The following is a 70,175-nucleotide window of genomic DNA, read 5'->3' as shown; positions in this document are numbered from 1 at the left end:
AGTAAATGTTGGGCTCTTCGAGATCGTGTTTGGCATTTTCATTCAGGTTTGACATTTAATTCGCCAAAATATCAAAGTATTAATCATAAAAATACTTCAAATGCTTCATCAATAAGGACATGCTCGCCCACTATTTTTATATAAATGTAAATAATCAATTTAGCAGTATTCATATTGTCCATCTGTAGTTAACGTAATGATGTATCACTATAACAGATACAGTCTCAATTGTTTCAGAGCCAACAATGTAGGACACAAAATGCAACAAAGTATGGAAAGTTTTAAAGACTGCTTTAATGTAAACATGTCATGTGATGCCTTGTGTCACAGTTTATTGCATAATTAAATTTTGTTTGCAATTGCTTGGTCCAATGACAACGTAATAGAAAAGAAGAATTCTAGTACAACAAGGGTTAAAAATCCTCATTCAGCTCATTAGGAATCACTTTCGCTGAGTGAATGGATCCACTTTGCTGTTTGAGCAGATTTGAAATGTGTTTCTCGCCTTAGGTGTCAGCCTGATTGTAAAACCTGAGCCTCTCTCATGTAACGCTCCATATTGTTGATGTGAGCTCACAAAGACTCCACTGCCCCCCACAACCCCCGCACACAATAAGCAGCAACACACAATGGACAAATCCTAAAATGAGAGGCCAGTCGACAGCACAGAAAATCTAAAATTAGGAAACATGATCAATAATGTGAAACTCTGAGTGTGTAACCAGAAGCATTACATTGATGTGACCACTCAGAAAATTGCCGCTCCGCATTTAAATTTATGCAGCACTTTATCTCCCTTTTGTTGGATAACCACATCGAATTCAAGTTTCTTTGTGAGTCACAGAGGATTTTCACTTTAGAGGCAAGCATATATCGCTGTTATGAACAGCAAAACATTGCATGCTTCACTGGGGACTTCATTACATAAGGGTGATTGGATCAAATCAAGCTATTGTGGCTCCGCAGCCTGTTGTAAACAAGAGCCGAACATCTTATTCAAAAGGAACAAGTCTTGAAAAAACCTGCTCCAGAACTCAGAAACTGAAGTAGTGCTTTTCATAAAACCGTTTTAAACATGTCAAGTTAAAAGGCTCAAAAGTTTTTGAAAAAGAAACATATACATACATTTCAATCCAATGGGAGATTGACTTCTCGCGAACTGTCCACTTTCCATTTGAAGCATAAAATAAATGTCTTTGTTTTTTGTGTAACAAACGACAGTGCACATGTCCGAGGGCTGTGAGGCTGCATAGCTGTGCCCTAACCAAATGATGGTTTAGCATAGGGTGTTATGCTGCTAGCACAGCTAAAGACCACATTGTTGAATTTTATTAGAATTCTTTTTTGCCTTCATTGATAGGAAAGCTGCAGAGAAACATGTTATTGGTGATAGCTCACAAATAATCACCAGAAAAATCCCACTCCTGGATTTGGTCAAATCTGTCTGAGTCACGCTGACTCATGAACACATTCTTTGAAAAACCCCAATCTCTCTGAACAATATAAACTGAAGATCTAAAGCATTTCATTACAGTTGCAGTGGTCATCTGTGATCTCAATCATCTGTAAATGTGCCATCTCCATGATATATCCATGACATCTTTGAATTGCCCCCCCGGGGACAAAGTTTTTTTAATTGAATTGAATTGACATGTCCAAAAATGTCCCAATGCAAAATACCCGAGCAGAACATGCCAAACAGAGTTTGTTAGATAGTTTAAGTCACATGTAAACTGACATGGAGGGGAATTGGGGTCATGTTTTTTCCCTGCACACTTTCTCTGCCTCTTTGCCAGTCAAGAGTTACAGAGGCTGCATTTGCAATTATATAAATGAAAGATTTGACAGAATTTTGGTGCAAATTCAGGAGGCTCATCTTGCTACACAGCATGGAGACCGATTCACACAGAAGGAGCAAACTTAAATCCATCAGAAGAGTTAAATCCTTGAAATAAAATGAGATGGAAGATGACAGCTTGTGGTTTTCTATCTCTCAGAGGGCTCGACAGTTATTATGTTGTAGCTTGTTAATATTAAAGATAGGAAGCCAATGTTGCGCAGAGGCTTGAGATCACACATGGTGGGGGATAATGTCAGTAAATTCAAGTAAAATATTTTGCTCGTCTCGGGCCAATGCCCTGCACAAAACACATACTTGAGTTCCCCTGGTAGTACTGGTCCCATGCAAATAGGGCTTTAAACCCTCTCATCAACTCACAGCCTGATCCGAGCCATCCCAGAAATACTCAGCTTTCCTCGTGTCAGTTACCCTTGTGAAAGTCTTTAACTGAGAGGATAAAGTGGGTACATATATTTTAAAAAACTCTACAGACTCAGGTTATTTGTGGACAGTATTGGACCTGCGTTTCAGTAACTAAGCGACGTTTGGAAACCAACCTGAGGGCAAAGTAAGTGTGTGGAGGAGTGGGAGTGACGGGAATTTCTAGGTCAAGCAAAGTGAATCCCTGCAAAGCTTTCACTTAAAGCAACACGATTTGCTTATCACGAGTTGCCAAAGCCATAATCACATTGTCACTCTGCAAGGCTGCACTATTTATAGGCTTTTCTGTTCACATAAACAGCAAATTACCACGAAAAGTAATCATCCTCCAAAGTCATAAAATAAGCCAGACCATTAACCTTGTTGCTGTCCTTCTTTGCAAAACAGCTTACCGTTTTTTTAATTCTTTAGATATGAATTTGACTACTGAATTTGTTATTAAAAAGTCACACAGGCCGTAAAAATTTGGATCGGCTGCTTAAGGTAATTGGTGACAATGGGGGCTCAGATGTAGGTGAATTTACATAGATGTTTTTACCGCCACATTTCTGTGGATATCTTTTGGATTTTGTCCAAACACATGCAGGTTTGTTTCGATTTATTTTGTCCGGAAAAAAGAGAGTGTGAATAACTGTCAGTTTGTGTTAACCCCGTTATCGCCAGAGTCCTGCTCAGTGCATGGTGCTAAATACTTCAGCCCCCAGCAAACAGAAAAGACAATGAATAATTTACTGTATGGAAAGGTTTAACACAGTCACGCCACCGGTATTAGCTAAATACCTTCACAGTTATTCCTCATTTCTCCTGTCTGATTCACTTGTCATTGTGTATTGTTGTGAAATGCCAAAATGTCTGCAGGAGTTTTGGCATTTATTTACTCACACACTCTCTTGGTCTTAAAAATTGTGATGACTCTCATAACACCTCATACGCCCTCTATTATCTGCAGACAGCATTCACATGTTTCATTTCAGTGTGTTTTGTTTGGAGATCATCCACCTCCTGGGGTACCAAGCAGGATGTGCAGTCAGTGAGGTAACTTCAAGGTTAAATCTGGATAAAATCGTCATGGTAACTTGTGCTGCACAACAAACCTGCAGCATGTTCAAGATAATAGATAGGCGTGGATAAAAGTGCAGCTGAAGGACTAATCTGTCCTCTTAAACATGAGAGGGCAGGAGGGCACAAGTAATCCAAGACCAGCAACCTCTGGCTTTCCCAGTGTGATGCTTCTTTAAGAGATATTCATTGTACATCAACTGATATCATCCTGCAATCCAGATCAAGGCAAAAAATACCTTTGACTGATGTTGTTATTATGAAAAACACTAGACCTAATAGCAGCTCTAAATGGTGCGTTTAAAGTATTTCTAATATTTCTTCAAAGTTTGAATATGTTTACAGCTGAAAGATATGAAGTCATTTGATGGCATACACAGATTTAGTTGTTGTCAGATTTACTAGTGCCCTTAAGAAGGAACAAGGCTATTATAAGTCTTACTTTAGGCTTGTAGAAAATCTTTTCTTTTTTTTTGCTTGCTTTCCAGCTGCAGCTGAGTTGCTTTATGCCTGGAGTTAATGTTATACTTCTGGGACTTTTCTAATAGAGTTTGGTTGGTGAAAATAGTTCTGCTCCTCTGCAGGTTGACTTTCTCAATTCAGCAATTGATCATGTGCTCGTCATACCAGTCAGCTTTCTAAAGTTAACTATGTATGGCTGTTCCCTTAATTTCATCAAACTGTGACTGTTTTACTATTTTATCCATGTACTAGGTTTGTCAAGGCATGAGTACAAAAGAGTTTAGGTTGCAGTTTTCAATGTATTGCTCTATAGAAGTTCTGGTTAGGACTGGCTTATAGGCGCAATCCATCATAAGAATAGACCTGGTATGATTTAGGATATGATAAAGATCAAGTCAACATTAACAGTTTGATTCTTATGGGAAACAAACTGTGTTTTCCTGAGTGAAAGTCTTGGGTTTGAACCTGTTTGCTTTCCAAGGAAAGACGCAGTGATACAAGCCAATCACAGCACAGGTGGATATAAGTGGAACTTGATTGGGCAAAAATATAATAGTGGCGGTTACTTTTGGCCTCTACTTTTTTTTTTAAGTCAGGTCAAGCAGTTTGAAAGATTAATGGGAATTTTAAGTGAGCATGTTAAACTTATTTTACAATCAGATTTAGGTTTGAAAGAATACTGTCGTTTCTGCTGACGGACATTAGGGTCATGCTTATCTTCATACTTCAAGTGTTGCTGGAGATTTTAGACCGATAAGTCTGTCACTCTTCATGCACCTTTGTAGTTGGTGAAGTTGTGCCAGAAAATCTCACTCTGCTTCTTCAGTGCTGTGACAGACATGCATGGCCCTGTTGTTTGGTGTGTATCTGGATTCAGAGTTTCTTTAAATCATAGCATAGATTAATCATAACTCTCTGTATCACAACTTCTTTTAAGTCTGTGTGCATGTATGCTGCTCTATAAATAAACTTGCCTAGGGTTAGCTACATTAGGTTTTTCATTATTCGTCTTTACTGCATGCTTTGCTGAGCACTTAGTTTCACTTTAAAATCTGATAACCAAACAACTATGTAGCTTATTTCTGAGCCTATAAGAGCTTTAAAGCTCTCTTGCAGTAAATCAAACAGCTTTTCTCCCATTTTGGGCTGTCAGATCACTTTGAGTTTTAAGGAGACCAAGAAGATAACAGCACTTAGCAAATGTTCTTTGAGTGTTCTGTTGCAGACTTGAATGGACAGCCTGTAACCCTCCACTTTATTGGATTCTGTGAGTGCCTGTGCCAGACATTAGGCTAAATGACTTCTATTTCCCCCGAAACGCTGTAATGGTGCTTAAGGACCTCTGTCCAGATAAGGTCAGTGTCTGTCAAAGACATTGGCAGTTAAATTAGAGATACGCCAGTCTTACTCTCGCTTGACCGCTTGTGGTAGTGGTCCCATCAGGTGTATTACCCAAAGTGCAAGGACAGAACTTGTTCCTAAAGAGTGGTTGAGTTTGTAATAGCATTTTCTTTTCATACATCAGAGGATTATTCGTGGACTACAATTTTGACCTTGTCTCAAGTCTCTGCAAACTTGACATTTAAAGACAATTTATTGCCAAAAAGTTTTAATGCGGTTTAGTGCGGTCTCCATCAGGTGGAGCAGGCAGGATGTGTAATTTGTCATCCTCTGATATTGAAGCTAGAGTGTCATGGTCCTGTGCACTCCAAAAGTCCTGCAAAGGGGAGCAGGCAGGAGGGGGGGGGGGGGACAAAATGAGAAATGGAGGCCAAAATTTTCTATCTACGCAAGTAATCATGATGTGTTAGCGGCTCCAGGAGAAGGCTGATGTAGAGGGCAGAGGAGAGAGCGAGACTCAAGGGTGGATTGTAGGCATGGAGTTGTAGAGTGCTGTGGCTAAATGCAATTCTCCAACAGGTGGTTTTAACATTGAGAGAATAAAAAGGATTTCTAGTACTGTTTCAGAACTCCGAAAGTCGGTGAGTGTCTGCAAAGTGGATAAAAGGTAGCATGGAGCACCCTACTGTTTGTTTTATCATGCTACAAGAATTTGATGTCCAAATCCAATCTCAAGTTTTTAGATCAAATTGAAAGTATTGTAGGCCTACAAATTAAGACAGAGAAAACTGCTGATTTAGCACTGCAGGCATGCTGGACTCATCCTTACTGAAAGAGGTGTGGAGAGTTGGTCTCTGTGTGTTTAGGCTTTTAAGATGTATATGTATGCTAATACAGAACAATATGCTGTTTAAATACTGAACAATTAAAATTAAAAACAGCCAAACATATTGATGATACAACCCAAAAAATAACAGTCAATAATTTCAATAAATGTTCAGTACAAAACATCAAGTGTACATCTAACCTGCAAAACAGTCTTAGATGAGTACAGGCTGCACAACTATTGCAGTTCAAATTACCCTAAAAAGCTTAGCAAGGGAGTTTACCAAATAAATGCAAAGTACATAGCTTCCATTTTGCAACACACACACACACACACACTCTACTGAAAATTTAATGTCAAGAAGTGCCGCACTGCACACCTTGTACTCATGCCAACACTGACTGAACCTTTGCAGCTACATTGCATAAAGGTGTTCTTTGATCTGGAGCGGCTGCCTCACTCCGTATCAGACAATGGGGGTGACACGAGCGGAAAGCTCTGAGGTAATCTTTGTTATTCTGCTAGAAGTAGTGATGCCCACAGGGAGATGATTCCCAGACTGTTTAATCAGCCATATTAATCATACATTATTTATTACAATTACAAGAGCTGCTCTGTGTGCAGCGGTAGCTTCGGCCCCTCCGAGGCGAGAGCATGAAAAAGAGTGTGTGAATAGATTAAACTGAGCCTTTGGCACTTTTCAAAGAACAAAATGTATCGTTCAGGACGGAGCGAGCAGACATCTTTCTATCAGGCCAACATGATGTCAGTCCAGAGGCTAAAAGGAATGACTTACACGTTACTGCTGCTAGATCACACAAAATGTCAGTAAAGCCCTGAGAGGCTGCACTTCTCAGCTGTGTCTGTGTCTCGAGGCACCAGGTTTGGACAATAAAGCTGATTATCTCCCTAAGATACAATTAAACACAGCAGGGGAAGCATTAATTAACATGGTGAAAATGTAAAAAAAAAGAAAAGTACTTTCCTCAGTTGTGTGTATGAGTTGCCTTTTTACTCCAGCATGTTTTCTGTTTTATGAGTGAGCACCTGCTTTGCCAAACACAAAGCATCTCAGGGAGCCTCCCATTACAGGTATTTCTCCAGGTCATCCATCATTGTGCCACAGCAGCGCTAAGGTATATGCTTAGGTGAGCCTGATTAAAGCCAAGGATGCTTCCCCGACCTGCTCCCAAGGAAATGAGAGAGGAGGGAGGTATAGGACTGGAGCCACCTGCTCCATCCGTCACCCTGCTTCTTTATTCATGTGCTATCTGGTTCACTGGGTCTTGCTTTGTGTTCTCTCTCCATTACATGAGATCTACAGCAGGTGTGAGAGCATTGTGCCTGTCTCGTATTGCTCTTTTGAGCCTGTGATTGTGCCTGAAAGATAATCACCAACCATCTTTTCTTAGAATATATCAATTCAGATTGTAAGAATGGCATAATTCATATAGATGGGTTTTTTTTTTTTTCAAGGAAATCCTTTTAACGTGATTGTTCCTGGCTCCCTGTAATACATGAAATACTGTTTACAGCATAGTGTGTGTTACGAAGAAAAACTAATGTGGAAGGGAAAAGCTTTTGGTTAAGACTAGTACACTGCCCTACAAAGGCAAAAGACCTTAAGTCGCCAGAGTGTAGAACTGAGAAAAATTACTTTAAAGTCTTTTTGTTGTCCAGCCAAATGAGTTGCAGGCAGAATATTGGAAATGTGGCAATTCTTTGTCTTTTTAATGAGGTTATTAATGTACATAAAAATCTTGAGGTCAAACATGACCTTTGACCCTTATTTGGAAGTTAAAGTACTCTGCAGGTGCATTGCCTGTACAATAATAAGGGGTCATGCCAAGGCAAAAGGCAGTAACTTCTATTTGTTAGCTCCCTTGGTTGCTGATCACTATATTTAATCAGTATATGATAATAATGATAACATATACATGAAATCTAGTGATCATGGCACAATTAAGTGCTTGATGACAGATAGTAAAGCAAAGGCAGAAGACCTTAACTCAGTTTGAGCATTCCTGAATGCTGCAGTTCAAAGACAAAGACCCTTAAAAGTGAAGTTACTGGACTCTGCCTTGGTTTCTCCAGGGCTTTTGGAAGTTAAGGCAAATACAACCTACTATTTTCTCAAAAGAACAACACAATTGACTCAAAATATCTGTCCACATAATAAAGCACATCTGTAATGTTCCAAAAATGACAAAAACTCATTTTCGAAAAAATTGAAGTTACTGCCTTTTGCCTTTGTAGGGCAGTACATACAGTATCTGCAGTTTTTTTTTTTTGTCATTTTTGGTTTTCTTCTTTATTTTAGTCATATTTGTATAAAATGATAAAAGACAATAAATATTTAACTAAAAGCAATATTCATTATCAAAACTTTCTGAGGACCTGAACCTTGGTGAGTCTTTTAAAAGGTTTGCATTTTAGGGCATTATATTTAAGTTAATGTACCTCAAATCTATTAAAGAACAGTGCATGAAGTTTAATCGCCTGATTTGTATTAACATGAATGTTGAAATGTCGAAATGTTCCCATGTCACACTTTGTATCCTTGTTCTGGAGAAAGTGATGTAAAGAAGTTCATGATGCATGTTAAATATTAACTTTAAAGACATACGGAAACATATTGGGGGGAAAGAGTCATCTTAAATCAAAAGCTTTGACTCAAGCATGTGGAGGAGTTGCAAAGGACAAATACAGGGTTCAGATCAAGGCTTGCAGAGTATAAAATGTGTACTTTGTGCCTCAGGATAAGATTAAACCTTACTCTAAAAGTCATCAGTGAAATTTAAAATCAATTCTCAGCGGTTAATCCGTGAGGAGAAGCCTGAATTAGAATGGTGCGATTTTGTCTGCTTTTACCACTCAGGATCTGAGATGCAGCATTCAGAGCGAAATGCAAATGTGACAGATGTGTGACTTGATGCCCAAGCAGAGAGTTACAGAAGGGTAGCCCATGTTTTTTTATGAAATTAGGAAAACAAATATAACTTTTGCTACTTTACTACTTTTTCCAAATGATAAATTAATAACAGTTACTTTTACATTTTCTTAAAGGAATGGATGCAGCGCTGCTCTTTGCTTCATGTGTTCTTAACAATGGTGTTTGTTTGCTATTACACTGCTAGAGATATTTTTAGTAAGTAAAACCATGTTAGACTTGTTATCATTTCACATTACATAAGATAAGACTGATACAATAGAACCTTATTGTTCCTGAAGGAAAATTTACTGTGTAAAAGATATCCAATAGTGTATTTCCAAGAAAACATATGGTATTTTACTTTACTTCATTTATATGGATGAAAAAAAAAACAGTCTTAGAGAAAAATAACACATGTTGTTATATGTACTTTCTTTACAATAATCTTTCTTAATTAAAATAAAACATTTTGGAAGCAAAATAATTGTACTTATTGTCTTTAAGGCCTTCCATGTCTTAAGAAAATCAAAACAAAGTTTGTGGTTTGCATTTCACTTGTGTTAGTTTGTGATTATTAATACGAGTATTTTTTTTTTTATAGTTTAAGGAATATTTATAACTGTGTGTTGCAAACAGCATGAACATAATCATCAAGTCGTATTTGTATCTCTGCTTTGAAGTCTGAACAAGAAAACAAGATTAAAAAATCTTAACAAAACTTACAGGATCAAGTTGAAGACAAACAAAGCAGGGCCCGAGAGTGAACTTTGGGGAATTCCACAAGCTAAAGTTTGCAGATAATGGAGTTTCCTGTAGTGAGTGGGACTGTTAAGAGCTAAGAAAGTGTTTTGCTTTTGAAGTCAAACCACCAATTTAAGTCAGCCAATTAAACTTCTAAGTTGTCAAATAGTGCATTAGGCTCTAAAAGGATTAAAATTGAACTTTCGACCCCAGTCTGTTGCAATATTGCATAAATGTTATCTCCATTGGGAGCATGCTGCTTTGAAAAGCCTCTGTGCTATTATCTTTAGCACTTTGACATCACTATATCAAAAGCAGATTTTTAATAAAAGGTGAACAAGATGAACATTACATGACATTAAATAAATAGTTACCAACGTAACCAGCAGTTGTTTGATTTGGTAAAGTCCAATACTTACCCTCTTGGCATTTATTTGTTATGTTTCTTTCTTCTACTTGTCAATCAAAAAGAAACACTCATTAGAGTTTTAGACTGGTAGCTATAGAGCGCCACAGGAATGAGTCCTAAAACCCGGAAGTAACTTTGCATTTGAGCGCCATGGGGTCTAACGTCTAAAAATCAATGGGGATTTTGAATGGGTTTGTGGTTAGACGCCTGAAATAAGGTCTGTGGTTAACACAGAGATGTTGCCGTTTTGTTAGACCACATGAACTACGTTAGGTAATACCCCCACTTGTGAATTTTGAAGTTTTTACACGTCTTTAAAAAGGCGGTTGCTAACAAGTGGCTAAATGTGACTACAGTGGTTGTCGGGGACATTAAACGTCATCACGCCGGACACAGAGGCCGGGAACTCTCTTAATAGTCAGAGATGTCTCATGTAGGTTTAATCTTTAGTTTAAGGTGAATATTGTGTTAGTAAACAATTTATTATCGGATTAGTTTATCGGAAATCGTCTGAAGCATAACGCTAGTCACGTCACAATCATCCGACCGTGGTGTAGTTCGCTTGTAGCATATTGTTAGCTTTTTACTTCTGTCGGCCGCATTAACGCTTCAAACATCATAAAAATGGTGTTCATCTGTGAAGATTATCCTGCTGAACAAAACGCCTACGCTTCAGAAACGTGCGTTTGCCACAGAGCTTATTTTCTGCAATGATCCAAAATCCAATGCAAAAATCCCACAGATGAATTCTCATTAGACCCCATGGCAATGCTACTCCCGAGTTGGCCTACAAAAATATGTCATATGGTTTGTTCTCTATAAGCCAAGCTGAAAATTATAATGTTAACACTAATGGATAATCGTCCCTTTAATCAGTTCACTCAACAGGATACGGAAGACATGAAATGTGTATTACATTTAACAGAGATTCATACAGATGAGACTTTTCAAAGTTATCTCTATCAATGGGTGTTTTGCTGTGTTTTTTTTTGCTTTTAAGATAGAAAATAGTAATATTCATTTTCTCTTTGACTTTTGAGCTCTATGATTTTTGTTGGATGCTTTCAATTTGTGAAATGAAGGAGAACTTGTGAGATTAATACAGCATACTGTGTGGATCACTGAGGCTTTCTTATTCAGTGCTCAACAAAGACAGGGATGACTCAAAGGAAGTCGTGCTGAAGCTTGGGTCGATTATGTTTTTTTTCTTTGCTTTTGCACCCCTAATGAGCTGTTGCATCTCAAGGGACTTATTCTGTTATTGAAGCGAATAAAGTGCGTGTGATGTATGTTTGGAATTCAAAATGAGTTGATCTTCCTTTTTCCAGTGAATAATGCGATACCGTCTGTTGGGGGATTTCTTTTGGTCAGAAGCAAGGTAACAGAATATTCATGGAGAATAATTGTCCCTGATTCTGGAAGGTCTTAAAAGTCTCTCCATACAGAACGGCCAGTTATATGTGATGTGGTTGTATTGTACGGCACAGCAGCTGCAGAAATGCCATTGGTGTGTGTGCACGGGTCAAACTTTGTCTGGGCGCATTGCTCGTGCCGCCATTAGGAAACGTCATCTAACTGCGGGCATCATGCGTGGTGGGCGCTTGCTGCTGGGTGAATGAGTCAATACTGTATCCCACACCTAACTGAGGCTAAATGAAGAGACTGGTGCCAAGCAAGTTGAATGAAGTTAGGGTGAAAAGTTTCTCTGTGTTGCGACATAGGCTGGAGAGTCAGTGCAAAGGAGTAGAGAGAAAACTTATTTTAGTCTTGTGCATGAGTATTGGTGAGTTTGAACTGACTCGCCAATTAACTGATTTATGAAAAATAAATAAAGTTCTTCACTGACAAATTTATCTTGGGTGCGTGTAACAATAAGGACAGAGCAATGCAGAGCACATGACAGCTGTATCTTACTTTCTACTAATAGTGCTAACTTACAGTATTAACACAGCTCCACTTGAAACAAACCAACTTGCCACATATCAAAACAAACAGCAAAAGTCGACGTTTATCATCACTTGCCGAACTGTAAGGACACATGAATGAAAATTTTAGCATTCTGTTTTTTACATGGAAAATAGAAAACCGTTAAACAGTTTTAATCCATAAATATAGTTAATCTCAAAATTCCCAGGGAGAGGCATTTCCTGAGTGGGCTCTCGTATTCCAAACTGTACTATTATTTTGAATAATTGCTCAACAAAAACATATCCCTTGTAGAAGATCTTTAAAAAAAATATCCCAATTGAAATTCTTGGCTTGTTTCTGTGAAGACATCCTCATATTAACAAATGCTTAATAGGATTTTTGTTTCTGGTTGGGGGTGGTGGGTTGGTTTCCCCTAAGTACATCAGGATTCTTTTGGCAGCAGCAGAGGACATAAAGTGTAATCCTCTAATGACGGTCGGGCCTGGATCGGCTCACATATTACTGTGAGGAGGTAGTATAGCTACAGCATATCCTGTTAGTTTCAATTTGCCTACTGCTGCTGAGCCAGCAGACTGAACTGAATGATAAGGGACCAGAACGGAGCTTAATCCTTCAATCTCCCTCTTTCTCTGTCTCCCTCCATCAAACTAACCACGACCAGTTGATCTTCCATCACCCCCGGCGATGGGGAGAGGCCAATAAATGTTCCTCTGGGTGCGATGTGATGTACATTTTATTGTCTTCCACATCATCTGACTCTCATTTCTTATTACGATGCAAGAGAGGGGAATAGTACCTTAATTTCTTTTCCATTCTGCTCCTGCTTTTTACCGCCTCCCCTGACAGCAAAGAGGGTTTGGAAATGGCAGCCTTCTTACAGTAAAGCCTTCCCTCGGTGTGTTTGACATTATGTGGTGATGCGCAGATGGAAGTCTCTGCAGTGTCACCTGGACCCCTACCACCCGCCCGGGATATGACCCATGTTCATACTTTTTAGAAATATGACTGCATATGATTTACTTATGCATTTTTGGTACATGAAATCTTACACCTAATTCTCAATTTATTGCATCTCAAATTGTTATGTGTGCACTGGAATGGAAAAGCTTCACTTTAATATAGTCACAGTACACTATCTGATTCACTTCAACATTGAGTAGGCAAACGTTTTATGCAAGTGATTCACCTTGAATAAAAACAAGTGGAGCTCGGTGCTAAAATACTTTTGAGAACATTTTTTTTTTTGTGTCTCTTCTTTGAGAAACTTTTTCACCACTGTTTATTGTTCTTCATCTGAGTGCTGTCGGAGCTGTTTTATGTGCATCAGCATTTGAATTTTGACTCAAAAGGAGCAACTCTGTCTAAACCAGAAACTCTGTGCTGGAAGCTCTGCAGAAGAAGACAAGCGACCCAGAAACAGACCTGCGTGAGTGTTTTTGTGTGTGAGTGTTGTGGAGGGGAGTGGGTAACAAAGGGTTGATATAGATGTGATAGATGTGAAGAGCCACTTTCCACCATTGTTATTTGTATTCATACAGAATGAAGAGTTGGCGATCATTTGTAATAACAGGGGGTAGTCACAGAAATCACAGAATAGGTCTTCTTATTTGTCTAAAACTAATCTTTATCAACTAATAAGTCAAAATATGCACGAGTACAAATAATTGACTTAGTATGCAGGCAAAAAAGTCAAGTATTAAATCTTTGGTATAGACAAAATAACTACTAACTTATTAATGCATAAATCATATGCAAAATATTTTGGGGACGATGAAGAGGATATATAAATGAATAGTATAGTAACAGGTTTCACACTTATATCTATAAGATGCATGCATATGTGTGTGTGTGTGTGTGTGTGTGTGTGGGGGAAGGGGGTGGGGGGGGGGCGGGGGGGTTATAGTGTGACAGGTCTCAGAAGGAGCCTTGGGACAATCAGACCATCTCTCTGAGGATTTTGCAGCAGATGGTTGTCTGCCTGGTTGGCCTGTGCACTGATTCTTCTTGCCCTTGTGTCTGACCTGGTGTCATCCTTTACAGTATGGAGGGCAGCTGAAGGCCAGTGATTTTTCATCTTGGAGCGTGTCCTTGGAGCAACACCACAGCAGCCTTATACTGAGACTGGTCTGTAAAAATGCTTTCTCATAATACAGCACTGTATTTTTTAAAATCAGGATCAGTTTTAAGGCGTTGATAAACTACTTTAGACTCCAAGCTTTAATTCAGAAAACCCTATTCTTTCTTCAAGACTTAGTGTTATAATCTGTCTCCATTCATACTTTACAGCTCCAGATTTTACACCTTTGGTGCATCACAGATTGCCGGCTTTGTTTTGAGGATGTTGGATTTTGGGATTCTGTAGGGGGGTTGTTTTAATTGGGCAACCTGAACATATAACATTAAAAGATTCTTGAATAAAGGTATTCCCTAATGTTGTTAAACAGAAACCTTTCATGGGAGGCAGACAATAACACTGACTGATGAGCTCACACAGACACACTGACAAAAATATTTTTTTTACCACGGAGGGGTGAAATATTAACGCATTTGGAACAAATCCCATCATGTTTTCGCCTCTGCAATTTCTTTTGAATGTGACGCAGAGTGAAAGAGGCAGGAGCTCCGATGCTGCTCTCTCAGGGGACGCCTGTAGACAAATGCTAGCGATATCAAAAACTTGAGTGAGTGAGGGAGGTGACAGTGTCAGCTGCTGAACTGTGTGGGGGAGTGCAAACTGCAGGCAGAAAACAGAGTGTTTGAGACCGACTGGCCTCTATTGGATTTTGGCTATGGTTTGTCTTCTGTAAGGTTTCTCTACTGACACCTAATGGCTGTACTGATATGAAATATTCATACAAGAATCTCGTAATAATCAGAGAATGGACATGACACATAAATCTTCTCCTCACAACACCACAGGCTCCTGGAATAAATCCACTTTTACAGGGTCTTGGCCTCTTCCAGATTCTTTTTTTCACATTCTCACTATAAATAATAAGAATCCTCTTTTCACTTTTTGTCTCACACCTTCTTCTCCTTTTAAGAACTTATATATTTATGGGAAAAAAAGAATTGAGTTTCACCATTTACTAAGCATTTGAACGAATTGTACAATCAGTACCATATCAAGATGTATTGGTTTGTCTCCTGCCAGTTTTCAGTGGATAATTTCGGTGAATTTAGATACTTAAAGGAGAAATAATCTTGGACTTGGTTATCATTCATGTTGAAAACCTGTCTTTGGTACTTTGGTATTCACATGGTGATACTCTGTTTGTCAACTCTGTTTAATAAACTGAAGAAGAGTATTGATTTATCTCATTGAAGACATTTATTGATAATTATGATGAAACATTCAAAACACTCTCTCAAACAGCATTTCTGATTTGTATTTCTATCTATGTTGCATACACTGTATATATTATGAATCCTATGGGTCTGAGTTAGAAGAGGAAATGTGTTTAAGCCCTCTACAGTGCCAAAAAATCAGTCCATGATTTCTGTCTTTTCAAGTGAAGGTTAATTATGCAGGAATTCCCGGTCCTCACAAAAAGCCAAGAACAGCAGGAGAGCTCATCGTGCTGCAGCTCCTGCTTTATTCCCTCAGAGAGTATCAGAAGTTTAAAAACACTGTATGACTATAATTGAAATGCACACGTTGTCTGAAGTTTGGCTCCTTTAAGCAAGGCAGACAGAAAAAAATAGGACAAACATAACCTCTGATAGCTTCTCATGTGTTAAGCAGAGCAATCAGGGTTGTGATTCTAATCAGCTACCAGACTAATCTGCTCCTTGTTATTTTGATTATGCATGTGTGTGTGTGTGTGTGTGCGTGTGTCTGTGTGTGTGTGAATTATGTTTTTAGATTAGTTGGTTCATCTGATTAAATATTAAAGAAACATGCATTAACACAATGATCAATGTTTGGCATTTAAGCAACAACGCAGCACGGATAAGGCTTTTCATGCATGTTTGTAAATCAATTAAAAGCATTAAGATCAATAAGGGGATCACTTTTTTTGGTAGACTAGCAAAACAAAAGTTAATGATCAACAAGGTAAAATAGACAAACATCAAAGGTAAGTTGAGGTAGGTCAAATGTGACTTGATGGAAATCACAATCTATCTGTATCACAAAATATCTGTATTTTGGCAGGCCAGTAAAGGCTGCCTTCTGCATTCATTACGATTTCCACCAACCCATCTTTTCTTCTCCTTGATAAAAAATACAGATACAAGGATATCGTTAAATACGAAAAGAAAATTAAATGTATTCCTAGACAAATTGCTCCTTAACTACTTATAACATAATTCATTTAAAATCGCAACAAGTCCTGCATGGTAGGGCTGGGGGCGATATGGACCAAAACTCATATCTCGATATTGTTTAGCTGAATGGCGATACTCGATATGTATCGATATGTATTTTATTAACAGTGAAAACACATGGAGAAATAAACTACCTGTTTGTGAATTTAAAAAGTAATTTTATAAAATAAAAATGTTCCTTAAATACAATAAAAGAGAGAGAGAGAGGAGGAGCAGGGTTAAGAGGGACAGACAGTCAGTCATCATCAGTGAGGTGAGAAAAAGGTGACTTGGCACCTCTTTAACGTTATTTTAATGCAACATAAACTATATCGATATTAACGATATTGTTTTACCCTATATCTTGTTTGAAAATATATCGATATATATTAAAAACTCGATATATTTCCCAGCCCTACTGCATGCCACTTTTTTAATTCAAAGATGAACCCACAGCTACATCTCTGGTTATTCAACAGCATTATACTCTGCACATCATCATGCCTTTGACAAGAAAATGAATTATAGCAATGAACTAGCCTCAAACAGCTCATTTTAAACAACAAACAAATAAAAAACGGCGGGGCTACGGCTACCATTAAAAAAATCAAGAAAGACACCCTAGTTGGGCGGCAGTAGCTCTCCCGGTACGGACCAAATATGGAAGTTGGTCTGGTAGCTGGAGAGGTGCCAGATCACCCCCTGAGCACTGCTGAGGTGCCCTTGAGCAAGCCACCAAACCCCCTCCCCACCATCAGCTCAGGAGCACCTGCTGTAGGCCGCTCTGTCACGCTTCACTCCATTAGTGCACGTCCATAGGATCCTGTTTCTGCATGTGTGTGTTCATGACTTACAGAGTGTAAAAACTGAAATTCAATAAAAGTTAATCTCAGTTCCTGAAATGCAACTGCTATGGAACTGTGCAAGTATGGTTGCTACTAGCAACAGAATGTACAATTGAAACCAGAGTCAAATGGCTCTCAAGTTTAGATTAAAGTGATCATCCAACTTTCTTGTCTTTTCATTTCACAGGTGATCTTTCCCTGTGCGGAGAACCCACAAGAGGTGCAAGAAATCTGATTCACCCCAGAATCCTTCAAAAATAGTGTGCTATTTGCCTGCTCAGACAGGACTTGTGTAAAACAACAACAAAACAACTTGTTTGTCTGTTTTCTTTGCATTCAGTGTGGCACCTTTCCTTTTGTTATATGATCAAATAATGTTATAAACTACCAATTCAAGGTAGTGTGGAATTATACGATTTTGAAAATGAATAAAATTTGCAGGATGAACTACATGAATTTAACATTAAAAACATTTCATATTATGGTTTTATTTGTATTATACAGGACACTGAATAAATAGGCTGTTTTTTTTTTTGTTCAATTGGCATCTTTTGGAAGAATTCAGTCTTGCCTTCAGTAAACTCTTTTGGTTTAGCCTACTCATAAAATAATTAAAAAAAAAAATAATAATAATAATAATAATATTGAGAGACCCTGATAACTGTGTAGATTCATTATTAATTTATTACATTGGTATCTTAATATTAAACTCCGCCCACTCAGCACTATCCCAATGTTGCATCAGAAATGCAACATCCGGGAAACGTCATCAGCCCTCACCCGGCATCCTGACTGCCTGCTGTCTATACATGTTAGCCGGACTGTGTTATCTTTTTCTTTTAAAAGAGAGGTAGCCTTTCACTTGTTATGGCTGACCAGACTGTCGTGGAGAAGATGAGCGAAATGCAAGTGAACGAGGGGAAGAAGGTGATACTTGGACCTCATGACTTCCTATTGAAGACACGTTAGCATTTGTTAGCAGGTAGCCTAGCCTGTAGTCAGATTCATGCTGCCATTCAATGCGGTGCTAAAGTTGACGAGTAGCCTTATGTCAGCGTTTAGTTTTATACTTCTGTCAATGATACAATATGATTTGTTTCATTCTTCTTTCTTTCAAGGTAGTCATTTATGCCTTAGTTCAATTAAACAAGCTTATTTGCCTTATTTTGCTAATGTTGGACTAAGACAGGACTACGGAAAGAGCTTGATGCCAAACTTCATCCACAACTTTGACAATTAAAGTTTCGACCGATTAAAAGTTGTCCAGCAGAATTGTAGACGATTTTGAGGGATCTTAAATGAATACCTTATTTTTCTTGACATATCAGTGTTGTTCAGATTGACAAATGGTTTTTGTTTCATATAAGATCCTCTCTGAAGTTCACTTATAACTCACTGGATCTCATGAAAACTGGCACTTTTGTTTTTGTGAAAGGTCTTCAGTCATCTTACTTCTATTGTGTGCCAAAGACATGATCACTACCAAAACATAAAGATGTTTTAAATATCAGTGTGTTTGAACTTTGTATGTATCATTGAGCGTAATGTCCTGTGTATATTATTGTTGTTAAATAAAATACTTTGTAGTGTCAGCTGTGAACTCCAATTTGTGTAGAAAGTAATAGGTTAGTTTCTTGTCGACTTCTCTCAGAACTTGTTAGCTCCACACTAATCTTGGTTTTGTTAAAATCAACTTCCTGTTAGGCAAAGGTCATTAACCTATTGCATGGATTTTCAAAACAGGTGAAATCCGAAAGCAATAAAGACGGAGGAAAGAAGAAGGCTAAAAATGCAGCTGTGGACTCTGGAGGCAGGGCTGAGGTGAGTTGAACTGTCTGAAAGTGTGTAGGTGTCTATATAGACGTCACAACAATGTCGTGTTTGACAAGGACTTGAATCATGGTGTACCTTCAAAATAATTTGTTGGTCTAATTGCATGTCACATATTTGAAAGCAGCCCTCTCATCAGCATAGTGGTTGTTGTGGTTCATAAAAAGATTATATTTGATTCAAACATTTGACCTCCTGAAATAGCATCAGTGTCCAAGTGCAATGAATGAATTCTATAAAATAGAATGGACGCATCTAATCACAAAGCAGAAAGTGTCTCTGCAATATTAAATCATATTTGTTGAGAGAATTGTTGACGCACAAAAAAGTCATTTGGAACAATCCTCTTAAAATATTGACTTATTGCCCTTTTTTTTTTTTCAAGGTATCACACTTCTATAAACAAACCCTTCATTTACTCATTTCATTTGTTGCTTTTCAGCTATCGCCCCAACCTCAGTACATTGATGAGCGTCTTACGTTGTACACAAAGCTCAAAGCTGAGCATGAAGCCCTGATGGCAGAGAGGGCTGCGAAGAACAGCCGAGCCATCAAGGTGACCCTGCCTGATGGAAAGGTAGTGGATGCAGAGTCTTGGAAGACCACACCATACCAAGTGGCCTGTGGTATCAGGTAAGAGTGGTGGTTGAGTGGCTGCAATTGAGACTGATTATATAAAGGGACAAGTAGCTTTTCATTTTTGTGTAGAAAAATGAAAAAGCCTTAAGGTGGCTTCGGGAATTTAATTTCCAAAGACTAGCTGTCAAATTTATTCTGACAGCCAGTAATTACTGTTCGAGTTTCAAAAGGCTGCACAACTCCATCATTATGAGAACAATAACTGAAAATGACTCCTGCTTACCTTAGAAAATATGACCCCCAAAAACTCATTAGTTGAAAAAAATAGAGAAGTTTGAGAATGATCTCCATACTCGCACACTTTGCGGTTACAGTATGTCAGCAGAGATCATAAATTCACAACAAAGTGTCACATAAACAGACTGAAAACGAAACACAGTAAGACATTTTAAGACATGTTTTAAACCACAATGCACCAACCACAGCCGCACCTTAGTACATTCTTTTGATGCAATTAGCACATATATGTCTATTACTGGTGGTTTAACCTTTTGTGGCACACAAGCAATTTTATTTTTGGTGACCAAGACAGTCAAAGAATTACAGCATTCCTCTGTACCCTCCTAAGGTGCAGGATGTTACACTGTAGATAAACATACACCTTGTAAGACCAGCTGATCTACATCTGTTATATGACTGACAAGCTAACCCAGATTGCATACAGGGCTTGGGAGTATATCATTTAAAATACTTTTTAACCCCACTTACAAACAAGTTTATATTCTAAATACAAAAAAACTTACAACAAAGCAAGACCAAGTGGTTCCAATGATTTACTTGAAGGTGTACCACAGGATTTTATATTTTACCTCTTGGTGCCAAGGCTATATTTCTGCACATAAATTTGATATGGACTGTTTTTCCATGTCATTTCTAGTCAAGGCCTTGCTGACAACACAGTGATTGCTAAAGTGAACAACGCTGTGTGGGACCTAGACAGACCTTTGGAGGATGACTGCAGCCTGCAGTTGCTCAAGTTTGATGATGAGGAGGCTCAAGCAGTAAGTTCACCTCATCCCTCGTCTGCTTATGTTACATCACATATGGATAATGAGAAAAGACTGCAGTGTAGTTTAGTAAAGCTTGAACACGTCCTTCCTTATGCTGAGCTTTCTGATTTTTGAGCATCATATACTAAACTCATCTGCTAATGTATTTAAGTAAATATGAAAAAGCCCATTCAAGGAATTCTGTTGTGCTAGCAATGTCACTGATTTTCTCTGGTGGTATTTACCTAAACTCTGATATATTTAATATATTCATACACAGAGCAACAATGTGAACAGCTCTTCAGGATTTTCAACACTGAACTACAGTGGAGTATTCAAATGTATGGATACATGTTGCTTACTGGTAACAGCTTACAGTAGTGGGCACAGATTGTTTAATCCTATAGACATGACGCAAGGGCCGGTTAAAGCCAGTGTTCAAGGTTAAAGTGATGAATGAAAGGTTAACAATCAATACTAAACCTCAGAACTCTATTCATCAAATGTCCAATCCACAAAGACATAAAGAGGCGACGTGACGGTGTAAAATAAAATACTGCTGCTATCACGTCCTCTCATAAAAGTGGCAGCAACCGGTGTCGTGAGTGAATAACGAGACTTGCTCTGAAAATAAAAGCCCCAATTTCATCTTCATTGTCTTGCACAAGGTGCTGAATATTTCACCGGAAGAAGAGCCATTTTTCATGACACGTTTTTAAGTACTTCAGAGAGGTTTCTCTGTCTCAGCCGATTTGCTCTTTAGGCTAGCAGTTGTCAGCAGGTTTTGTAGAACATTTCACATCTTGAAGAAAGGAATGTTTCATCAGCACAAACATGAAGTTCAACACTCTTTCCAGTGCAGTCATACGTCTTCTCATATTTTTTTTAGGTTTACTGGCACTCCAGCGCCCATATCCTGGGTGAAGCCATGGAGAAAGTGTATGGAGGCTGCCTCTGCTACGGCCCCCCCATCGAGAATGGCTTCTACTATGACATGTTCCTGGAGAACAACGAGTGAGTCGCACAGGCTTCGGGTTCACATTTGATTTTTTTATAATTAGTCGTGTTAGTCATCTCTCAGTGTTATTTTGATGTTTGCTTCAAAGCTTAGTGGCTGCCGGTCTGGTTCATTGTCTTAGACAGATCGCAAACACAAAGCAGGTGGAGTGTGATTACACTAATGCTGTCAAACTGGATTTTGCTCGGGTGTGGATTTAAAGTGACATGTTCATATATCAGCCCACAGAATTTGAAGCCTTATAGCAAATCATAAAATAAAATAAAAAACACTGATGTGGAGATAAGTTTAGTGGGGCAGAGAGGAAGTGCTTTGAGACACCCTCAGAAATTTGAATACCTCTTCATTGTCAACAACTTTTTCATTTGACCTTTCCCTGAAACAGATGCATTTCGCCCGGCTTCTGGCAGCGGGAGAGCATGAGGAGTGTTGTCTAATTAATTCTACAACCCCCTTAATGAAGTCATTTTATGCTAATGGCATTCTTGGAGACAGTTTATTTTTTTTCTTTGCGAGGATATTTTTTGACATTGCTCACACCCAAAAGCCAAGGACTTTCAACTATTTGCTCATGTTTGGCAGAGGTTGCAGTTTGTGGTATTCGGAGAACTACACTCGCAAACAAAAAGTCTGTTTGCATGGCTTCATGCCTGGTCACATCCACGATGCCCTCTAAAACACACACAGACTGAAGCATGTAAAGCAGTTTGAGTATCAATGTAGGACTTCATAAGACCTTTATTTCACTTTCATCTTTTAATGTTTTTTTTTTTTTTTTTACAGGGGCGTATCGAGCAACGACTTCCCATGTCTGGAGACCTTGTGCAAGAAAATCATCAAGGAGAAGCAGCCATTCGAGAGGCTGGAGATAAAGAAGGAAACTCTGTTGGAAATGTTCAAGGTACGTGAAAACTACAAATGTTTTCAAATAAAGAGGACTGATTCAGAGGAAAGAAAACTCTTAAAAAAAAAACCTCTTCCTCTCCTTGACAGTACAACACGTTCAAGTGTCGTATCCTCAATGAGAAAGTCACCACTCCCACTACCACTGTTTACAGGTGAGTACATTACGCACTGTAATGTTTGGAGAATTAACATGTCCTATTCAAAGTCCAACACAAAGAATGGATCATTTTTCTGACTGAGGGGATTTCTGTGTTGCCTAAACCTGATATCTTAACTTGTTCCTCTGAAGAAATAAATGTTCTTCGTCGTTATGAACCACACCTTCTCAATTGTCCTCCCATAAACTCTCAGATACCAAAATTGCAAAAGAAAAACAAACACCACCTACGCATCCTCTACTCACTTGTTTTGGACAACATTCTGCAAAAACTACAGTTCTGTGCTTTTTCAAAAGAAAATTATAAATTTTCTTTAATAATTAAATAATATATTTCTTTAGTTTTAAACTTTAGTGTCAGCTGTAGAAAACATTAGGCTCGGGTCTAATCTTGGTTGTTCTTCTTGAATAGATCTGATAGTCATGACAAACATAAAGCCTGTTTGTAAACACAACCCGACTGGTTATCCTTCTCAGCTTTTAAAAGAAATTGAACATTCAAATACATTCTGCATTTCAGATGTGGACCCTTAATCGACCTGTGTCGGGGACCCCATGTGAGACATACTGGGAAAATCAAGGCACTTAAAATCCACAAGGTGAGCCTGTTTGTATTCAGTGGTTTATTATGTACCAGACACCAGTTGATGATGTATACATGGATTTATTGTTGATTAAACCAGATTTATTTAAAGGATTGTAGACTTTTCCCTGAATGTGTGTCACTAACATTTGTACCATTTTTAGAGGACAGTTACTTTGTGGTTTATACTCAAGGAGTTTGAAGCAGTGGGAAGCTAACATACTTCTTTTCTGGTGTTCCAGAATTCGTCCACATACTGGGAGGGAAAAGCAGACATGGAAACCCTTCAGAGGATCTATGGAATCTCCTTCCCTGACCCTAAGATGCTCAAAGAGTGGGAGAAGTTTCAGGAGGAGGCCAAGAACAGAGACCACCGCAAACTGGGCCGGGTAAGAAGTGAAGCTGCTGATTGGCTCAGGGTTCCCAGTCTCAGTCTTTTTTTTAAATGGTTTTCTACTGTTTTTATTCTTACAAAAAAAAAAGGATGCCAATGGTTCTTTGGTATTTGTCTATATATTTCACACATCTATGATATTACTGTATAGTATTCCAAACAAATATGTTATGAAGTACAGGTAGAATACTTGTTAAAGGTAGGAACCAGGTTTGCAATTGATGTGGATCTGATTTCCCTAAATCAAACCTACTTAATAGACAAACGCTTACTAAAAAGTGTAAAAAATACTTTACTTAAGGGGAACAGTCGTTTAAAAAAATGTCACTGAGTGTTTCAAGAAAATGAATCTGTGTTTAAATCCTGAAAGACAACTGAGAATGGCATGGTAAAAGAAACATAAACAGCATCTTTGTTTTAAATTTATTTATTTTTACCTCTTGGGGACAAAATTCCCCTGTGAGATTAAGCAGCATTCATTAAGATCTATAAGAATATATTTTGAGCTTTAAGACAATGACTGCAGTCTAATAATGTGTTACTGTACTGTTGAAAATGAGTTGTTGTGTCAGACAGGGTGTGTGTGTGTGTTCAGTCTTTGATTAATTTAGTACAGTAACATGTGTGGGAAAACAGCTCAACAGGACACAGTACATATGCTTATTATAGGAACATGTGATTGATTGAAACCAGTTTGGCCTGAGTGTAAATTTCTATCACAATAACAAACCTTTCTTTTTCTTTGTGTTGCTTCAGGAGCAGGACCTTTTCTTCTTCCATGACTTGAGTCCTGGCAGCTGCTTCTTCCTGCCTAAGGGCGCTTTCCTCTACAACACCCTGGTGGAGTTCATCAGAGTAAGTGAAAGGTGTCAGAAGTGGAGTGAGTGATGCTGTGACCTCACTGTAAATCTGACACAGAAGAAAGACAGAGGGTATGAGTCAGAGAGTCTAAATAAGAGTGGAGACAGGTGGAGAAGTAATTGGCCTTTGCTAAGGTTGATGCTAATTTAACTAAATGTATAGATGTAAATAATATAACTTTAATTTTTCTTCAACACGAAGAAGTAAGAAAGGTGCTGATTTATGTTGCTGATTGGATTCTTGAATGTGATAATTAAAGGCTAACGAATCAGGTCTTACACATGACGGGGCTTTCTTTATTAAACAATAAATACCAAACTCATATTCATTCCTTCTCCACCCAAAACATTAATGCTGTAAATAAATCCAACGAATGTCCTCTCAATAAAAATAACTCTTTATTCTGGCCAGGATGGAAAAGAATGTGCCCTTCCCTTGAACACAAACCTGTTCATGAATTTAAAAATAGCTTTTTTCTTTGGTTGCCAATTATTTGGAATAAATTAAAATGTAACAAACAGACATGATTGACAGCATTGAAGAATGCTCTCCTGCCCTGTCACATTGTGGAGCACATAGGAAGCAAATGTTCTTTTAAAAAAAGGATGAAATTGATTTTTGAATGAGGATGTTTTGAGTCATTTTGTGTTCTTATAAAATAGGTCTGTCTGTACAAGAAACACAATACTTGTAATTGTTTTATTACAATTAGATTTTCCTTTTGAACTTTAAAACAGACATAACCGGCCCGCCCATGGTGCAGAATGAGGCAATGCATGTTTTTATTTTCCTGTCAGGTGATTTATAAGCACCATCCCACATTGAATCATTCTGACACATTACCTGAGAGCCAATCAAATGTTCCAGCATGTCACTTGGTCAACTTCACAACAGCACCATTAACATGGCAACCCCAAAATAACAACATACTCTAAGAGATCAAATACAACCAACACAGCGCCCACAACACAAGGTGCAATGCACCAATTGACAACCTTTATATTCCTAATGCTCAATGTTTCATTCAAGAGCACCAAAACATCTTCATTTGTGAATTATTTTTTAAATATTTTTGTACTTTTGTCTTTTTGCTGTCTTGTTCTGCCTTGCCACAAAACCAATGGCCCTTTGGGGACAAATAAAGTTGTAGTTGAATACAAACACAACAAGTAATCCACTTCAGCTTAGTTCATTGCTTCCAAACTGTTTACATATGATCCAGTTCATAAACCAATACATCGCATAACAGAGTCTCAGTTTTAAGTAAAACATCAAAAAATTACAGCCTTTCTCTTCCAAACATCCCATCACAATGTGACTACAAACTAGTATTTTAATCTGCAGCAGGATTAACATTCTGAGAGATGATTTCCCTTTTTTCAAATCCATAACTTTGCTTGCAGTGTTATGCATGTTTTTAAATGATTTGCCTTATTCATCCGAGTGCCAGTGGTTTTGTAGTTGTGATGTTTACAAAGAATTATGAGGCCTTTTGCCCTGAACAGTTTTGTAATCATCTAAATTGTGGACACCTTGTTCTTTGGCAGAGCGAGTACAGGAAGAGGGGTTTCCAGGAGGTGGTGACGCCAAACATCTTCAACAGTAAGCTTTGGCAGACCTCGGGCCACTGGCAGCATTACAGCGAGAACATGTTCTCCTTCGAGGTGGAGAAGGAGACCTTCGCCCTCAAACCCATGAACTGCCCGGGACACTGGTGAGGCTTCTTTTCTTTAATCCAGTAAAGCAATCTATTTTCAGCAAACAACTGGAAATGCAAAGTCTAGTGTGAAATCATTCATTTTAGTTTCATTAATTAGAGAAACAACAGTGTTTGTTTAGAGTCAGAACTATTTAATCTAAACTCTTCATCTAACATAAAAAACCCTCAGTTTGTCTGAGTCCACCATTAAGTCACGTTTTAACACTATCACAGTTGTTTTGTTTTCACATGGGTTCTGTTAACAGCAGTTGACTCACTCTTTGTGAAATAGCTTTATCGGCCAGTCCCCCAGTTCTACTCTTCTTGTAACAGGCTGATACTCATGCCATGTTTTCTGTAGTTGAATGACCCACTTCAGTTTACTGCTGAATGCTGCATTGCAGTGCAAAGAACCAGACTGCAGCTCTTTGTCGTCAAATCTTTTATCTGCTTTTATCAGCTGCGATCTATGTGCTCTCCTCAAGGGCAACCCCTCTGGAGATGGCACTGAAATGGAAAATAAGCTTGCAAACACATTTTGTCACAGTGCTGGATGTCGGTTAAATCAAATATTGATTGTCTTTCATTGTAGGATTGAAGCAGTAGAACATGTTTCTTTAGGTATTGTGAGAAGTCAAGTTAGAAAATTGTATTTGTGTTGTGTATTTTTTCACACACTTTGCTTCTCCACCTGTTCGTCTTCAGCCTGATGTTCGACCACCGACCACGCTCCTGGAGAGAGTTGCCACTTCGCATGGCCGACTTTGGTGTCCTGCACAGGAACGAGCTGTCAGGAGCCCTCACAGGTCTCACACGTGTCCGCCGCTTCCAGCAGGATGATGCTCACATCTTCTGCACCATGGACCAGGTGAGTCCACACTGATGCATGGACATTGCTCCGCCAAGTTTACAGAAACAACATTTGAAGGCATCAAAGTCTGATGAGCTGACCAACTGTACACATTAAAGTATATATATTATGGTATGAGTGGGTATGTAGAGGAGGCAGCCCTAGTGTGATAAATTGTCTCGAGTGATGTCACTTGAGGCAGCATCAGTTGGGGCTGAAAAAGAGCTTCTTTTTACGTGGAAAATAATGTGGCAGTTTGGAGTTAGAAAGAGGTGAGCTTACTTTACAGAGCTCTGTAGCCCAATCTACTAGCAGTTCAGGGCTTCAGTAGGCACCTGCATCTGAGCATGAACTGTTCTCAACTGTGTCATGAAGAAATATAAGCCTCAGGTTTGGACACGGAAGAAAATTGCATGTGAAAAAAAAAGATATAACTCTGTTTCTGCTGCGTTGATTTAGATAATTCAACAAATCTGTCAACCACGAGGCTGTAATTGTTAACAGCGTGATGTTAAATTAGTGCAGAAGTTGAAAAGGTCCCCTTCATTCATCCCACCATCGTTTTTCTCCTGGAACAACTGTGAGGAATGTTTCCACTTTGCCATTGTGTTTGTTTGATGTACTAAAGATACTGAAAAAGTGGGCTCCTTCCACTATCTGTCTTGCATCGTTGACAGGATAAATTCAGGTAATGTTATGTCTCATTCTCAGCCTGATGAAGTTTGAGGACTCATCAGGCTCTCTGCAGCTTGCTGAAACAACTTGCATGTTAAATCCTTTAAGCAGAGAGGGTTGTGCCAATATCAATGCACACCAACAGGATTTTGGACGACTGAATAGATTCCTTAATTACTTTGTTCAGATGTAGAAGCACTGCAACCTGCAGCCAGGATCCCCCCCTGATTGTGTTTTCTGTTTATCAGTAATGGCAGTGGATTGGATGGTTAATTATTTGATTGCACTTTGTGTACAAATTATCTCACGTCTGATTTTTCCCTTTGCCTGCAGCAGCTGAACTGTTCATGTTTTGTTTGTGTGATTTACCAAATTAAAGCAAACTTAAAGCCCCGCAGAGGAAATATTCTTATCTCATATCAGGGATGTTCCAAGCAACTAATTTCTAGGTACAATGAAAATATTAAGAGAGAGTCAGTGGCAATTATTCCAACCAAACTCATACATCATTAGTTTAACTGACTAGTAATTCTAGAGCAATCTAGTGAGGATGACGACGTTTCATCTTTCACTCGGTTAACTGCACATATTCACAGTCTCATACTTGCCATTATGTTGAACTGATGGCAGCTCATATTTAGGATATGGTGGGACTTCTTCCACTAACAAAGAGGCAATTCTTTTCAACTTTTCCCCTCTCAGTGTTTTGCATCCTGTTCTGTTCTATCACACATTTTTCATATTAAGCTCACTTGATTGCCCTGCTAGGACTTCAAAATTATAAAGACCCACGGTTGCAATGAATTTCACAGCTATAGCTGGTGGAAGTATTCAATCATGATATATAATCTCCATTAAACTGAGCGCTTCTTCTAATTTCCTCTGATTACATCATCATTTCATTCTCTGTTAATGGGCCAATACAAAGATGAAATCAGTCATACAGCAGCAATTACACTTGCCTGTCTGCCGCTGTGCCCCTGAAGGATGATGAAATTTCAATTACAATTTGTTCTGACCCCCAGATTGAAGAGGAGATTAAGGGCTGTCTGGACTTCCTGCGGACTGTGTATGACGTCTTTGGCTTCACTTTCAAACTCAACCTCTCCACAAGACCGGAGAAGTTCCTGGGGGACCCGGAGATCTGGGACCAGGCAGAAAAGGTAATCACGACGAGTGTCTTTGTTTCTGTCCTGTGGTTGAACATGTCAACGGCAATCTCGCACAGTCTCACCGGAGAATCAAAGGCTGATTGGAGAAATTATCAGACGGAAATTCTTGAGCTGCTTCACAGACAGTAAAGGAGGAGTGTGATTTTTGTAGACACAGAAAACATTTATATTTTAATGAATTAATTTTTCATCCCGCAGAACTGCTGTCAGCTCAGAAAATGTTTGCTCGTCTCTAGAGAATCTGCATCAGTGCCATCACTGTCTGCCTTTGCTGTCAAATCAAATTCGCTCTGTGGAAACAGCTCTCTATTTTATATCTCAGGTTCAGCTTCAGGATGGGTCTGGGAGAGAGCAGGTTATGTTTTAGCACAGCTCAAACAGTAATTACAAGAGTGAGGGAGTAAATCTAAATGACAATATGTCCTCACTGCTCGGTGAAACACGGTGAGGTCCCTTCTTAAGACAATCTCAAGTCTGAGAGATGAATCTTTGAAATCAACACTGAACGACACTTGTTGAATAACAATGTCACATGTTTACAGTACTGCTTTATTGGTAGCATACTGTGTCAGACATACAGGTTGTTAATCAGTCGGACAAGTGTTTACGGGCGATACACAGATGGATGAAAAATGGTCTGTTAGCATGCGTTGAGTCTCACAGCAGAGTGAGGTTAGTGTTCACGTCACATTTGTTCCCCTCTTGATCTGACTGAGAGGTATGTTTACTGTAACTACTGTTTCATCAGGGGGCGTCTGTGGCTCAGTCGGTAAAGTCAGTCGTCTCTCAGAGGTTGGGGGTTCGATCCCCAGGGCAAGACACTTAACCTCGAATTGCTCCTGCTGCTTTGTCGGCATGTGACTCCTGATGGTCAGTTTACATAGCAATCTCTGCCATCAGTGAATCAAAGTCAAAGTCAACTTTATTGTCAATTTCAAAATATGTCAGACATACAGTAGAATCGAAAGTGTGTTTGTCTCCGTCCCGCGGTTCAATACAACCAAAATAAGGTAAAATAAGATAAGGTAAAATCGATAAGATAAAATGAGGTAAAAATAAGAAATAATATTTACAGTAATAAATTCTAAATTGTGCAAAAGGTACAAAATGGTAAATAAAATAAATAAAATACAATTTAAAGAAAAAGTAAACTTGTGCAATGTGCAGTAAAATGAGTGTACTTTTGAATAGTTAGCTTCAGAGTTATTAGTCCAGAGTTCTTGGTGGCAAACGGGAGGGGGTTTCAACGTCCAGTGTTCGAGGGGAGCAGAGGGGAGGGAAGGAAGAGAGGGGAGAGAGTTAAGCTTCCTGACAGCTTGGTGGAAGAAGCTGTTTCCCAGTCTGGTGGAGCCGGCCCGCAGGCTGCGGTACCGTCTCCCCGATGGCAGGAGGCTGAAGAGGCTGTGTGAGGGGGTGGGTGGGGTCACGCACAATGCTGGTTGCTTTGCGGGTGAGGCGGGTACCGTAGAGGACCAGAAGACAGGGGAGTGGGACACCGATAATCCGTTCAGCAGCCTTCACTGTGCGCTGCAGGGTCTTGCGGTTGGCAGCAGTGCAGCTCTCAAGCCACACAGTGATGCAGCTGGTCAGGATGCTCTCGATGGTGCCTCTGTAGAAGGACCACATGATGGATGGGGGGGCTCGGGCATAACATGGTAACCTTTTATTGTAACAGTGTGTGTGTATGTAGATACAGTTAATGGGTAGTTGTGACCTGCCGTGTTAAAGCACTTTGAGTAGTCAGAAGACTAGAACAAGCTCAAGTTTACCATTAAAGGCAGAATATGCTATTTTTCACACTTAAATATAGCAGAAATCAAATATATCCTCTGAAAATAACTCTGTGACTGTCTACAATGGGTGTAACACCTGAGTCCCACTGTCTGTGATGCTTTCCGAGTTTTCCCGAGTCCTATCTTCAGTTTGTTTACATCGCCAGGCCGGCCGGCCGGCTCTTCCCCTCGCGCATAAAAGTTGATTTATTGAGGGACTACAGAAAAGAAGAATAACATACTGTACTCACTGCTTAATTGTGTTACTAGATCACGGTCATTTCGGGTAAATTTACATGCAGTGTGAAGATACGAGCATAATAAAGATCGCTAGCATTAGCATGCTAACACAACAATGCAGCGAGTTGTTTTGGATATAAAGCATATAAAGCCTTTAAACATCAGCAGTGCAACTTATTTTTATTCAACCTGTGCCACAAAATGATTGTACTTGATTTTCTTTGAATGCCCTGCTGGTCCCATCTATGCGTCATGCCCCCCTCATTGTTTGTCATACGTTTATTACATAGAACTTAACTCTTTTCAGGGTTTGTGCGAGGCTGACAAATGAATCTACTGCAGGCTGCAAGGAGTCAAAGTGTTCAAGAGTTTTTCAAACACATTCTCCGTTTAATCAACAGAAGATGCTTCATTTTTCACACCCACTGGAAAAATATGCTCGGGCCTAAGCTCCAACTAATCACAGACAGTTGCCCATGGGGGACTGTATCCGAATTCATACTTAAAAGAGATGACAGCTCTTTCGGGAAGATAAAATGTGAGCCATTATTCAACAGATACGGGGTTTTAATCCTTGTTACTGGTTCTCTTTATGTCTTTTTGATATTTCATCAACTGTAAAGTGTTCCTTTTAATTTCCCTATCTGGTCTGCAGGCTGTGGTATCATGGTTCTGTCCTCAGAGCTTCATCTTTATTTTAAAGTGTGCCGTCTGCTGTGAGAAGCAAAACATAACTGATTGCAAATATTTGAAGCAAGTCACTTTACAATCAATCCAGTGGGCATGATTTTCAAATATTCTGTATTCTGGAGATAGACAAAGAGCTTTCAGAGACTTAAGTATAGAGACGTGGCTAATGCTACTGACTGCATGTGTTCATAATGATGATTTATTTCTAAGTTAGTCACAGTTGTCAAAGTAAGAAAAATATTTGTACAAGCAGCGCAACATTTGATATTGTGAGGAGAATTATAAATAGGTTGTTTGTTGACCTATGAGGGAGACACTTTTCTCTGGGAAAACATTTCATGAATTCTGATGATTAATGTTTGTTTGCACGGAGGTGGACAATTATAAATACCAAATAACTGACTTGTAAACTTGGCATAGTGACTGGAACAGAACTTGCTGAGTGTTTCCCTCACCTCATTAACTCCCCACCAGAAACCATAAAATATTATTGAGACGTTAACATTTCTCACTCCAGTGATAAGTTCCAGATGAAGACAATGTCACGTCTGGATGTACAGCTTTGCTTCACATTGCTGTTTACTTGCATGTCGGTCAGCATTTGATTTTCTAACCAAGCAGTAATTGTTTGTTTCCACAGCAACTGGAGAACAGCTTGAATGAGTTTGGGGAGAAATGGGTTCTAAACCCGGGTGACGGAGCTTTTTATGGACCAAAGGTGAGCCATGCGCCGCAGTAATGATGTACTTTAAACAGTGAAACAGCAGCGGGGGGCCATGGCTGATTATTTGTGCCCACTGTTTGCAGATCGACATTCAGATAAAGGACGCCATTGGTCGGTACCATCAGTGTGCCACAATCCAGCTTGATTTCCAGCTTCCCATCCGCTTTAACCTCACCTTTGTCAGGTAACTCTTCTCTTGCTTGTTCTAATTCACGTCAGAGATCAGCTGATCAGCTTAATAGAATGAAACATATTGAAGTACAATAAACGTACCGAAGATGTACATTTTATGAAAATATTGAGGTGGGAGGTGTTTATGTGATGAAAGATTCTGTGATACAAGTGAATAAAGCGATACAATATGAATTGACGGTGATGTATCGTGGTTTTAAAGCTTCCCCCTAGGATTTAGAGTATATAAAGTTTTTACTTTTTTTTTTTTTATCAGGGCAGGAAAAATAAAATCAGTTATCTGTAGTTCCTGACTGATGAGGATGTACACATTTCTCCAGGTGCTTTTTGTCGACTCCCTTTATGATTTCTCTATTGCTGTGTAATGCTCATTGCTTCCCCACCCCTTTAAATGGATTTGTAGCCACGATGGTGACGACAAGAAGCGACCAGTGATCATCCACAGAGCCATCCTGGGATCAGTGGAGAGGATGCTCGCCATTCTGACTGAGAACTACGGAGGCAAATGGTTTGTAAAATGTATCTTAGAGGATTTAAACTGTCAAGTAGGAGTAGACACCAGACATGGAACATATTTCCTGTTGATTATTTTTTGACTGGTTGAACTTAAATTGAATGAAAAAAAGATAATAAGTTCTGTGTGGTGCTGAGATACTCTGGTTTTACATCATGTACTCTGTTGTGTGTTTTCAGGCCGCTGTGGCTCTCTCCTCGCCAAGTGATGGTCGTACCTGTGGGAGTGGCCCATGAAGAGTACGCTCAGAAGGTAATCACTGAACTCTGTATTTCATATTTTCTCTTCAAGGCAGCACAAACGGTACCCTAAAGCTATCAGACACATTTAATTTCAACACTAAGCTGACTGTGTTTAACCTGTGGAGCCTGTTTATCACTGGTACACACAGACTGGATCCCTGAAATCTCTCAGCAATGTAATGCTGCTCTGTTAGGTATAATAAATGTTTTATTTTAACTACCATGACCAAAAACCTCTGGATTTTAGATAGTTTTATAAAAATACACCACCAATCTGCAGCGTAGAATTAAAGCGTTCTGTCTGCGTAGCATGGACTAAAAGAACACCACTGTGTATTACCACTTAACTTTAAAGCTCACACCATCACTTCTATGATTCCTGAGAAATGTGTGCAAACCAAACTAATTTCTTAAGAACTTTGCAAATTCCAGCTGGGCAGCAGACATAAAGGGTCAGACAATCCTACATGTTGTTATCAAGTGTTCTGTTCAGCACAGGTTAACTCTTCACACTACCAGAGTTAGAAAAACTAGTTTAAATGAAATAAGAAACAGGGTCAGTACATTGTAATGGACTTTTAGAATCAATCCAAAGAAAATAATTTCTATCATTCAGCGATGTCTTCTCTTTGCTTTAAAAAGCATTCGGCCGTCCAACTTGTTTACATTTGATTGGATTGTCTTACAGCAGGTGCTTGTTGCCTTTTTTTTTTTTTTTTTATCATTGTTGCACAAAAACATCTGTAAAATAAATATCCGTACAGTCTTAATATCATGAACTATAAAGAACAGTAGGTCTCATGATGTGCTGATAATGGTTGTAGAAATGTTGTCGTCATTCCAACTAAATGAAATCAAAGGCCAGTTTTGAAAACACATTTCAGTACATTGTAATTCTTTATGTGAAATGAATGAACTTTTATTCACACACGCATACCCTTAACTGTCTCTAACTGTTGATTCTCTGGCAGGTCAAGAAGGATTTCCATGACAGCGGCTTCATGGCTGACGTGGATCTCGACCCCGGCTGCACTCTGAACAAAAAGATTAGAAATGCACAGTTAGCGCAGTACAACTTCATCCTGGGTCAGTGGAAGCACACGTTCTTTCTCTCTTCTCTCTGTCTGTTATAATCTTTACCTTCTGTTCCATGTCACTCTTAATATTGATTTGTATTTATCTCTTTGCATGTTATCCTGCTTGTCAAAGTGGTGGGAGAGAAGGAGATGACCAGCAACACTGTGAACGTGCGCACCCGAGATAACAAAGTCCACGGCGAGCGCAGTGTGGAGGAGTGCATGGAGCGTCTGAAACACCTCAAGATGTCCAGGAGTAAAAATGCTGAAGAGGAATTCTGATCTTTCTCAAATCTGTGCTATCGCTCTACAGTACCTCAAGTGTTTGAACTTAAAAGGGACGTGTGGTAAACATCCGTTTTTGATTAGGGGTAAACTACTGGTGCCTAGTCTCTTCTTTCTGTCTCACTGAAATCACATTTTCAGAATTGTTAATCAAGGGTTTTTTTTTTGTCTGGTGTCTTCCATCGCCTCATAACGGTATCAATTTTATTATGCTTATCAAGTCTTCGGATTCCTGTCCTCGTAGACAGAAGTTAACATGTTCTTAACTTCTGCTTCTACAGAAACACATGTGGGACTGTAATGTGATAAAGTCTTTGAACAGCTTTACAGAACATGTCAAACATTGAACAAATTGTACCATATTAACCATCGAAAAAAACACCTATATGTTGACTAGTTAAAAAAAAGGGGGGGAAATGGTTTGTTACACTGTCTTAACAGTTTGTATCGGTCATTCTTTCTTCAGGGAATTGTACACAAGTTTGATAATTAAACCATTTATTCTTGATCTGTGTCACCGTTTTTTTTTTACAAGATTCAGTTCATAAGAACTGTGCTGTTGCTAAGAAAGTGTGTGCCCATCAGTGAGCATTAAAAAATTAAAGAGTCAACCCATCAGAAAAGTCAAGTTTTTTTTTAATACATGGGTATAGAGTCTATTAACAGTGACCATTCATATTTAAATACTATTTCTTCCATATTGGAGCAAATTTCAAGAGTTGATTTCCTGCAGATTTATGGCATAAAGGTGTTCTGCAGTCAGAGAGGATTTTTATCATCTTCCTCCACTCCTGCATCTTCGCCGAGGATGGAAATCAGTGATGTGCTGGAGGGGTAAACACCTAATGCCTATTATTACATGCTTATTGAACTGGACCCTATTTCCTCTACAGACTGCACCACCTCATCAGGGAGTAATGCAAATGTTCTTCCTGTTACTCTGTCATCTGCTCTCCATATGTTTGAAAGATTAAGCAGTATGTTATTCTATTTTATTGTTTTAAATAACAGTGAAATGCTTCTTAATACATTTACAATCTCACATTGCTCATCACATACTATTAATGCGTTAAATTTGATCACATCTCTGTATTTTCTCTATCTGTTCTTATTAGTTATTCTCCATACCTGGAATAATCCTTTGCCCACTTAAATGTAAAATACAGTTAACATTTTTGATGATGCCTGCACCAAAAATCTACTTAGAGTTTTGAATTCCTGTTCAAACCACTAGTGGGTGCTGTATATCTGTGTACTGTGGAAAATAGTGAGAGTTCAACATGAAGAGACAATACCTGCCACAGCTCAATGCCTTTGAGTGTATGTTGTCTAAAACTAACAAACCTCAAATAATTTAAATGGTAGTGTTGTGACTTTAACTTCGATCTTTTAAGTCACTGTTTGCTTAATAAAGATAAGTAGAAATATATACTGGCTGGATATTGGGAGATATTTGAACACCGTTTCTTTTTTTTTTTTACACAAGAATGATCTGTTATTGTCAAGCAAATTTATCTTATTACTTTAAGCAGGAATATATCTAAGGTTAAACTTGGAGTGAAATATTTTGACACAGCTGCAGAAGAGGCTTCAAGTGGCCCATGACTGCAAGCCAAGAAAAACATTGATCTTGGCTGCTTTACAGGTCGCCCATAATCAAAACAAGTGAGAAGCCCTTGGTTATTTTGGCCAATTTAAACTTTCGGCACCAAATAAATTATGTGTGCAGATTTGTCTGTATCTTTACCTTAATGGGGCACTGGTGTAATTTTCTCTGGCTGTAAATGACTTAAAAAAGTGAGAACTATTAAAAAAAAGTGAAGTCATTTTTGCAAACACTGACCTGGCCCTCATTTTTCTTATACAATTACTATCATATCAATTATAAATGTCTAAGATTGACCTCTCTTTGGAGATAGGAGAGGGAACATATAGGGACTCCATCATATCAGATCTGACCACAAGGTGGTACAGCTGAACCAGGATGTTGTGGAGGGGAAACTGAGTGGTGCTAATGTCAGTGAAGTGTGGGAGAGAAAAACATTTTGATAAGGGGTTAATGAAAAAGTCAATGGAGTAAGAGAGTGTCAACAGACAGAGCGAGACAGCCAGACATCTCTGGGGAATCAACTCGGCTGTAGACTCTCGGCCTCAATGAGAATCCTCCTCGCTCCCTCTCGCCCCGCTGGATCCTTCCTGTATGCTTCAGTGACAACCTGACCATGAAGGGTCAACACGCTTCAGTGAACTGAGCAAACTCCTCTTTCTCTCACCACACATGCATTTAAGGGTATCGATTCACATGTTAGAAGGAAAAAAAAAAAGGACCCACTGCTGCAGCTCTTCAAGATGTTGGGAGAAGTCATGGTGTGAAAATCTTACGATTAGCTCTCTTTTTTAAGTCAGAAAGTTCAGTGGAGTCTTTAGTTTGGACAGGATTTCTCTCTTGTATAAGCCTTTCTCTCTCTAGGGAATTTTTTATCCTTCTGTTAAAAAAAGAGAGCTATGTTCTGAAAGCTACAAACGACTGAAAGAGAGACAAAGGGCAGGGGAAGGTGAATGGCATCCAATCTATGTATTGTTTTTATTGATCTACCACAAAGAAGTAGCTTGATTTTTTTGAAACACTTTAATTTGTCTTCTTTCCAGGAGTTGGATTATTAGATAAATCCCACTTTTACTTCTTCATGGTACATAAAAAGCTGAGCTGTTAGCCGTTTTTATTTAGCATTCAAAAGGAACAAGGGAACAGCAGCTAACAGCTAGCTTGAGTTTGTGCAAAATTAATGAATCTTACGACCGCAACCTAAAAGACCACAATTTAACATGTTAAAAAAAAAGTTTAATTTATACTCCCTGTGCCCCTGCTGCCCCCTCTTAGCAATTATTCCCTACCAAAAATAAGGTACATAGTTTTGAAAAGGAAAGATTTTTGTTTAAATAAAGGGGGCTTCTTTGTTCAGGTACTTGTTGAGTTTTTGTTTCCTTTGGATGATGCCAGGCTAGCTGTTCCTTCCTGTTTCCAGTCATTATGCTAACCGGCTCCTGCCTCCAACTTTAGGATCAACCAGAGTGGCTATCTTCTCATCAAACTCTCATTGTTAAAGCAAATTAAGAGTATTTCAACAAATGTCAAACTATTCCCTGATGGCACGACACGTAGCCTATACTAAGGTTTTTCACCCAATCTGCTCATCTGTTTTTTCCCTGCATTAAAAGTTGTTGTCCTTTTACTTGTTTATTTTCCTTTATTGCTATGACAACTAAAAACAGTCCCTGTCGTTGTATATTCAGTGTGTGTAATGTAGCCTATGCAAAAGGTTTCCCCCCCCCCTCTCCTTTTTATTTCCAGCAATGACAGCCAAAAGCCAAAAAGCTTCCCAAGTGACACACTCATGTTCCTACCTCTCCACCCTTTCATCCTTCATTTATGTTGCTGTTGGAGCAAAGACATGCATATTTGGATGCTTACCAACCATTTTATTCTCCAGAATATGTCTCTGTCTGTGCAGCAACTAGTACCACACACACACAAACAAACACACACAACCTCCTCCTGCACCATTCCCCCTCTGCATAAATGCAACCGAACCCTAAATTATGGTCAGTCGCTTGTGAAGTTAGTTTTTCTTGGGTAAAACCAAGCTGCCATCTTTAATACCATAATGTACCTAATTATATGGTTCTAATTGGGAACTGTTTGATCACACTCTTTGGCATCTGGAAAGCTGGCGTGTGACTGTAACAGGCTTTTCTCATCTCACAAGTATGACCTTTCCCTCTGACCCCAGCATAAGTGAAGTAAACCACTTGACACCAAGTAAAGACCTTCACCAGTCACACCCTGCATGAAGCCAACACCAACGATCCACTGTGATTATCTGTGATGTAAGTCTGAAGCAATCTTTACATGAGACTGCTGCATGTCAGATGAGCAGAACAAGGCGGTAAGGAGTGAGGACGAAAACCCAAATCTACAGAGAAGGCAGGATTTGTAACTGTGGGTCATATTTTCTTTCTTGTTGTGCAGCAACAGACAACACACATGGTGGGACAAATAAATAATCTTGTGAGCTTTTAAGCGCCCACAAAAAAACCCCACAAGATACCATGTGGACCATGCAATGTCCTTGTTACAATATTCTTCTGAGTGACTGCTACAACATCTAAGTTTTCTAACAGTTTAAATGTCACTGTTTTTGCTCAGTTGGTCAAATTTTTAATTTTAAATGTTGAGTGGCAGATCATGAACCCTCTAGTTTTCTCTTTGCCCTTTTGATCCATTACTTTTGCTAATTATTTATTTGATATGTTTGCTAACTATTTCAGTCATGTATCAGTTACTTTTAGCTAAGGTTTACTGATTGAATTAAACTAACTAACTAAACTGTTTATCCGTTAATTCTGTTTACTGTTCATGAATTAGCTTACTTTTAGCTAACTATTTAGATTTTACCTTTATATTTTAGAACATTTTTCGTCTCACTTAGTTTCTACACAATCTGTGTACAAGTCAGATGTCAATCACATTTGTTTTCTCAGTGAGTGGAAACTAGTTTACTAGCTCATGATAAATGAAGCTGTCTAACTCTTATCTGATAATCTCGATGGCAACGGAGGGCTTAAATTGTTATGACTGCCTCAGCTTAGAAGAGGGCACTGTGCTCAGCTCATCATGGTTAATGTTTCATGTGACAATAAATGAACTTATATTACATACGGTTTTTGTTGTTGTTACACTTGGATTTAAATTTCAATAGAAACAGTAGCACCCCTTACAAGATTGGGAATCACTCATCTAGACCAACTTTAAACTTTCCTCTCTGATCTATCAAACAGGTCATTTTCCACAAACTCACTGTGACACTGTAATATTTTAACAGGTGTTTAATAAAGTTTAACATTCCTGGGTCGCAACAGCCGGAAAAGCGATTAGCCCCTGACACTTTAAAACACGGTGCCTTTTCCACAAATCAGCATTCGAATCTTGAATCCAGCTCACTTAGCATCACAGTAGCTGCCAAACAGTTTTTTTTTTTTGTTGCTAATATACTCCTCATGGTAAAGAATTACAAACTATAAATCAGCCACAGTCCACCCTCTCTCAACGCTTGCGTTTGTTGAAATTGGCTCGCAGCTCTAGTCCTGCATGAATCTAGCAGCCTCATTACAACCATGTAAAAGCCCATTACATTGCACTGCCCATGGGGAATAACACCTTCTTCTTTATTAAGCAGCGAATAAAAGCTGTTACCCACTGTTTCCATTACTTTGTACTGTACAACATGATGCAAAATAACTCACTGCTCACTCAATCGACTCATTTTCAACAGATTTTTCCCTCTTACACCTTCTGTCTTCAAGCATAAAAGCCTAGCAATAAGATAAATGATGTATTCAGAGAAAATGTACTTCCATGAATACAGCATTTTTCCTCATAACACTTGCCCTCAGTAATTCTGTGCAGCCTTTTACTGATCCCCAAGCACTGGCTTTTGCAACTATGAATTCCTCCTTTCTCACCTTGTTTTAAGTCAAACACAGTCTCCTCCTTATTCACAGCCTGCCAGATGTTTAGCCTGGAAGTTCTCCTCAGTGGCATGTGTGCTTGTTATTTATCTAAATTGTATTTTTCTCTTAACAGCATTTTTTGGCCTCTTTCTGCTCACATGGGTGGTTTACTTTAGCTCCAAAGTAGGAGGTGCAGAGGGGAAAGGCTTTGCCAGCCTACTCACAATTCGCTAGTAGCTGAGTGAGCTGATGAAGTTGAAGTTGACAGCTGCATAAATCACCGGCTCATGGTGCTAATAGGTGGTAGTATAAAATCAAGAGCAAGACCACCCATGCTGCAGAGCAGAAGAAGGAGCATCAAGTCATATCTATCGTGCAGCGCCGTACAACCATCCGAAACACTTAACCCCCCTCTGGCCGCCCCGCCTGCTTTAGTCCAAGGGGCTCTCATAGCAACACAGGAAAAGCCCGTCTGGCATCCGCAGAGCAGTGATTCATATTTGGCACTTTCATAAAGGTTCCAAGCTGTTGGAGTGTTTTCGGGCCTATTGTCGACCGTTTCACTCCTGAATCTCCCTCTCGGAAAAACCTATAAACATTTCAAGGCTTGTAACTGAACAGGAGCCAGTGCAATTTTCCTCTTTCATATGAAGATCTTAGTTTGCATAAAATACTTTTTCCCCTCTTCACAGAGGAGAGAAACAGCTGCACACTGACCATTACCCTGATTTTCTTTGTGCAGTATATTTCCACGTCTGAATGAAGAGATGCTTGAGATCATTCAGTACATCTGCTGAGAGAGGTGTAAAGGTGGTTCTTTGCAGGGCCTCCTCTTTTGTAAAGGAGGAGATAAAACACATGCAGAGCACGAGGGGCCGTACCCCCCTCACACAAAGCAGAGTATATTGCTCAATAACAAGACCTGGATTCTAGGGTTTGCACAACAAGACTACCTTGAAAAGAGGGCCCCTGTGACATCAGGTTTGACCATGCATGTGAATCCAGATGACCCCCACCCACTGTTTGCGTCATGTTTTCTATCATGTATATCTCAGCAAAGACTATCATATATGAGGTGTACAGCAAAGTTTCTGTGGGTGCAAGGGTAGGCCATATAATAAAACAAACCCTTTGGAAAAATACTACTTTCAAATTCTGTCTGAAATCTGAACATATTTTTGCAGACTTTCTTTATCCCACACTCAGTATCATGTTATATATTTATCACAAACATCCCTTTTACTTGTAACCATGTCTTCAGTTGCTCTTCTTTAGTTTCTATTTTTACAACTTTTCTTAATTGACTTCACATACATCTTAATTTTTAAATCTCTATATGTCAACATACATGTACTGTATGTCCTTGTGTTGAAGCAGTAACTGGATTTCCCCATTTTGCAAATAATCATCATTTTCACAGGCTCTATAATTTAGAAGTTTCCAAAACTTTTGTTTTAACTGAAAGATATTCAATATGTCGAAACCAAAAGTAGATTATGTCTGACCTCTTGGGGTTAACAGATAGGCAGTTAATCAAGATTAATCAATGTATTAGTTTATGCAAACTTTTTTGACCATTCATAAATCACTTGAATTTGCAAAACAATAGATATTTTTTTCTGGCTGTGCGGTTAAAAAAAATAAATCTAATTTCAAATGGAATATTTTCTTAGTTTCAGATGGAACATGAATTATCATGATGGACTCTGGGAGACCTTGATTTTTTTAAGCCATTTCGTGTTTCTTTATACACCAACATTACATATCCAACACATTTACAAAGAGCAGGTAAAATACCTTACTCTTTGTTATCTAGTATTACAAAAGTACTATTTGTTATATTTTCTACAAAGATCCAACATTAATCCATCATGAGCACAGTAAGTGACATTTAGCCAAGTTACTTTGGCAATGAAAAACTGTCTGTAAAAAACTTTCACAGACATAAACATTTAGTAAAGCCAGACTCAAACAATAATAAACAATCAGGACATTAAGTGTCAGGTTAATCAAAAATGAGAATAACAAGAATTCCTGGCAGTTCAAAGAGAAAAATCTGTATTTTTCATATTTTTTAACCATTACATTATCTTTGCAGAGACTCTAACTATGTCAGCTCAATCCTCTCACAACACTTCTGGTCCATTTTCTCAGCTCTTTCAGACGTTTTCTCTCAGTTAATTTAGAAGTGACAAAAATATCATACCAGCCAAACCAAACAGAGGAATAAAATACATGAATCTTAATCAAGTGACAAAGAAACTAATCACACCACTCGTGATGTCTTTGTGTGAAAAGCATCCCCTCCACACTTTGACCTCCACCTGTAACCTGTGGCTCTGATGCACTAAAGTTGCAACAGGGTGTCCTTTACGGCCTATAAATGGCTTGAGGTCATCTGTCATTAAATTAAAGTGGGCTACAAGACGGGTCCTGCTGCCTCAGACGATAAAGCCCGAGTGTTTATGGCAACTACCTGTATCGCACTCTCCCTGTGTGCCCATGGTGGGCTGACGAGGGGGGAAATAAAATAAATGATGTCAATGTTTGTAACATTGCAGAAGGATAGGTCTCATCTCTGGTTTGTATACTAATTAATGTCAATAAAGAGATTCATCTGTCATCAAAGTAGAAGCTGCTAATAAGAAATTTGCTTTACTTAAATATTTTATGTGACGTTTATTTTCTCTTATTTGTAAATTTGCATTTTTGCAGATTTCTGTTTTAGTATAAGGTAATCTTCAAAATTAGATTTTATTTCAGACCTTAAAGCACAATTTATCTCAAAATCTAAAAACACTCTCCTTGAGACCTCAAGAAAAGTTTACTGGAGTCAAAAAAGAATAAAAGTCAACATGTCGGATTCTTACAGTGGTGTTTTTATGTCCTTATTTCTCTCAGCATAGGGCCAAGAATGATTGATGATGCATGTCTGAATTACCTGGTGGTTTACTGTGGACAAGCAGCAGTTTGTGGTGTGTGCTTGGTGTGTGATGTGTTAGGAGGGAAAACAGAGTTTCAGTCAGCGGTCAGCCAGTTCTTACAGAGGAGAGCCGCAGCTGAGCTGCAAGGCTGACCAATGACCACAGCTTAGTGTAAATGTCAGAGAGCGGTTAGTGCAGGCTACCTACCAGTATGTACCTACAGTATGTGTTGATTAGGAATGATTTAGTGTGCAATATGCTCATGTTGTGATAAAAGCTGAGTGATCTTTTAGTTGTTTTCATGACATATCAATCTTGAAGACGGACAAGTGCTCATCAGTTAAATCTCAGGACATTTAGTTTGTGCTCATCTGATATTTCAGACCAATCTCATGGCTTTCAAAGACCACTTATTGAATTTACAAATCTCCTTCACTTATGGCTTACTCTTCAGTGCAATCTGGTGATCTTTGTGTTATAATCAAACTACCCAATGCAACAAAACGAAATTTAAATAGAAAGTGCTAATGGCATTTGAAAACCCGGCAACTTAAACCCGGGACCAAACATTAAATTATACTTTAAGCGTTGGCTAGAAAAGAAAAGAAAGGCTCTTTTTATGCTAAATAAAATATTCAATAAATGGGCTATTACTCTCTTCCTTCTTAGAAAACAAACTTTTTCTGCAGGAGAAATTGGTTTGAATAAAAAAATCTGCATAATTAATTCAAAATTGTCTGGTTAATCCTTTATTATTATTAAATACAGAAAAAGAAAACAGAAAAAACATAGCGACTTAAAAGTTGATCCAGTATTTAAACTGTCAAAATGTAATTTTGGCTCCGGTCTTCAGCTTTATTGTGTCAAAGGGAGTGAGAGGTCAAACAGTTGCTATAGAAAACAAAAACGTACATGTATGCTAAAACAACAGGTTTTTAGCACTAGTTATTTTCTAGTAAAAGGAGTAGATTTGAAAGAAACTTCAGTAACTTGCTGTTATCTGCTCACATTAGACCTGTTAATTCAGCGTCCTGTCTGCACTCAGATTTGCTGCTGTTGACAGAATTGCACCTGTGACTCTTATTGTACAGACCCGTTTCTGTAACCACAACACACACCTGCTTGTATTTACACTACCGCTGTTGACAAAATATGGAGTTGCTAAGTTGGAATAAGTGAGTTTAGTTTGTGTAATGTTCCATCACCCAATGAGTGAACTGCTGCTAATTGCTCTGCAGTCAACAGGACATCTTGCTCTAATGTGGCCTGACTTGACGTCCCATCCTGTAATGGCATCATGGCATGAGAACATGTGACCTCATGGAGCACGCTGAGAGGTGACCACATCAGCCTGCCAATGACTCTGGGCCTGTTTTTTAAATGTTGTCATGGGAGAGGTGACTGCGTTCAAACAAAAGGACCTTTTGTCCATCCGTCCACATCTGTCCGGAATCACCTCCCCTAATTACCGAGGTTAGTCTTTGGAATTGACAGCATAAATATTAAACTGTCAAACTCTGTCTGTTGGCAACACCTTCCAGCGTGAGTCACTGCCTGCCGAGGTCGAAGGAAAACAAGAGTCTCTTTCTCTCTGCTGAGCTGCAGGGCTGTTCGGAGGAGGAGAAAAGTGAGCAAGTTCACATTCAAATGTGTGCCTGTTAAAGTTTTCTTTGTGTTTGTATTTGTAAACCTTTCTTAGATCAGTACAGATTTAACCAAACACCATCAGTGATTGTTACACCTCTAAGGCCAAAATACATATATTTATGTATGTATTTTTATTTTTTAATCTCTTTATCCTCATGTTTTTTTTTGCTTTGTTGAAGTTGCTTTAAATGCTGCTGTAAAAATAGAACTACACCGAAAAGAAGTTAGGTTTTTTTGGGAGATACATTTATTCTGTTCTAAGATGACAATATAAATATCACCCTAATGTTTAAGATATATAAACAAATATCACTCATAAGAGTAATTTATAGTATGTATGCTTGAGCCAGCAGATGGTTAACTACACCAAGCATCAGGGAAAAAGCCTGATTCTGACCAACAACAGGCAAATTTAGCACCTTTGAACCTCAACAAGTTACACAATAAATGTTAATTTTTGGATCTGAAAGTGTAAAAATGACAATCAGTATCAGTTCAGCACATACAGAAAAATGATATGTTTAAGTACAGAATACATTTTCGAGGTATAACAGGTAATCATGCCCATATTGATATCGATATTTTAAAGTTTAAAAATCTGAAAACAACTGAAATGTAGGGATTTAAAAAATTACCCATAAAAACAAACAGTCTTGAAACGCGTCCCTTTTTTGATTTTTGTTCTTACAGGATGGCAAATGAGTTGCATACTTGAATATTACAGTAAAAAAAAAAAGATACAATGTCACTGCTCTCTGGTGGACAAACCATGAACTCATGACACTGTTTATATAATGCTGATATATCTGCTTTAAAGTCATAGTGGCCCACACATGGCTCGGTGCCTATTTAATCAGTCAAACTGTATTTGTGGAAGGCCAGGACAGATAGTTTCTTCTTTTATCAGTCTCTATAAGCTAAAGAGCTACTGGCTACAGCCTTACATCTACTGTACAACTGTAACAGAGGTGGGTTTTGTCATCTAGAAAATGTACCTAAAATAAGAACTATAACTTTCAGTCTAGACAATATTGCCCTATGATGTGCATGTGCACTTTGCAAAATGTTTAAAGAGAGAAAAAAAATCTATCTTTGCTGCAGTTACTGCTTACATGCTCTTGATTGTTTGATGTTGAAAAGAAAGTGAAGTGGCTGACTTTCAGCAGCACAAAGATGTTTTCTTTGCTGCCGTTTAGGGTGAAAGACTCCGTTAGCCTTAATCGTTTTACACACAATGCCAGAGATTCTGGCTGAGGAAATGTTCTGCCTACAAATCTATCACTGATGATCTCTTCAGATGTGGGCGATACGTTGAGACGGAGGAATACAGCTGTATTGACGGGCATAAAACCTAAACAAACTCCGCTGACAAGACGGAGAGCTGTGCAAACAGAAGATTAGAGGGGAGATGAAAGAAGGAGGAAGCCGCTTTAGTCAGTCGTTGCCAAAAGTCTGTGGCTTTAATACTGTATCCAGTGGAGTGTTGGGAAACCTGAACCTGCTGAAATCAAGAATAAAAATGTTTAAAAAGGCATATTACATGAGGAAAATAAACATACAGCGACATTGATATTGATTAAGAGAGAGTGATATATATAATATTATAATGTGAATAATGTATTTCTAAAATTGAGATTAGTAGAAGTAGCTTTAGGTATTTGTGACTCCTTAAACATAGTCATCAATGGAATAGGCCAACACAAGCACAGACAGGATTTGATCCTGCTCAACATTGCCAATGCCAATGAGCCACCGTGACGAGATGGCTTCCAAAAAAAAACCTTAAATAAAAAATAGTTTAAAAGTGTATAGTTTTGTGTGCCTATAAATACCAATACCAAAGACTTTTAAAAAATGAAATTGTTTAAGATGTGACCAAAGGTTGAGTTTAGGGAATGATCATGATCAGGTTTGAATAAAGAACTTAGTCAAGATAAGCCAAACTGATGCAGTTTAGCTTCTTTGCTAAACTTAGGAGACACTTGTTCTCAAATCATTTTACCCCTTGCCTGTCAAGTTTTGATTGATTGGTTGATTTTCGGTATCTTTATTTCAAACATGTTAAAAGATAAAACATACTTAAACAATAGATATTTTAGGTTCATGGCAACTTCAATATCTAGAATAAATTGATTGTGTTTGCCCCTTGCATTATGTTTTCATACTTAGAATACATCATGACAAAAGTAGAGATGTAGGTTTCATTTTTAGAAGAGAGTTTAAAGTGTTTAGTGTAGTGCTTGTTCTGTTTTTTTAGTTAATTTTTTGGTTTTGTGTGTGGAGTTTTGACAAACTTGGCGTGTGTGTGTGTGTGTGTGTGTGTGTGTGTGTGTGTGTGTGTGTGCGTGTGTGCTTGCACTTCTCATTACTTGGAGGCATGAATGGATGCACAGCGAGCGCTCTGTTAGCTCCTCCTCTTTAGTGAGGCAACAAAAGTGCCCATCGTGTTGTTTGGTTAGTTTGGCTGTAGCCCCTCACACCCAGCCCTCCGTCACACAGCAGACAAACACAAACCAACAACGCTGTAAGGCACAACCGGTTGCTAAACAACGGAGGGAGGCATCCTTGGAGATTAGCAGCGGTAGCCTGGATCTGTAGGACCCCTGGCTGTGCCATGGGCTGGCCTTGTCCTGCCTGCAGAGAAGTGTGACAGAGAGACCTGACAGCCCTGCTGCCTTGCCCAAGGACACGCTGTCACCGAGGGATAATACGAGCAGACTGAGCGGTCCCCGGACGTCAACAACAGCACGACCCCCGCTGCACCATCAGAAAGAGCTGCTCAACAAAGCGGCGGCTAACAAAAGGCCCATGTTAAATTAGGCATTTAATTCAACACTCGGTCACAAGGGCAAAGTAATCAGAGGGAAATGGTAAAAAAAAAAAAAATATTAAAGGACAATATCACAGAATATTTAGGGGTTCGTAACAAAGATAGGATGGTGCAAAATTAAACATTTTACGTAAAAGAAAATGAATACCCTGACCAACAATTCCTTTAAACTCAAAAATGAAAGCACAGCAATTCAGAGACGTTGCATTTGTCAAGCATTTCTGACTTAAATTGAGCTCATTGGAAAGTAATCAAGAATTTTAAATACTCCGATTTTTTAACCTTAGGAACCTTTTAAGGTTTTGAAAACCACACCTCTGTTACAGTTGTACAGTAGATGTAAGGCTGTAGCCAGTAGCTCGTTAGCTCAAAAGCCTGAAAATAGAAGAAACTATCTTTCCTAGCCTTCCACAAATACAGTTTGACTGATTAATCTTAAAACCTTAACCATATTACCGCAATGAAAAACAGAAGCACAGACTGCGATGTCCAGCAGTTATAACTGTGCCTGAAAAAGGATAGTTCTCTCAACTCTCTTTAGGGCTATACATTTTAGGGAATATTTAGAATACACCAAAAAACTAAACAATCTCTTGAAGCCTGAGTCATGTCAAACCTGCACTCTGCTGCTACGCTAGTAGAATCAGTGTGTTCCTGGCAACCTGTTGAAACTTGTATTCTCCTGAAGTGTGTCACATTACACAGTGACACTCCTCAGGTTGACAACTCTGCCCTGTGCCTCAGCTTCAGCTCTCAGAGTTAAGGGCAAAAGGCCTGCGCAATAAAAAAAAAACATGATATACGACACAGGTTTACAAAATGACATCAATGAAGTCATCTGGCATTCACCCGTTTCCTCAAAATCACAGCCCTGTAGCGCTCGTTTTGCGAACTCCGTATTTGCAGTTGTCGCTATTTTATGATTTAATTACAAGTGTAAAAGCTTTGAGGCAAGGGGGGGGGGGGGGGGTTAAAGGAGAGCTGCTCTCTCAGCGCTCATCGAGCAGAGGATAATTATAGGGAGGAAAAACCTCGTCAGAGTCATAGGAATTCACTCTGATTTATTCAGGAGTGAAAAGATTCCTTGTAAGCCTTAAATAAATTTTAATTGCAGTAAGCTGTCTAACACAAGAGACCCCCACCAGTCCCCACTCCCACTCTCTGAACCCTGGTGAGTTGGGAACTTTGATTAGATTACAAAAAAGGATTGAAGGGGGTGTATTAAGAAGCCACAGGGGTCCCCATTGACACACACACACACACACACACACACACACACACACACACACACACACACACACACACACACACACACACACACACACACACACACACACAATTCTTGATTTGTATTAAGGAGTTTTGCTCTGATGCAAAACACGCACTACTTGCATGAAGTCACGCAGCAGCAAAGCAGCTTACTTACATAACAACATGTTGATTTGTCAAAAAGATAAGAAAAGTCATAATTCAGCTAATGTCTTACACGTGTAAAGGAACGCAACTTTCAATGACAAACCAAAGAAAAATGAGTGAAAGCGTGTAAGTGCTGTACACATGAAGGTAAATTGATAAGAAGAACAAACCTAATTGAGACACTTTGGAATGCGTGTTATCCTTTTGGCAAAACAGCCTCCTGCCCTCATGTCTCACTTGTCAAGTCATGTTGTGGTATTTATTGGTTTGATTTTACAGATTTCTTCCTGTATTTCATCCTCTATGAACGCCTAATGCTTGTTCTTATGGGCACTGCTACTTCCATGGATGCATAAAAAACTTGTATTTTCAGTGTAACAACCTTTTTTCTGCATTTGATATACATACAATTAAATATGTCATACCTGATGCTGCTGATAAATGATGTGTTCCCTATTTTGGCTAATATGTAATGTTTGTTTTACGCAGAGTTTTTACATCCTGTCAGGCCAAACACTTGAATGATGCATCATTTTTCAGAGGTAAGTCCTAAATGAGCCTGAACTACTATGTGCAGAATATCTTTTCCCTTAAGACGAATCAGAGTAACCTCAAAAATGTGAAAATGCATCATTACCTCAGGTTTAAGCAAAATCAAAAAATGAAATTATAGGGATCCATTACAGAAATCAGGGGAATTAAAAACAAGCCTGAATATTAGCTGCATAAGGTGCTAAGTTATGCTGAATGTCTAGTCCCTGAAGTAGAAGAACTTGATCTACATAGTGCACCTTTAAGGGTTGAGAAAAGATGTCCACAGTTTCTTCAACTCTGTTCATTGGCATTCAAATGGTGCATGGAAGACTCATGTCCTGTTTTCACATTGGGGTTAAGTAGAAAGCACTCTCTGGACGCCCCCTGCCTCTCTACATGTGTGTGCCCAGGAGAAATGGGCCAGTAAAAGTTTTAAATGAGCACTAGACAGGTGTCAGCAGTCTTTTAAGAAAGACAAATCTGTCCACGGCATTGGATACTTTCTCTGCCAAGTGCAGCAGGAGACAGTCTGGGCGGACAGGAGGAAGATAGAGATGGATGGATGGAGGAGGTACACGTTGAAGGGAAATGAATACCTGCAGATATACTTTCTCTGGTTTTCTCTTTCTTTCTGTCTGCTCTTAGTTTGTAGTTAAACTATTAAGAAAACTTTGTTTTAGGACTGTGTTATAGATACATCTGTACGTTTGGCTTGAAATAACTTGTCATAATACCGCCTGTGACCAAAATCTATATATAAGAACTTGAAGGGTAGAGAGCTTGAAACTTTATGTCTAAAAGAAGCAGGTTTTTTTCTGGTTTGACCAGAGTTTTAAGACCCCTGCACAAGTTGAAGCCTGCTTGCTCTCTCAGGCCCCTGAGGAGGGAACAGTGCTGTTAATTGGGCTGAAAGGAATGGAGGGAGGGAGTCACGTTCCTGCAGCGAGTCCAAAACAAAACTACTGCTTACTCACTCACTTTTCATCTGTCTCCTGCTTAGGACATTTTGGGATCATTTCATATTTCCTGCTTTCTCCACAAGTAAATGAACGGTTTAAGTTCAAGCAAGGACTATACATTACTGGAACTGTTTTATAGCTTTTTCCAAATTTAGTTGTAGATGAGCTGAGGTATTAAAAGTAAAGTCAAATTATGACAAATACTGAGTACAGTTGTGAAAGGAAAACTCAGTGTTAAAATGTATTAAAAATTTGTTTCCTCTTTTTGAAGAAGTTTGAGTTCAAAGAAAATATTGTTGAGTTTATATAAATATATTAAATATATTTCTGGTTTATTAGTTATATTATACTATAAATACTTGTGTTACAAGTTTAGACTGTCTTTGTTATATTGTATTATACATTTAACTTTTCTGTTCAGTTTGTTTCCTGAAGTTGGAAAGTTAACTTGCTATTCTGCTAGGCTAGTTAGCTTTAACTCTACATTGCCTGTAGGTGTGAATGTGAGTGTGGCTGGTTGTCTGTCTCTATATGTGAGAGAGCTTGGTCTGGAGTGGGTGCTGAGCAGTACATCACAGTGTCATCTGCGTAAAATTTGAATCAATGTTATTTATATAAAGAATAAATATCAGCGGCCCTAGGACTGACCTCTGAGGCACACCTTTTGTTAGAGTTAGTGAGCTACAAGTGTAGCCCTCTGCCTGCACACACTGAGTTATGTTTGTGAGGTAGTTTGTGAACCAGTTTACTGTGTGATCGAACAGTCCTGCTTTAATCAGTCTGTGTTTGAGTACTGTATTGTCCACAGAATCAAATGCATTGGACAGGTCTATAAAAAGGGCTGCACAATGTTGCTTGTGATCTATACTTTCTATAAAATCATTAAAAACTTTAAGAGTTGCTGACGTTGTACTTTGTCTTTTTCTGAAACCAGATTGAAAGTCAGATAAAACATTGCTGTATGTATTTATGTCTTTGTCCTGTTTTGATTGTTTGATGTTTGTTGCCCGTGTTGACTTCTGTTGCAGACTAAATTGCCCCTTGGGGATGATAAAGATTTTCTAATCCAATATAGTTTTTTGTTTGACATTTATTACTTTAATTTTGAAGTGAATTGAATTTAAGTTATAGTAGTTGTGGTTTCTGATGCTAAAGTCAAGTCTTCAAATGAATCCAGCATGAACAGTCTTCTGATCCATAGTCATTTTAACAAAGTGTGATGGTCATTCATCATCAGCCAGCTCATCTCTGATTGATAGACATAGAGTTCAGTTTAGTGAGGAAGAGTCAAATTGAACCCGTGACCTTTGCTTGTGAAGGTGAGATGACCTCAGTGATGGTGGCCCTGAGGCTGTGCTGGTATTGGCTGATTGATCTAAGGTCCTGAGGCAGCTTCCCATGCTCTTTGATGGCTCAGCAGTTTTCTCCAAACAGAAACATCATTCTGTAGCAGCTGCTTCGTACTGCAGGGTCACAACCTGAGCCCAAAAGAAAAACCCTGCAGGCTCTTTATCTCTCAGCGGAAAAGACTCTGTATCGGACTGACCACCATTATCGCCCATCATAATGCTATAGCTTTAAAAAAATATATAAATCTGCATACAACAATGTGTTTCTTGACTGTGAGTTGGAAAAATTAGTCAGAGACCAAGTGATGGAGACAAAACAAAGATGTCACAGACTCATATTTTGGCAGAAAGCTGTAGTTGTTCATCATGAGCTGTGGGTATGGTTATTATTCCAAGATGAATAAATGATTCGTTCATAATCTTTTCACTTAAATAATTGCTTAAAATTAAAGATAAATATGTTATTTTAGCTGCCTGTTCTGGAATTGACATCTTTCTAATATTATTTTAATCTGTCATATTATGTTTCATATTATATTTTATGTGATGGTAAATGTGATCCGTTAGATATTTTGTAATGGTTACAATTCAATTTAAGATGCAAAGTTGATTTATTTTTGATGTATTGGTTTACTTGAAGGCATTAGTGTTGATATGTTTGGGCTTTAATCAGCATCTTTCAGACACTTTGACCAAGCGTTCATATTGGTAATTCGAGTTGTTTCATTACAAAGTCGCACCGCCAACAAATAGTCTGGCATGTATACTGCATTTTTGCGTTGCCTCGAAGTCAAAAGTTGATGTCTCAAAGCGGAACTTCTTTTAAAGGAAAAAACAACCCTGTGTTCAGAAGATCATTCCTTGTAAACATGGCCTAAATACCCAGATGAAATGGACTTTATTTCATCCCACAAACTCCTGTTCCCAAATGCAAGTCAATAATCAGGCAATTTTCCACATGGCTGACTATTCCAGTACAAGTATTATTAAGAAAAGCTGAAGTTCAGCAGAAGGTTGGTTTCACATCCTGCAGCCCTCCTGGTGAGATGCTTGAGAACAGAGCAGGAGAAGAAAAGAGGAAATCAAGAGGAAGAGCAAACCACAGGCGTCTCTGCAGAAAGCCTTAACCTGCCTCTGACTTGATCCCCCTCCACAAAGGAGAGCTTTGATGGGCTGATGTGCTCGCTTGTAATGAATATCACCGACAACATCTTCACACTTCCTTCTATGCACCGCTGAAATGACACAAAGACTGTGTCAACAGAATACTTTTGTAGCATAAAGGCAGTCTGGAAGAAGTGTGCCTTTGCTTATGTGTACACATGGTGCATGCACTTAAAGATATACAAAGTAACAAACACTTGAACTCCCAGATGGAACCAACATTTTACAGAAAAGGAATATGTTTAGGACTTTTAAAACAACTTATTGTTACCTTTTCTTTTTGAAAGTTGTACTTGTAATTGTTGGAATAGTTCACTAAATTTAGCAAAGAATAATCCTCTTCTTCCTTCCTCCTCTGCTCATGTGAGGCCTCTGAGGTATTTTCCAACCACTGAGGATGGCACAAGTGCTGCTCCTCATTATTCCAGGCAGCTGGTTCTGCAGTAATAACCTCAGACCTCAGTGACCCGTCAGAGAGGGCTGCTTCTAAAGTTGAGATCTTCATCGACACTTGGCATGTGCAGGTAACACCCAGGTCACTCCTTCATACCAGCAATTGTTACAACACTTTTCCAAGATCAAAGGGTCACTATGAAAGACACCGTGGACACTCTGTCAGTTACTGTCTTGGATTTTAGTTTGTTCTAAAAATACGGCTGTTTCATTGTCCTCAGTTAAAGCTCCTGTGAGAGGTTTTCAGTTGGTTATGAAACACTGGGGTCACCAAAATCAACACAAAAAGAAAGTCCTTACAGTAGTTTCAAAATAAAAGTTCCTGTTTAACATTAATATGCAAAGCAAGACCTCACCCTCTTGTCTAAGTTGTTATAAATGAACAAATAGAAGCCCTGTGGTAACATCTCGATTTTAAGCACATAAAAGGAGATTTCTTTGGAGAAAGCTTATAAACTGCAATTAATGCGTTCACATCTTCTCCTCCTGTCTTGTCTTTTTTTGACATATAAATCAGAGGGACCTTGAGGCTATCTCTTCCTCTAACAAAAGCAACTTGTTCCGTGAGAGGCAAAATTAAAGAGTGGGAGTCAGGGAGATTACACACAGGTGGCTTTATAGGCACCTCCAAATGACTCAAGAGCAGACTATTCAACAGCTGGTTAAATTATCCACCATTGTCACGAAACACTCAAAAGCAATCTTCCCCTGTAATGCACCCACCTCTCTCCCTTTTCCCACTAGGTTACCTCTGCAGGGGTTATATAAAGGCGAAGGGAGATTGAAAATAGTTCTGACGTTTGGGCAAAGTGAAAAAAGCGTTCAGTCTGGCTGCTGTCAGAATAGATAAAGCCACAACAGTCTTCAAAAGTCAGGAACATCAAGCACAGTAGATTAACGTGCTGGAATTGGGTAATAACTTTAACACATGACATCTTACCACTTTCCATCACGTATGCAACTTCAAAGGGGGAAATATGGTATTTATTGATGGGCCCATAATTCAGGTCTCCTCTAAAGCAGGTCAGATTTCATTTGACAGGGCAGGGAGAATAGAAACCAGATGATACGAGGCCTGGGCCCCAACTCTGGCCGAGCTTTCCCTTTAGACCCCTCAGGTTGCAGGGTCGAGTCCTGATAGGGGAGAGCCCTCGTCCTACCTGGATCATGGGGCAAAGAGAAAAAACAACCAATGGACAGCAATTCCCAACTTCCTTAATGGATTAGCTAAAGTAAACCTTTATGGAACACTACCAGTCCTGTATTTTCATTTCAATTCATTTTACATCTTCGAGTTAATGTCAACTTATTCTACGAAAAAGTGGATGTTTTAAAATACATTATCTATGTGAAGCCAGTTTCATAATGTTTGAATTCCTGCTTCCAACACATTTACAGAATCTGAATACTTAAACCTCAAATTTCAACCATTTATTAATTCAGTTCATCAAGTGAGTAATACAGCTATTTCATCTGTTACTGTTAGCTAAGAACTGTATCTAAGGGCACACTCAAAGTTGTCCAGTACCGTGCTTAAGCACTGGAATTAAGGGGTGAAGGAACAGTATGGATTACCTAGTGTGAATGCGCCCTAAGATGTTTAACTATGAGCTGATTTATTTCACCATATGATTTTACCTCGAGGTGTTTTATTCAAATCACTGTGCTAAAGCCGCCTGGGAAGTGAAGCCATAATATTTAGCGCTCCCCTTGCTGACTGGCTGCAGTAAAGTTCATAAACCCCGCCTCCTCAATGACAACAGATGGAACGTAATTATAAAATCAAAATCAATGTCAGATACATTTCCCTCAAACCCTGTTTCATCATGATAGTTTGTTATTATCACACCAGTTTGTATTCAAGTCATCTTTTTTGGACAAGTTTTGTTTTAATGTGTTATTTGAAGCTAAATGCTATAAAGTAGACCTTTCAAAGGGTTGGTTTCCTATCTATTTCTCCAGCACTACATGAAGCATAAGGACACCATGTATTGGAATTATTTCCAGCATTGCAGAACCATGTCATACCATGAACGGGCAACTGATTTCTTTGTTTCTGTAGAGCAGTATGTACTTTGTCCCACCAACATGTATGAAATATTTCACTCAAAAAACATCTCTTACACATGACATGAAACACGTGACTTCAGAGAGGAGGGCAACAGGCTTGTGTGAGCCGCCCGCCTCATCTCACTCTGCAAACGCCAAAGGGATTTCCACAAAGCAAACACTGGTTAGCCTCGCTATTTAGTGTGGAGAGCCACCAGAGCCAACAAGTTCCCTTCCAGAAAATAGCTCAGTCTGCCCCTGATAGGGCACCAGCATGGATAAGAGTTTTAGTGAGAGTGTGTGTGTGTGTGTGTGTGTGAGAGTGTGTAATCCATATGATTCTGTGTTGGCCCAGATAGCTCAAGCAATGAATAAATCGCTGGCAGAGGTCCAACCTGGATGTGGTTTTGACTCTTTGCTGTAGATTTTCTGCCAAAGGGGGGGAAGGTGGTTTGACTATCAATTACAGTGGCTGGAGCTCTGCAATCTGAGATCCTCTGTGATTCATCCATGCTACGCCTGCATGCTCGACTGGTGTTCATGTTTTCTCACAATAATCACCATACAGATGGGGAAAAAAGCCTTGCATGTCTGTTGTTGACATTTCATCGCCTGCGGTCAGTTGTTTCATATTGTTGATGGCATCTGCGATCAGCTGCAAAATTTAAAAAATGATAGAAGACAGAAATGAAATGAAAGCACGGCCAATTTCTTACATTCTGTTACAGTTCTTCTTGTTCTGTAACTGTTTAAAACCAGCTGTTTGTAATGTACTTGCCATTTCTGAGCTTTCTGGGTTTAAACCTTTCCCACAGATTAGTTAGATGGCGTGATGTCATGTCAAACATATTTCCAATACCGTTTTTGATGGGGTTTGATAGTTCAGAAATGTAACTGAAAACATCTGCAGTAAGTTTCAAGTTTACACTGTCTAAGCAAGCTGAAGGGTTTCACCTGCAGTGATGCTTCACAAACACAGTTTACAAATCATTGTTAGACACAGAAGTCAATTATTTATCCAACATCTGTCCTCCAATTACAAGGCAGCAACAACAACACATAATAAGTGATGGACAGGGCCATGATTAGAGGGAGACCTTAGTGTTCACTAACTTAATATTGTTCATATTGTAGTAGAGCAGCAAAATGTATTTTATTATTTTTTTCTTTCCAGTGGGCGTAAGAGCAATGAAACAGTCAAAGTTCAGTACGTGTATGAACAAATCTTAAAGCTAATCTGACAGCACACGTTGTAACTGACTGAATCAGCGTTTAGCAGAAGCTCAACTCACAGGTGACTGGGAGATCACATGTACCTCAGTCATGATTCTTGCTAAAAGGCCTGTTAGAAAACAAGTGAAACAACCAACATGTTGCATCTCTTTCATCAATAACGGCTAGCTGATCTATAAAGTTTTTAAGATTTGCACTAACCTGTAAACAGCAAATGACCCCAGCCAATTCAAGCTAGGCTTTTGAGGGCTTTTACTGGTTATTGGTGCTACATTTTGGGCACTGGGCTAAGAGCAGGCTTTGACAGTTGTTGGGGTTGAGGCCCACATGAACTTAAACATGAGCTAGGAGACAGCCTTCCATTCGAACAGCAAACAGGAGTATATGTCTGATCCCAATGGATAGCATTCTACCCAAGGAAATTGAGGACAAAATTGGCTGGACCAAAACTGGGTATCCCATGTGGTTGTACCCACTACTGTGGTCCTGACTGGGACTAAAAGTACTAATAAACTTAAGAGTATAAGAAATATTGCTTTACATTGGACAGTACAAAAAGTTCACTCACATCACCGCTGCTGTGTGGTGAAAGGTGAAAGGGTTTAGGAGAAACGTTTCTAAAAAACCAACAAAACAAAAAACATAGTCAGTGACTAAAAACTGAAATGTACAAAGGGATTTGATTTAGCAAAGATATTTGTGAGTTCATCATCAACTCTTAAAAAGATTCAGAAAGTAGCAGATACAGTTTTGAACAATACTTCTGGTCCACATGCATTTTGAGTTTTTCAACAACAACAACAACAACAACAACAAAAAACAACAACACTATCTAGATGAATACCACATACCAAACTCCAATTAGATACTGGGAAAGAGAAAAAACAGAAATATAATGTTTCATATGATCCTGTCTTTGACTTGTTTGTGATGGTGTAGACTCCTGCAGTCATGAAGTTGGGTATTTTTCATGCAAGAACCCACATTTACATCTCTTATTATACGAGTAACCCCCAATGATATGTCATTAGCTGCTCTGGGAAACAGTCATTCATGAGACATTCTCTGACCGCTCATTGGACAAATTGATATGGGGTGAATAAAAGCAAGTCCCACTCGTTCACATTTAGAGGTACAGAGCTTCCCGTTAGTGTACGGGCCTCTTATTGTGAAGCTCAGCCATCTGTCTCTCAGCAGTTGGTCCTTGTTACCTGTTGTACTCTTTCAGACTCTGCTCATTCACCAATGCCAGCAGCTCCTTTCACCATCTCACTCAGTGGAGAGTTCTCAAAGACAATTTCTCACAGAAAGAGGGATCCAAGTGTCTTAGACTTTGACAAAAACCAGAGAAGGAAGCGTTTCTGTGCTGCTTGTTTAAATTCTTGAGTAGAAGTTATTAAAAATTACAACCTCTCCAATTCTTAAGGATGATGTCTGTCTGATGTGTATAAACTTAAATAAATGGAAAAATCATGCCCTCTCAGATTTCCAACGTTAGCCACGTTACTGTCAGAGCCTTCGGCGATGGGCGAGGTGGATATTGGAAGCGATGGGGGACAGATGCTTCTGCTTAGAGCATGAGAAGGGGCGGGGGTTTGCCCGTGGCCCCTGCTCAGATGAGATGCTAAGTTTACGTTGCACCAGTCTGCAACAGTCTTAGAAGTCAGTTGGATGTCCAGACCCGCGCAGTATGGAGTTAGTTAGAAGCAGAGCAGCCTCCGGCACTCGCTGTCTCCGTACGGGACCAGCAGCGCGCAGTCGCCTCAGTGAGACATTTTCGCTGCGGGCAGCATAAAGCTTCAAAGATTACAGTCAAAGTTTATGTTTTTTTGGACATAAGAACAAAAAGCTGGCATAATGATGAAAGGACTACTGGGAAGGTATTTTACCTTCAGGAGTATTACAGTTAAATGAAAATGGGATTAAGACTATTATTTAGGTTTAATTCAATGGTTGTTTGCTAAATTTGTAAAAAAAAAAAAAAAAAGTTGTTAAAGTGTGGACAATCATCTAACTTAACAAAATAAATACAAAGTTGGTGGTTATTTCCCCTCAGTCACTTTCTAAGATTGTTAAAATTTCTATCTTTGCATCCAATGAATCACCAGGCACTATATTTATTTAAGACATGTAAATTCACATGGAGGAGTGACTTATTCGATGCTTAAATGAACATCTGTCTGCACTCAGAGCTGTTTTTTATTTATTTAGGTAAATTCAAGGGGCATTTTTCCAAAAGTGAGCAGCTGTTTGTGTGACTTACATTCTTTCTAATGACCCTTAGTTAACTTTGCACCTAATGCGCTCGTTATCATTGAATAACAGGAAGTTAATTTTCCTGTTCCTAAACTACCCAACCTTTTCTGACCAACGACCTTTCAGAATAAGAGGTCAGGAGCCAATTATAAGCGAGCTGCTAATAGCACTTTAGTGAGTCCAGATGTTGTTAGCCTCTATTAGTTAAACTCACTGCACAGAGTAAATGAGCAATAGATTGTCTGGCTTAATCATTTCAGTCTGTGTCATGTATTGGGTTTATATCAGATTCTTCTATATTTTTTTAAAAATATTTTTTATTTAATGCGTTGGAAAATATTTAATCCCAGGTATATTTGTATTTTTGAGAGGTGGTTTCAGTCAGTATTTTCATATTTCAGCATTTAAGCACAGTTTTTTCTGTCCATTGTCCATTGTTATACCAACTTCACATGTAATATTCCAATCAAAAAATGTTTCTAGTTTTGTTTTTTATCATCCCCTTTAGCATCCTGACTGAGGTATTCCTTAAGTGCTGTAACACTAAGACGGGGTACATGATTGACCAACCTTGTTTTGCTTAAAAATGTATTAGCATGTAGGCCTGTATCCAATAACGCAGTTTTTTGCACTGGAGTGACCATTTTCAAAATAAAACCAATGCAGTTCAGTGTTGTCTGTGCTCAGCGCTTAAAGCGGTCTCAGTTTTAAAAAGTTAAACTTTTGGAACACCACCAGGCTAGTAAATGACACTGCTCCCTCACCAATCAATCTAAATCAAAAAGGGGCGGGACTTCTGATATCAGCTTTGTCAACATCAACTGTGGATGAGAAACTAATCTGACTCACTCAGGGGTACAATTTCCAGGTTTTGAATTGCTGCTAATGTCTTATTATTTTCATGTTTTCTTGGTGACATTTATTTGAGTAAAAGCAAATACTATGCATACAGAGCTATCAACTATCAACTAAGGGAAGAAGAAGTTAACTTTAGTAACCTAGCAACAATAAGCACTGGTGAGACGTGTTTTGAAACTGAGGTCGTGAGTTAGCTTCCGTGTAAGCTAATACAACTTTAATTAAACACAACATATTTGTCATTCATAGAATTTTGACTTTTTGTCTTTGTTCCTTACACGAACGGAGATCAATTCATGCTTCTCAAAGAGAAATTATTATTGAAAACAGTAACCAACTAACTTTTTTGAGTACGTTTTGGAGGCAAGCATTCATTTCCTTTTACCCTGTCTGGCTCTTGAAGAATTTAGGTACTAAATGCTTCACTATGTTCCCCAGCTGCTCTTGATCTTCATCTAATGAAGTTCGTTGCTGTGTGTATGTGTGTATGTGTGTGTGTGTGTGTGTGTGTGTGTGTGTGTGTGTGTGTGTGTGTGTGTGTGTGTGTGTGTGTGTGTTAAAAGTGAAGACTGAAGTCCGCAGGTTGAAAAAAATAATCTGAAAGATTGTAAAAATGCTTCATGTACATGTGATAACTGTCTGTTAGAACATGACTTTATCTTTTTTTAATGTTGTTTTTATATAGTTAAATCTATGTGAGCAGCTCTTCACCTATCCTTTATAAAAACAGACTTCTACTCCTGTTCTTCCTATCTAATAATCCTTATGTGTAACCTTACATTCTCATTTTTAGCTCAAGATCCAGTAAGAAAAACATACACCTCAGCAGTTTTGCCCAGTTTAAGGGAACCTAATTTGTATTTGTTTGTCTTCCCACATCTATATGTGACATCTCTATTTCCATGTACACTGTGTGTTGTTGTTAGGCTAGTGTTGTTGAGATCTTGGAGGGAGTATACTTCGCTGTCTGACTCAGGATGTCGAAACAGTTTCGTTCCAGCTGAGCAGCAAGAGAAATGAGAAAATGACAGTTTGTCTCGCTCCTGTCTAAACAAACATTACACATTCAAGTTTGTATATTTTAACATTTAAAAGGTGACACGGCTGCAGACGCATCTATTCTGGGGCTGAAGGGTTGACATTTTCGTCATCATTTGGACACATAAGAGAGACATTTCACTGTGATTCAGTAAGTTCTGTAATAACTCCTCTGTGGTGTCTGGAAAGAGTCAAAAGAGGTTGTAATTCACAGCTACAGTTACAGCTGAACATCAGAGTTTATAAATTCTCTCATTGCATGATCTACCACTAAAAACACTTTTGTATGTTTGTCATGATGGAGATTTGGTTCTTGCTTCAGAGCTGTTTCTGGGGTTTTGGTTTTTGAGGGAAGTCTATGAACAATTTATGTGCCTTTTTGTTTGTTTACTGTGGTTTGCCGATCATAAAAATAAAGTCAGCTGAAGAAATCCCTCTTGCTCATGTTCCTTCCCTCCCTCTCCCCCCCCCCCTCTCTCTCTCTCTCTCTCTCCCTGTGTTTTTCTCTCTCACACTCTCTTGGCAGGCTGTCAAACCCTCCCAGCCATTTGGACCGTCACACCCACCCTTGGCCAGAGCTGAAATTAATTGCTGACTAAAAAAGTGCCTAGCAACTCCTTAGCTGTGCACCAAAAACACATCAACAGGTTGTCACATGTGATATCAGGCGGGTTGTTCCTCTGAATTATAAGAGCTGACACCAGCAAATGATACACCTCCTGAGGAATTTACATGACATCACTGAAAATAAAGTACAATGGCTCTATGATGCACTGCTCAAGAATAGAAAAGTAACATTTTGGGCCAAAAGTGCACCAACCAGAAGAAGAAAAGGAGGAAATACAAGAACAAAAACAAAAAAGAAGAAGAAAGAAGAAGGTGAATTGTGTGTATGCGTGGGTTTAGACCAGAGATCTGTGATACTGCACCACAGTGATAATCCACCAGATTATCATTTCCTTTCATTTTTGGCAAGATATTCGGTGCAAAAATTACATCCATCGAGTTTATAATGATTGCTACTGCCTGACTTCCCCATCAAATACAGAAATTATGATCAAGCAAACCAATGTTTTAAGTCAGGAAAAAAATAACATAGTTCAATATAAGTTCTGTTTGTGATACATAGAGAGAACATTTAGGAGATAAAGCTGGTTCAATTAAATGAATGCTAGCAATTCTTCAAATGTAAGAAACTTTAAAGCTCCGTCCCTGGTCAGTATAAGTCTTGTTACTGCAGTTTTAGTACAGAAAAATGTACTTATGCTACTTCTTTAAGAGACTACTGAAGAGACTACATTCTTTTTTCTATGGTGGCCAACAAGGGCAAATGTGTTATTTCATCCCAAAAGATTTCCTCTAGTAGGACCATGCTGGAAATTTAAAAAACCAATATGCATTACTCAAAGCACATCCAACAACGTTTAACTTCTCTGAAAACCATAAAACCTTTTATTTTATCTGTACAGTTGTTTCACTGCTTATAATGATTCACCGGTTCTTTCCCTTCAAACTAAAAGACGTTTTCAAGATGACTTCATGCTTTGATGTAAACATTCTTTAACAGTTGAAGGCATTAAGTGTGTTCAGGTCTTCAGTATTGACACATCCTTGTTCACATGCCATGTCCCCTGCAGTCTTCTCAGTGCACAGGAATGTTCACCGTAGGAAATTGAAAACGGACTCATACGAGTCCAGGCTGCGGATATTAAAATAATGAGGAGGCCCGGATTGAAAACCTGAAGGAGTTTTGTCTCAGACATTTTATTAACCTGCGTCTTTGGTCGCTTATGAAGTGCAGCTGGCAAACTGTCCCCGAGGCCAAACATGTCTGAAATGGACCATGACGACGACCCTCTCAGGCTCAGTTTGTTTTTTGAACCACATTTTGGCCTCTCAACACACTCTATTCTCATTATGTAGCAGGGTGTGACGGAAGTATTTTCCTTTTTTGTTGGTTTTAATGTTGTTGAACAATATGAACCACATTTCTAGACACATAAAAAAAACTTTCACCGTCTCTGATCTTTGTTCCAAACTCAGTGCAGTAAAATGCAGAGGGTAGAAATTCCTTCAGTGATTTCTGTGCTTCTAATTTCCCCCTCAAAAGACAACGTGCATGTCATGACAGTCTTTCGTTATCTTTGCCATCTGGTGCTGGTGCTATCTTCCACTTCTGGCAAAGAATGTCTGCTGCTGTGTCAGGGTGTGCAGGCGGAGGCTGCATGAGCGAGCAAACAATAAGAAAAGTGAGCCGACATGAAACAGAGATGACTTCCAACCACCTCAGGGTTCAGATTGCTCACAGGTTCACAAAGGAAGAGTCAGCTAATTGTATATGAGGTTTGGTTTAGCAGGGATGTCACTATAGGTCTGTGAATCCTATTGTAAAAAAAATGACAAGATATCTCTTCATTATTAGATTAAAGGCTTTATATGCGATTTTTTTTCACAAACGTAATAGAAATCAAGTATATCCTCTGAAAATAACTCTGTGAGCAATGACTGTCTACAATGGGTGTAAAACCCGAATCCCACTGTCTGTGATGTTTTCAGAGTCCTATCTTCAGTTTGTTGACATTGCTGGGACTGCCGGCTGACTCCTCCCCTCGCGAATAAAAGTTGTTTAATTGAGGGACTAGAGAAAAGAAGAATAACATACTGTACTCACTGATTAACTGTGTTTCTAGATCACGGTCATTTCGGGTAAATTTACATGCAGTGTGAAGATACGAGCATAATAAAGATCGCTAGCATTAGCATGCTAACACAACAATGCACCGCGAGTTGTTTTGGTTTCATGCCGGTGCTCAAGGGCGACATCTGCTGGATGCTGCTGGTTCCTTGAAAGTATGGGGGGGCAGCCAAATATATATTTAAGAAATGTTTTTAAAAAAGCTTTACTTTGCTTAAAGATAGCTAAACTTCATGTGCATAGAACCATCAGCTTACTTTGCCTGCTTTCTGTTCTGCTTCAAAACTTTGATTTGAAAAATTGAAGGAAAACAAGACAAATCACAGCTGAGCGTATTACTACTTTGAGACACTTGTCAACTACTTAAGGGGACACTCTTAGGTCTGTTGGAGCAGTAAGTCTGAAGACATTAAAGAAATTCTTGAGTCCTAAATAGTCAAATAACAAGTTTTGAAACATTGAAGTGGTGTATATTTTTTTCAAGACTTGGAACACTGTCAAATAAACTTCGCAGAATTTAATCTTTTAAAGCTGTTTCTACAAAAAACATTCTATTTTTTTACATTTTATTTTGTCTGTTATTTTACATTTTATTTTTGTGACACAAGCCTGACTTGAGTCAAAGTAATAGTGTCTGTGACATTAAATGCATAAGGTGTATGTATAGTTTTCACTAATTATACACTTAATAGCTGCAAAAAAAATGGTGTTGGCAACAATCTTCCATGTAGCTATTTTTTCGATGCGCGTCATGTCCAACTTGTGCAACTCCAAAGAACTAGTCACAGAACAAAAGGTTTTGCATATAACACCAGCACTTCAAGGCGTTCACTTGACTCATGTCGCTTTTGCTTCAGGGTTAAAGTGTGCGCCCCATCTACTAAGGCCGCAGTTCAACCGCCCGGGTTCGACTCTGACTCACGCTGCAGGTCATTCTCCTCAGCAAGGCCAATATGTCCTAAAATAATCTATAAAAATCTTAACTTGATGCACTCCCTCTCCACAGTTGCTATGACATCAGGCATTATTTACAGGCACAGCTAGTCGTGACAAAAGTGCAAAGACAGAATCAAAAACAAGTGCATGTCTTACAGGGATGTCATCTGCACCCCGAGGCCTGAGCTGACCCCCAGCTGCTCTAATTGTGTGTTCATTAAAATAGTTTGGTCGCTGAAGGCCTGATTGTGGCTCTGATAGTTCAGGGTAGCACCCAGGGAGAAGCACTCTGCTCTAGGGTATCATGGGGGAAGATTTTATCTGTGGGCCCATTCATGGGGAAATTTTTCTGTCCGTTTGGCAAAGGACCGCTCTCTCAGCGGGCCGAGCCAGAAGATAAGAGAGACGACTAAGGGCAGGAGGCGAACTAATGGGAGGGAGATTTCCCATGGCTGGCCAAACCATTCACAGCTGGCTGTGTGCGCAAAAACACTACAAAGGACAAAAAACATGATACTTCCAACATCTCAGGTCAAGATCAGGATCTGATTAACAACTTCTACATTTTTAGTCAGAATAAATTATAGCTTTGTGCTACAAAAAAACAGCATGTAGCATTATCTGTACGACAAATCTGTTGTGGTTTGAATTCAAATAACAGGTTCAGCCAACAGCTTTAGAAACAACCCTTCATTGTCTTTATTTGGAAAAACTAGAGTCGAATTATTGCCGGCCACTTACCTCACTGCTCAGTCATTACATCCCCTATGCATGCAAACGTTATTTTCTGTTCTGCTGCAGCTAATCACCGCAATTTACAACGCTCAGGTTTCACACTGAGCCATAAAGAAAACAGTAACAGTCAGACAAAGCAGAAATATACTCGTTTCAAAAATGAGAGGAACGACCAAAATTGTACAGCCAAAAAAACTAAGTGCATGGTTGTTTTGAGACATTTTGTTTTTTGGATTAAGTAATCAATCCAAAACGAGACAGAAAACATCATCCCCTTATTCAAATTGAGTGCTATTTTGTTAAATCCATTCAGCTCCATAAATTGCCATACTGTATGTTCCACAAACTTGTAAAATCACAGTTGATGATACACTTTTCTTTCTGCAGATTTTTTCTACCAGTTTCCTTTTGGAACCCTGCTAAGCATCATTTAAGTGAATGACTGTGGTCGTGTGAGTTATCATAAAAAGGAAAATGCCTTCTAATGGATAATAAAATGACTTATACTTGATTTGTGTATCATGGCTGCAGGTGAATTTTCTGTGCCACAAGAAAAGATTTACCCTGAATACTTACTAATTGTAAATTTGTAATCATCTCTCAAAGCGATGCAGTTACACATCTAAGCCAAAAGAAACGAAACATGCAATTAAAATTAAAATACTGATTAAGAAAGATTTAGTGTGGAAAAAAATCACACAGACACACACACACACACTCTCCTTCTCTCATAGACCCAACCAAAGCCACCGCCGGAAAGCCTGCGGTCTGCGAGAGAAAAAATGTCCATAAACACGAGTGTGGGTTTGCCTTGGCTCGAACTTGTTACTGTGTCTCTCTTCAGTGGGTGTGTAAATCTTTTCTGCCTGGTGTGCTGAGAATCTGTGTATCGCCTTAAGCACTGCTCAATGCCAGCAGATTTTTTTTTCTTTCCTCGACGACTCTGCGGCGTACAATCGTTTCGATGTTTCCCGTCAGTGTCAGCGGCGAGGCCTCGGGCCAACTCAGAGATGGAATATGGAGTCATTTGCCAGTCAGACTAACGGCCCCAGCTATTTCCTGTGGCGCAGAGCTGCGTGATGGGATAGGTCTCCACTCCTTTCTTCACTCTGAGAATCTCTCTGTGCTACATCAGAATTCATATGAGGAGATTAGTGCACAACTGTCCTCTGTTTTCACTTAAATCTGCTCCTTTCTTCCTGCAGTTTCACCTCTATCCTGTCTTTCTCCGCCGGTCCGGGATGACTTAAATAGTTCTGCCTCACAACATGAAGTCTAAGTGGTTTTGAAGCTGCGGTTAATCAGCGGTTTATCTTTTTTTTTGACCAGTGTTAATTTTGTGGCAGAAATCTGACCACAGTGAGGTCCGTTTATATAAAATAATATTAGGACAGGCCAGGTTTTGAGCTTTCAGCCAAAGAAACCAGAGGAGTAATCCAGGCTGGGCCGATGGAACACATATTTCTGCACTGGTTATGTGGGGACACCACCACAAGAAACACAGTGACCTATCTGGGTTTCTGACCAGCAGTTACACACACCAGCTGACATCAAAAAAGTGTAGTTACTGAATCAATAGAGAGAAGATTGGATCCTGCCAATTTTTTCCACCTACTGTTGGCTACAATAAGAGAATACAGTATGTTTGATTGCCAATCAATGATAGTTTGTATTTCAGTTTTGCACTGAAACAGGTTCCTACATACACATGGTTACAAATTGTCTGCAGCCTTTCTTGCCCCCAGAAAAAGCCTCCATGTTGACCTGCAGGAAAGCCTTTTCTCTATACACAAACCAGATTTGGATAATTACATATCATCTACAGTAAAGTTTCCCATTTAAAGTGCTTCTCAAACAAAGGGCTCTACAGGGATCCTGAATCTTCAGCGTTTAGCTTTCATTCAAGCTACATGAAGAGAAGTAGTTTACTTTGGCTGCTGTTGAGCAGAGTTCAGTCAAGCAGGGATTTAAAGGAGATCAGAAGGTTTCACATTGTGGTCACTTTGTTTGATTGGACTTAATTCCCCTGACACACTTCTCCTTTGTTGATTAACAGTGAGTGGCAGAGAGCAAACAAAGCTGCTCATTAGATAATAGGGACTGCTGAGTGAAGGCATTTACATGAATTTAATCCACATTATGCTGCATTTACAGGCTCAGATCTGACGCTGCACTAAGGTTCACGTGTTCCAAGTTATCACTCGTTTCCGAATGGCTGCAAAAACAACACCAAAATGAGTGCATGCATGTAAAGATAAACAAAGCAACAAAAGGTGTTATCTAAGAGGGGCTGAGATCAAGTAAGCAGAGGGTTAGAAAGTGAAATGTGTGCCTGTGCCCTTTGCTCCTGGTATTGACACTTTGTTTGTTTAACAGCATTAGATCCTGGAAGCTCTTTGAGGTGTTAAAGAGGGCGGGCGGGCCGGGTGTCAAAGGGATGTCCCTCTTCTAGAAACAAAAGGTTTTGTTTGTCTTGGAGGGTTTTTTTGGGGGGGGCTGGGGGGGCGGGGGGTCTTTAAGCTCTGAAACAATCAATTAACTCTTTGCTGATAGTTTGTAAAAGTAGTAAATATTTTGAAATATTTTTTGAGTTATTTTAAGACCTTTGTACTGTTGCCTGGGGGGAAAAATCATTTCAAGACACTTCATTGAGCTGTTTATTATTGAGTAGAAATCAATATATGAAAAGATATGCTACCTTGCAGCAGATACAATGTTTGTGTTCTTAGTTTAGCAAGCCATTATTTGCCAATTTTCACGACACAACACAAACTACCACAGAGACTACAGCGGCTGTCATGAGCTTTAGAAGTGTTTGACTGAAAAGATTCTACAATAAGATATTTGACCTCATTGCTCATTGTGTTGCTTCATGAAAATTTGGTGTCACCAAAGGTTTAAGAATTCAGAAATTCAGATATGAACATGTGCACAAAATGTCATGGCATCCATCCAATAGTTATACATCATGATTGCCAGACAGTAAAGTGCAATTAAATATGGTGCAAGGATTTTACATAACAAATTTTTAATATACTTTATATATTTTACTTCATGGAAGAAATATTTTTTTTCATGATCTAATCAAGTTTACCAGACCCACAAAATGTGTTCTTTTTTTTGGCCAAGTCAAACACCTGAAGATAATCCATGACCTAAAATGTGAACGAGTAAAAACCACGACAAAAAACGATTGGTGGATTAATGTTGGGTCTTTGTAAATTCTATAATAAAGAGTACAGTGTCTTAAAATTACATTTGTTATGAGGCGCTAAACAAATAAAGATCGGTAGATTAAAGTATACATTCTATTTAGGATCTAAAGTATATAAAACATCCAAAATACAACTTATCTTAAACTTCATGAGCATGGGAATGTTGCTGGCACATTTAGTATAAAGATTGTAATTAACTTTTTCATCCTGTAGTCTGTGCAGTCTGAAAAGACATTCAGATAATCCATGACACAAATGTTTCCATTCGAAGATGCTTCTGTTTGGTTTGAGGGAAGCTGTGATGACAACATAACAAACTCTGTGAATGGGCTCAGTAATTGAACTTTTGGTAAACCCTGAGGTTTGACAACGCTGATGGTAAAACAAAGTTTATGAAGGAGGAAGTCTGCAATGACAAACTGAGGGCAGATCTGTCAAACTCTGTGCCACTTCCCCTCCATGTCAGAATACAAACGGAGTCCTGACACACAAAGATCAACACCACAAAGAGTTTTTTTTTAGAGCCAAATGGCGGCTGCACACCTCATCTCTCAGCAAATGCAGCATGTCTCCACCTTCCATCGGCCGACAGCGTGAAGAAGTGAGCACCGAGCAGAACAGCTGAGAGCAGCCAGCTGTCTCATTCACACTCACACAGTCAGAAAGAATTTAAATATGCCCTGCTAGGAATGTCTCAGATCCATTAAACTGAAGGAACACTAGATTAGAGAGAAATAATGTCCTCATTAGCTCTGGTTTAGCATCATGAAGTGCCAAACAGTCTGGATACAGTCCTCCTATAGATGTATGAGCAACTACTGCATTTTAGTTCTCATGCAGTAAAAGGAAGCTAAGGGGACGCAATTAATGATGACTTTCATTGAAGATTAATCTTCAAATTTTCTTGAGGTTTTCTTTTAATTTCAAAGTCCCAAAAAAATAGTTTTTTTTGTCCAGCCAACGGTCAAAAACAAAAAGAGGATTGATTAAAGCTCCTGTGAGGAGTTATTAGCTGGTTATGGAACAGACCGAAATGAATACTGATGCCTCTTTATCAGCTACAAATGCAAACCAGACCATGAGCGACAAGATATACTATTACGATATGATAATTTTTTAATACCTGTAACAGCTGCCACAGGGTAGGTGTCAGATGTAGGAGGTTACAGCACTCAGTAGAAAAAGCCTTTGCTGACATTTTTCAAACAAATACTCACAGCTAGTTAACCGTTTAAATGTGAAAAGAAAACACAGGATGAGATCTTTTTTCAAATACTACCTACACATGCACAGGAGTAAATCAGCAAAGAGAGATAAGAAGTATCACGTTGTCCACAGGGAGTGCCAACGCCAATTGACAGTTCAGAGCATTAAGTAAAAATATATAGACTCACTTAAGTGGACCTGGAACCTGTTGTTGTTGTTGTTGTTGCTTAAAAAATCATATCAAGCGTTATAAAAGTGTTGAAAAATATGCAGATACATTTTCTGTCACACAAATAACATTTATTTTCTCAGAACTAGTGTTAAAGACCTGGCATTAAAATAAAAAAGACATTTATACAATTTAAAGCCTCAAAAATGGCAAAGAAAAAAACAGCAGATTGAGAAATGGAAATTCAATTTGGAAAAGGTTTATGATGCAAGGAATGTAGCCAATTCAACTTGAAACTTGCTTAAGAAAAATACATATGGTACCAATGAAGTTGGGCTTCATTTTGGGGATAAAAAG

General features: G+C 38.9%; 1 protein-coding gene across 1 annotated transcript; it reads left to right on the top strand.

Annotated features, from left to right (window-relative positions):
- The first annotated feature begins 17,893 nt into the window (after positions 1–17,893).
- Positions 17,894–35,149, top strand: tars1 (threonyl-tRNA synthetase 1). Its single transcript, XM_020652260.3, has 19 exons — positions 17,894–18,060; positions 18,877–18,954; positions 19,406–19,596; positions 20,480–20,603; positions 21,481–21,605; positions 22,393–22,510; positions 22,603–22,667; positions 23,193–23,271; positions 23,498–23,644; positions 24,406–24,504; positions 26,058–26,224; positions 26,915–27,077; positions 28,760–28,897; positions 32,249–32,326; positions 32,416–32,516; positions 32,928–33,032; positions 33,218–33,290; positions 34,252–34,366; positions 34,490–35,149. Exons 1-19 carry the CDS (start codon positions 18,001–18,003, stop codon positions 34,636–34,638), a joined length of 2,175 nt encoding a protein of 724 aa, XP_020507916.2. The 5' UTR covers positions 17,894–18,000; the 3' UTR covers positions 34,639–35,149.
- The last annotated feature ends 35,026 nt before the right edge of the window (positions 35,150–70,175 follow it).

This window comes from Labrus bergylta, chromosome 2 (assembly GCF_963930695.1).
Source record: "Labrus bergylta chromosome 2, fLabBer1.1, whole genome shotgun sequence".
In the NCBI taxonomy this organism is placed as follows: Eukaryota; Metazoa; Chordata; class Actinopteri; order Labriformes; family Labridae; genus Labrus; species Labrus bergylta.
Note: the sequence above shows the minus strand (reverse complement) of the source record. Positions and strands in the feature narration are given on the sequence as shown.

Coding starts and splice junctions, on each gene's coding strand:
- tars1 (XM_020652260.3), top strand. CDS start 18,001: ATGGCTGACCAGACTGTCGTGGAGAAGATGAGCGAAATGCAAGTGAAC. Junction 24,505..26,057: donor CCCTGGTGGAGTTCATCAGA/GTAAGTGAAAGG, acceptor GTTCTTTGGCAG/AGCGAGTACAGGAAGAGGGG. Junction 28,898..32,248: donor TCTGGGACCAGGCAGAAAAG/GTAATCACGACG, acceptor TTGTTTCCACAG/CAACTGGAGAACAGCTTGAA.